Source organism: Trachurus japonicus, chromosome 13 (genome assembly GCF_045865225.1).
Source record: "Trachurus japonicus isolate A0001 chromosome 13, Traja_1.0".
NCBI classification, from domain to species: Eukaryota; Metazoa; Chordata; class Actinopteri; order Carangiformes; family Carangidae; genus Trachurus; species Trachurus japonicus.
This window is the reverse complement of record NC_140919.1, coordinates 4,463,328-4,535,416: the sequence shown is the minus strand read 5'-3', so window position 1 is coordinate 4,535,416 and position 72,089 is coordinate 4,463,328. Positions and strand designations below refer to the sequence as shown.

Below are 72,089 nucleotides of genomic sequence, written 5' to 3'. Positions count from 1 at the left end.
ACACACACACACACACACACACACACACACACACACACACACACACACACACACACACACACACACACACACACACACACACACACACACACACACACACACACACTCACACACACACACACACACACACACACAGGTAACCTAATGTGGTTACAGCTCCTCCATATCAGTGCTTATAGAAAGATGATCATGTGTCTGTCTGATCAGCTCTGTCTTGACCTTAAGATCGTGGGTTTGATTCCCATGTTGACAGAGATGGCACAACCGGCAGTAGCTCCCGTGGGCCTTTCAAAATTTCCCCAGAGGAAATTTTCTAGTTTGCTATTGCTATTTTGCTATTTTATTATATATAGTTTGTTCTTTATATTTTTCTATTTTATTATGTATAGTTTGTTTTTTTAATCTTATTCTTTATATTCTTATATGTTGTTATTGTCACTGTGTCTGTGTAATGCTGCTGCTGCTGCTGCACTGTCATTTCCAAACTTGGGATCAATAAGTATATTTATCTATCTACTACTGCAGTATTTCTAACAAAAAAGCACCTTGAATCAACTGGAAACTCTTGTTCTTTCACTTTCATTTTGCAACATCGACAGAGCTGGGTGTAACCTTGTATGCATCAGCATACAGCAACAGGACAGCAGAGCAGAGGGGCTCCCTAAACAGGTGGGTGTACAGACAGATCAAAGGCATCTGTAGTTTTTATTTTATTTTAATATTTTTTTATTGTGAGTATGAAGTCAGTGTAGTCTACACTAAAATTCATTATGAATGGGTGAGTTGTTTTGAGTCATTTTACAGTACATTACAGTCAACTAGCATCCATCATGTTGTTATGCAGATGTTGTTGTTGTTGTTGTTAATGGTGGCAGAGACAGACAGTGTTTATTCTTCAGCAGGTCATCTTCCAACAATGTGACAGTAAGTCAAGCTGTCTTCTCTATAAGATGATCAAAATATTTGTTTTCATTTAGCAGAGATCAAGTATCCAGCTGTAACTTTGAGGTAGTCATGGATCGTGTTGTTTGTTATGGGTACGTATTTACTGACTTTACTGTACTGAAATTTCACACTGTCTGCTACTAAATTAAACCATTTCTGCAGTGCATCATAGAGGGTTTGGCTCCACACTTGCATTTTATCATGATTATTTCTCATTTTTATTAATTAGAACTATTGAATTGAACTGGAATTTTAAGTACATCTGGCTAACAAACAACTTAACAATTTTGCATCAGATTATAATTTAGCTAATGGGTATGCGTTAGAAATTACTGTACTGGAATTTCACACCGTCTGGTGCTAAATTAAAGGGATAGTTCACCCAAAATTCAAATTACACTCATTATCTCCTCCCCCTCATGTGGACTAAGGGCTGGGAGAAGATTCAGAGTCCTCCGTGGCTTCTCTGAGTTACAGGGGGTCTCCGTGCAGCACTGCATGTCCATATGACGGTGGCGAACGGGGCTCACTTTTCTTTGTCCAAAAAGACAAACAAAAAACATCCAAATACCTCCACACAGCTCGTTTGTAATGTCCCTCTTGTATTGTATTGTATGTACTGGTATCTTGCGGGATTGGGGTCATCCCTATGTTCCCACAGCCCTATGTTCCCTCAGCCCTATGTTCCCTCAGCCCTATGTTCCCTCATTTCTAACTTTTGTTGTCACTGAAAATTAGGCCCTATGTTCCCACAGCCCTTTGGTCCCACCATTGGTTGGGTTTAGGCAATGAAGAAAGGAGTTGGTTAAGTTTAGTAAAAAGACCAGGTAGAGGCTAGACAGGCCAGATAGACAGAGTCCAGATAGGTAGAGCAGTGATTTTCAACCCGTGGGAGGTCGTCAAGTGTGCCGTGGAAAATTATCTAATTTCACTTAATTGTTCTAAAAAAAATGTTGCGTTGGTTGCTGCAAGTAGTTGTGTGCCAGTTCAGTGCCAGTGTTGAGTGTCGGCGCTCTTCAATGCAGTGGCCGGCAGAGTAGTTAAATTATTTTTCTTGCCAGTAGGGGGCAGCAGGTAGCGCTATGATCTTGGCACCTTGTTTATTTAGGACAATAAAATAAGACAGTGATGCACGGAGTAAGTGGCGGCAAAATAAGTCGCGGCAATGAATAGATCCACGGTGGCGACACAGTAAACAGCTATGGATAAATATCTGAAAAGGAAAAGAACAGACTCCGAGCTCGGCCTCGGACAAAATCCTAACCCAGACGATGAACTGCCCAGTACAAGTGGTGACCACAACAAGACAGTAAAAACGGTGAGCTCGAGGCAATACAGTGACAGTTATCTTTCGTTTGGATTTACTTTCACCGGGGATCCTACTGCACCTATCCCGTTATGCTTGGTGTGTGGGGAAAAGCTATCGAACAGTGCTATGGTCCCAAGCAAGCTTAAACGCCATCTCCAAACGAAACACCCGTCCCTTCAAAATAAGAGCATGGACTATTTTGTTCGCATGCGTCAAAGCATGGAGAAACAGGCAACTTTAATGAGAAAAAACGTGAAGGTGTCTGAGAGAGCTCTCAAAGCTAGCTACTTAGTGGCTGAACTCGTAGCCAAATCAAAAAAGGCACACACTGTGGCAGAGACATTAATATTACCTGCCTGCAAAGCAATTGTGAATGAGATGCTCGGCCCTGACGCTGTTAAAGAAGTAGCCAAAGTTCCGCTCTCAGATAACACCATTGCCAGACGTATTGAGGACATGTCTGAAGATATCGAAAATATTGTTTTGGAAAAGTTACGCATCAGTGGGAAATTTGCGTTGCAGCTTGATGAATCCACTGACATAAGTGGACATGCTCAACTTTTGGCCAATGTGCGTTTTGTGGATGGAGACTCCATCAGAGAAAATTTTTTATTTTGCAAGACACTACCAGAAAGAACAACAGGAGAGGAAATATTTCGGGTCACATCAGAATATCTCGAACGAGGAGGGCTTCAGTGGGAAAACTGCACGAGCGTTTGCACTGACGGAGCAGCAGCCATGGTCGGGCGCACCAAAGGCTTCGTGAGCAGAGTGAGAGAGAAAAATCCAGATGTTCTTGTTACGCACTGTTTTTTGCACCGCGAGGCGCTCGTTGCCAAGACTTTACCAGCAGACCTTGCTCCTGTGTTGGATGATGTTGTGCGCATGGTGAACTTTGTCAAGACAAGACCTCTGAAAAGCCGCATATTTGCGTCTTTATGTGAAGAAATGGGAGCAGAGCACACAGCTCTGTTGCTCCATACGGAGGTCCGATGGCTCTCGCGCGGGAAGGTGCTGGCCCGTGTGTATGAGCTGCGGGAGGAACTAAAAGTGTTTTTGACCGATGAGAGGTGTGATGAGGCAAAGCTGCTTTCAAGTGATGTGTGGTGTTCAAAACTGGCATACATGGCAGATATATTTCAGCATCTGAATGAACTGAACACACGAATGCAAGGTCGAAATGAAACCTGCTCACAAGCACAGATAAAATAAATAGATTCCGTTCAAAGGTGCACCTCTGGAGACAGCATCTGGAAAGGGCCAACCTTGACATGTTCCCCCCACCAAGAAATGGGAAGGAGATGTCAACACTGCTGCACTGTGTGAGACAATTGGCAAACATCTGAAAAACCTGGAGGAGAAGCTGTCATTTTATTTCCCCTCGACCTCCAGTGAATGCCTTGACTGGGTCAGGGACCCATACAGCTCAGCAACAGTTTTTGGAAAGGACATGACTTTGCAGGAGCAGGAGGAACTAACTGAACTAAGACAAGATCGTGGGTTAAAGCTAAGCTTTGCTGATCTACCTTTGGACAGATTTTGGTTGAATGCTGCCAAGGAGTTCCCCATTCTGGCAAACAGAGCCATTTCAACATTGCTCCCATTTTCCACAACATATCTATGTGAGTTGAGCTTCTCAAGCATGACAGCTATAAAAACTAAAAAGAGAGAGAGACTAAGAGCTGTTGAGGAGGAGCTTCGTGTGTGCCTTTCTTCAGTACCTGCCAGGATAACAGCTTTGTGCTCATCTAAACAGGCCCAGATTTCACACTAAGTGAGTAAAAAACCATTTGAGGGAATAAATGTGTATTTTATATACTGTATTTGGCTCCATGTGATATTCTGTAACAATTTTGGTTGGTGGTGTGCCTTGGGATTTTTTCAATGTAAAAAGTGTGCCGTAGCCCAAAAAAGGTTGAAAAACACTGAGGTAGAGAGAGTCCAGAGGGAACATAGGGCTGTGGGAACATAGGCACGCTCCCGTGGGATTTGCACTGACACCCGGACACTGGGAGCTTCCGCTACAAACAAGCTTAAAATATAGACTTTTTTTCAGAACAATTTCTCATGTTGGAGCTTCAATCCAAGAAAATTTGAATTTTGGGTGAACTATCCCTTTAAACCTGCTATGCCTGCTGTACGTCAGAGAGAGTTTGGTTTTACACTTTCATTTTATCATGGTCATTTCTCATTTCTTTTAATGAGACATATTGAATTAAACTGGAGTTTTAAGTACATCTTTGGTGAATGAAGCATCACTCTGCTCAGCTCCTTCTGTTGAGAAACTAAGCTTGAACCTTTATCAACATCACAGGTCTACAGGGCAGCATGTGGCGGTGAGGCGTCTGGCCCAGGCGCTGGTTGTACCACTGAAGCATGGACTCTCCTCCTTCATCACTGTCTCAGAGCTCCTCCTCAGTGTTAAAGCAGACATAGTCATTCCTGGCTGCCAGACCTTTGATGATATCAGACGACAGATTGAGAACATGAAGCGGACGATGGAAGAGTCAGAGAGCTCGGCCCAAACAGAGCTTCAGCAGGTGGATAGGGAAACCGAGACCCTCACTGTAGAGCAGGGTCGGTTAGCACAGCAGAAAAAACAGAAAACTGATGAGTTGAAATGTTTGAATATAAAGCTGTCGTCACTCCAGTCCACTCTGAACCGGTACAAAGAAGATCTAGAGACAGAGAAGAGAAACCTGCGCTCAGCAGAAAGCACCCTGAGGGACATGAGAGCAAAGAGGGACAGTGCACAGACAGTGCGAGACGTCGGGATTGGTCTCTCCTTTATCCCATTTGCGGGGTGGATTGCAGGTAAGTAAATACAGCAGGTTATTAGTATACTGCTTATTTTAAACATAATAGGCCTATTTCACGAGATTCGGAAGTGACGTCACACAGGGTAAATCTACATCCGGTCCGGTCAGCTGCGGCTAGAGCGATTGACAGAGTGGCGACACTTTTCATTCAAACAAACTAATACGACCGCCACAGAAGATTTCATCATTTCATTCGTCATGCTACTTAGGAAATTCAGCGCTACTCAAGCTAGCCGTTGTGACCAACGCACTTCCGGTTACTTTCACAAAATAAAAGATGCGTTGCCCTTTACACACAGAGGTGCTTTTACTTTGAAACAGGAAGCTAACCTACCCTCAATGTAGCTAGCTTGAACCAAAATAAAGCGTCTTTGCTTGAACCCTCCGTTTTGACCGATCTGGTCCCGTTAGCGGCATTTGACCGCTCAAGATGCCTTACCTGAGAGTTTTGTCAGCTCTGAGACGTAGATCGGTCCGTTTAAGGGGCGTTCATACCGGACGCGATGAGCGGCAACTCTACATTGAAAATCAATGTAAATGGCGCGATGACGATTTAGGCGAGGCGGCGCGAATGGAGCGTCTGGCGCGATGAGACGCGGCGCGAATGGAGCGTCTGGGGCGACGGAGCGTCTGAAGCGGCGCGTCTGGAGCGACGCAAATAAAGTAGAAAATATTGAACTTTTCAGGCGGCATCGCGCCGCGACATCCAATCAGCGACGAGTTCAAGCCGACGTCACGACGTCACTTCCCTCACGTACGATTGTACACTAGCCATCAACATGGAGGAAAAGCTAATCGTAGCTGTGTGTGGGCACCCGGTGCTGTACGACACCGCTGCCGTATTTTACCGGGACAGATATAAAAAAGAGGAGGCCTGGGTGAAGGTCAGTGAGGAGGTGGGACTTCCCGGTAAGTTTTGAAGCTATCTGTGGCTTGTTTTACTACGTTACTGACCGTGTTTCTCTATGTTAGCATCAGTTAGCACTTGCATAGCATTATCCCCTTTTGCAGGATACCACTTCCAGTTTGTGTGAATGTTTATTGTCTTAATATTTAATTTGGTTAGAAGCTAATTATGCAATGTGCATGTCTTTCTGTGTGCGTGTGTGTGTTTGCAGTTGAGGTGTGTCAAAAAAAGTGGAAGGGGCTGGGGAGCATACATCAGTCCGACTGCCCAAAAGTCCGACGGCTCATTTCTCCGACTACCCATTCTACAGTGTTAAGGTTAGGTTTAGGGTAAGGTTAAAGGTTAGGGCTACTTAAGTCGGAGAAGTGGGAGGTCGGACTGATGACGCAAAAATAAAGAAATGTATGGTCGGAGAAATGGGTAGTCGGACAGACGTCATGCGCCCGAAGGGGCTGAGGGACACCTACCTCAAAAAGAAGAGGGAAGGAGAGAAAAGGAGCGGGTCAGCGGGGGGGACATTAAAGAAGTGGCGGTTCTCTGCGGTCCTGTCCTTCCTCGACCCCTTCACCACGCCCAGGGAAACCAGTGGCAACATGGGTCAGGGGGTCAAGGAAGACTGGACCGCTGAAGAGAGCTTTGGTGATGAGGCAGCAGCAGCAGCAACATTATTTTTTGATGGTTGGTTAAGTGACGACACAGACATAGTAAAGTAGGTAAAAACACTTTCAAATTCAGTAGGCGAAAGAGCAGTTTATATGTATTGTTTCTCTCACTTTTGTTTCCATTAAATCTCAAACTATGTGTTCCCCTGTTGTAGAATAAGTTTGGATCATATAATAATAATAATTTCTCTATAGATCAATCCTCAAGTGACAGCGAGGGTACAGCTGCTGCTGCTGCTGCTGCTGCTGCTGCTGCTCCTGCTGCTGCTGCTGCTGCTGCTCCTGCTCCTCCTGCTCCTGCTGCTGCTGGTACTGCTGCTGCTGCCTCAACCAATGGTATGTACTGTACAGAAGCAGGATTGTGATTTATTTGTAGGGCTCCAGTCTAAATTGAAAATGAATGTTTACAGACTATGCCACCAACAGATGTTGTGATTTTGATTTCATACAGGTGCACGGACAGGGAAGAGGAAGAGAGTGGGGGGGATCGATGCAGCCAAGGATGAAAGGGACCAGAGGATTGAGGATCTCCTCATCCTAAACCTGCAGAGGCAACCTCCACCACCTCCACCACCTGCATGGATCGAGGAGGAGAGATTTTTGTCCAGTCTGGCTCCTTCCCTCCATAGGCTGCCACCCCAGCAAAAGGAGTACGTGAAATTCCAAATTCACAAACTGATATATGAGAACACGGTATAGTGACACTGAACATGGATGTACTGGAGTAGCTGGGGTGGCAGCCTCTGCTGGGAACGAGCCAGGATGGTATTTTTAGTTTTTGTTCTTTAAGCCTGGTTTTTGTTGTTCTGTTCTGTTTCTTTTAACCACTTCGTTTTTTTGTTATTTTATTTTTGTATTCATTTTTATGTATATAGATATATATTTTCTTGTGTATATTTATATACAACTACTATATTTTTTTGAGAGAGAGAGATTTATTATATTATAAAGATATATCTTAATGACTACTATTTCTCATGTCATTCTTTCACACATTCTTTCAAGTACAATGATATTGTAGACTGGCCAGTTTCAAAAAGATAATTTAAGTAAAGAAAAAGTTTTATGGTGTAATTGGTGACGGTGATGTAATGGTGTAAAAAAAAAAAAAAAAAAAAAAGGATTATTGCTCAATACTTTTATTTGGGTGGCTCTTAAAAGAGCCGTTTTTGGGGTGCTTGTGCACTACACATTATGCTGCCTTCTTGGGTGGAAATTACAAAGGTCTGGTGGAAATTACATTTATGCTTACAGGTGCAATTCATAGATTGTAAGGCTACATATATGCAATTTATTTATTAGAATATACAATGTTGATGTATTTATTACATACCGTATTAAATATTAAATGTGTATGAATTAAAATGCATTTTCATCTGTTTTTAAGATGCCACATCATCCCTGAGCCCATACCAGTGACAAAACGCCACAAGGAGATTAAGACAGCAGTATGGAAGGAAATCTGCAAAATTAGGACTTGGATTACATTTGCACTGTTTCTCTCCCTCTCACTCACACTCACACTCACAGACACAAATTATCCCACACACACACATAGTGTCTGGTCACTCTAAATGATCTCTGGACAACCCCCTCCCCCTGTGTTCAGAATACTTTTACAGTTCATGTTGATAACTGATATGATATAGTTTAAGGTATTTAAAAAATAGAAAAAACTTAAGAATAGTGTTCATATAAGAGACTGATTGACATTTCAGGTTGTGGTTTTTGAATTTATTTGCGGTGCAAAATAATACACAATAACTCAGGCAGTGTCTACGAGTGTCTAGAGCCGGCCGGCGGCGACTAAGAGAGCGTCAGAGCCATGGGGGAAGACAAATATGACTGACTGTGAAATACCTAATATTTTTAAATGTACGGACAACAATCGACCCAGATCGTGATGAGTTTCTAAAAATATAGCTCTCTGTCAGCATATACATGTGATTAAAACTAAGACAGGACGGCGAAAAAGCCTTTGACAAAGGTTTAAAATGCCGCGTTTTTGCATGAGTGTGTATGGGGTACACGGTTTGTTTTCCCCCACAGCCCTAACCGGAAGTGACGTTTCCTTGCTTGCCGTCTGTGTCTATATCTTACTATTTTTAAATAAATATCAAATATGTACATGTGATGGAAATGACATTTGTTCAAGTCGGGTCGGGAAATCTGTACAAAACAAAACAAAACAAAATACACCATCATCAAACTAGACTAGTTATACTAACCTATTAGACTTTAAAAAAATTTATTTGAACACTTTTTTCCCCTCAAGTTCACAATGCCAAAAGTGCCCGTAGTTGAAGAATCGCCCTGCAGGGATGTAATGAATGTGTAAATCAGTAGTTGATTAGTTCAGAGTACCAAGAAACTGCAGACAGCCTCCAAACCCAAGAAAAACTGGCAACATGGCTGCCAATGTACACAACCAAGTTTATTGGATTGTGGCTTCATCCTGTCATGGTCTGTGTCCCTGTGTCTGTTTCTTTATGTTGAGTTGTTTCCTGTTTGATTTTAGTTATTTTAGTTTTATTTTGTGTAATAAATAGTTTTCATTGCTTCGGGTCCTGTTTCCCCACATCCTGACACATCCACCACCAGTGGTCAAGTTAAATTCCATGCTGACCCACTTACAGGACAAGCACACACATGATCCCCTCCCAGGAAGCCCGCAGAAGATAGAGGACCCGAAGAAGGACAAATGGCTCCAACCAGGTGTATATACTCTTTATATACTTGTGCCGCCCCTTTAAGAGAACAGGGGCATTGTGGACTATAGTGTGCTGTGTGTCTCTTTAGACTTGCCATAGTTCTTCTCCACAGACAGGGGGCTTTGAGTGAAGCTGTTGTTGTCAATTTTTACTCATTCATTTTTTTCTCAGCTGTACCCTGGAAGGCATATGTCTGTGAGTATTGGTTGTTCTTGTGTGGAACTGACCTGTTTAAGTATTAGAAACAGTTAAGAATTTATGTGGGAAAACTTTCAAAACGGAGCGATGCTAATGCGCTAGCTTGTCAATGGCGTTTTCAATGTAACGTTAACATTAAGCTAATCGCTAATTATTCTTTGTGGTTAGTTAATTAATCATTTAACTTGTTTATGAGTATTTGTGTCATGTATGATAATTGTTTTGATTCTGAAAGGGACAAAAGTGTCCATTTTCAGTTTTCAACTGTTGATTGTCTTGCAATGGTTAGAGTTATTGCCATCAAATTAGGTAAAAAGCCATAATTTTTCACAAATTTTGGAATAAAAAAAAAAAAAAATTTGGAACGCTACACTAACTACCCTAACTAAAAAAAATCACATTCCCCATATTGTGGACAAAAGTGTCCACGGAGAAAACGCCATAAAAATAGTATACCTTCATATTTTTTTCAAATTTTTTTTGCATAGATCTTCTAGTCTACTTCTCCTCTGTTGATCCATACCAAATATTCAATTAATTTCAGACTTTTAACCCCTTAAAATCCAGTATATAGGGTCCTATGAAAAAAAAAGGCTAAAAACGCACACAAAAAGGGGGGTATTTTCAAAATACTGAATGCAAACTGGATATGTTGGGTGGGGATTTTACCAGGCTTGGACATGTCATTGATTAGTAACACACTTGATTTGAATGGATTTTTATTTTTTTTGCAATCCCACTTCCTAGTTTTTTGTTACATTCCCCATATTGTGGACAAAAGTGTCCACGGAGAAAACGCCATAAAAATAGTATACCTTCATATTTTTTTCAATTTTTTTTTGCATAGATCTTCTAGTCTACTTCTCCTCTGTTGATCCATACCAAATATTCAATTAATTTCAGACTTTTAACCCCTTAAATGCCAGTATATAGGGTCCTATGAAAAAAAAAGGCTAAAAACGCACACAAAAAGGGGGGTATTTTCAAAATACTGAATGCAAACTGGATATGTTGGGTGGGGATTTTACCAGGCTTGGACATGTCATTGATTAGTAACACACTTGATTTGAATGGATTTTTATTTTTTTTGCAATCCCACTTCCTAGTTTTTTGTTACATTCCCCATATTGTGGACAAAAGTGTCCACGGAGAAAACGCCATAAAAATACCTATACCTTCATATTTTTTTCAAATTTTTTTTGCATAGATCTTCTAGTCTACTTCTCCTCTGTTGATCCATACCAAATATTCAATTAATTTCAGACTTTTAACCCCTTAAATTCCAGTGTATAGGGTGCTAGGAAAAGAAATCGCAAAAAACACACACAAAAAGGGGGGTATTTTCAAAATACTGAATGCAAACTGGATTTGTTGGGTGGGGATTTTACCAGGCTTGGACATGTCATTGATTAGCAACAATATTGATTTGGGGGAATTTTTAGTTTTTTGGTAATGTCAGATTAAAAGAAAAGCTCCCATAGACTCCCATTATAATTTATTATAATGGAAGTCTATGGGAGCTTGACGACTATTTCCCCATTATCCTTTTAATGAGGAAATAGTGACATAAAAATACTATGAATCTCATATATATAGATAAGGTGGCCTCAGACACACAGTCACGCACGCACGCACGCACGCACGCATGCACACACACACACACACACACACACACACACACACCCCTCAACAAGGCTGCTCCCGTGAGCGACTATACGTATTTCTAATTCACTCTGATCCAGGTGTCTGTTTGAAGTAAGGACCAAAGTAATAGTTTAAATGTCCTTGTTTCCATAGAGACCAGTGCAGATACCAACATGACCCCCCCTCCCCCACTCCCAAACCCACCCCCCCACCCCCTCTGCTCCAATGACCTAACAACAACAAATCACAAAATGTAAACACACCACCACTGGGTTCATTCAGCTGTGTGTTCAATTGTCATCATTTAGTCGTGGCACACACACACACACACACACACACACACACACACACACACATACTTGTTTTTATGACATCATGGGGACAGACACACACGCACACACACACACACACACACACACACACACACATACACTAGTCCAACCAGTTTGAGGCGTTGCAACTGTCCTCTTTTTACTCCACCTCCCATGAAGAGAGCTCCAATTATGGTGTCTGTGTGTGTGTGTCCATGATGTAAGAAAAACAAGTATTTGTGTGTGTGTGTGTGTGTGTGCCACGACTGAATGATGACAATTGAACACACAGCTGAATGAACCCAGTGGTGTGTTTACATTTTGTGGTTTTTCATAGGACCCTATATACTGGCATTTAAGGGGTTAAAAGTCTGAAATTAATTGAATAATTGGTATGGATCATTAGAGGAGAAGTAGACTAGAAGATCTATGCAAAAAAACCTGGAAAAAAATATTAAGGTATACTATTTTTATAGCGTTTTCTCCGAGGACATTTTTGTCCTCAAGTGGTAAGAGTGTAACTTTTTTTAGTTGGGGTAGTTGGGGAACGTCCCAATTTTTGGGAGGGAATTCCAAATTTTGTGAAAAATTATGAACTTTTACCAAATTTGATGGCAATAACTCTAGCCACAAGTATGTGTGTGTGTGTGTGTGTGCCACGACTGAATGATGACAATTGAACACACAGCTGAATGAACCCAGTGGTGTGTTTACATTTTGTGGTTTTTCATAGGACCCTATATACTGGCATTTAAGGGGTTAAAAGTCTGAAATTAATTGAATAATTGGTATGGATCATTAGAGGAGAAGTAGACTAGAAGATCTATGCAAAAAAACCTGGAAAAAAATATTAAGGTATACTATTTTTATAGCGTTTTCTCCGAGGACATTTTTGTCCTCAAGTGGTAAGAGTGTAACTTTTTTTAGTTGGGGTAGTTGGGGAACGTCCCAATTTTTGGGAGGGAATTCCAAATTTTGTGAAAAATTATGAACTTTTACCAAATTTGATGGCAATAACTCTAGCCACAAGTATGTGTGTGTGTGTGTGTGTGCCACGACTGAATGATGACAATTGAACACACAGCTGAATGAACCCAGTGGTGGTGTGTTTACATTTTGTGATTTGTTGTTGTTAGATGGGAGCATAGGGGGTGGGAGTGGGGGAGGGGGGGTCATGTTGGTATCTGTACTGGTCTCTGTGTAAACAAGGACATTTAAACTATTACTTTGATCCTTACTTCAAACAGACACCTGGATCAGAGTGAATTAGAAATAACGTACAGTCGCTCACGGGAGCAGTCTTGTTGAGGGGTGTGTGTGTGTGTGTGTGTGTGTGTGTGTGTGTGTGTGCGCGTGTGTGCATGCGTGTGTGCATGCGTGACTGTGTGTCTGAGGCCACCTTATCTATATATAAGAGATTCATAGTATTTTTATGTCACTATTTCCTCATTAAAAGGATAATGGGGAAATAGTCGTCAAGCTCCCATAGACTCCCATTATAATAAATTATAATGGGAGTCTATGGGAGCTTTTCTTTTAATCTGACATTACCAAAAAACTAAAAATTCCACCAAATCAATATTGTTGCTAATCAATGACATGTCCAAGCCTGGTAAAATCCCCACCCAACAAATCCAGTTTGCATTCAGTATTTTGAAAATAGCCCCCTTTTTGTGCGTGTTTTTTGCGATTTCTTTTCCTAGCACCCTATACACTGGAATTTAAGGGGTTAAAAGTCTGAAATTAATTGAATATTTGGTATGGATCAACAGAGGAGAAGTAGACTAGAAGATCTATGCAAAAAAAATTTGAAAAAAATATGAAGGTATAGGTATTTTTATGGTGTTTTCTCCGTGGACACTTTTGTCCACAATATGGGGAATGTAACAAAAAACTAGGAAGTGGGATTGCAAAAAAAATAAAAATCCATTCAAATCAAGCGTGTTACTAATCAATGACATGTCCAAGCCTGGTAAAATCCCCACCCAACATATCCAGTTTGCATTCAGTATTTTGAAAATAACCCCCTTTTTGTGTGCGTTTTTAGCCTTTTTTTTTCATAGGACCCTATATACTGGCATTTAAGGGGTTAAAAGTCTGAAATTAATTGAATATTTGGTATGGATCAACAGAGGAGAAGTAGACTAGAAGATCTATGCAAAAAAAATTTGAAAAAAATATGAAGGTATACTATTTTTATGGCGTTTTCTCCGTGGACACTTTTGTCCACAATATGGGGAATGTAACAAAAAACTAGGAAGTGGGATTGCAAAAAAAATAAAAATCCATTCAAATCAAGCGTGTTACTAATCAATGACATGTCCAAGCCTGGTAAAATCCCCACCCAACATATCCAGTTTGCATTCAGTATTTTGAAAATAACCCCCTTTTTGTGTGCGTTTTTAGCCTTTTTTTTTCATAGGACCCTATATACTGGCATTTAAGGGGTTAAAAGTCTGAAATTAATTGAATATTTGGTATGGATCAACAGAGGAGAAGTAGACTAGAAGATCTATGCAAAAAAAATTTGAAAAAAATATGAAGGTATACTATTTTTATGGCGTTTTCTCCGTGGACACTTTTGTCCACAATATGGGGAATGTAACAAAAAACTAGGAAGTGGGATTGCAAAAAAAATAAAAATCCATTCAAATCAAGTGTGTTACTAATCAATGACATGTCCAAGCCTGGTAAAATCCCCACCCAACATATCCAGTTTGCATTCAGTATTTTGAAAATACCCCCCTTTTTGTGTGCGTTTTTAGCCTTTTTTTTTCATAGGACCCTATATACTGGCATTTAAGGGGTTAAACGTCTGAAATTAATTGAATATTTGGTATGGATCAATAGAGGAGAAGTAGACTAGAAGATCTATGCAAAAAAAATTGGAAAAAAATATGAAGGTATACTATTTTTATGGCGTTTTCTCCGTGGACACTTTTGTCCACAATATGGGGAATGTAACAATTTCTCTCCAAGAAACAAGGGTTAAAGGACAAAGCCAAACAACATGTAACATTTTATTTTTTATCTTTGTATTGCAGTTTCACAAGTTAACAACAGCAGCAAACAAGGGCAGAATAATACTTGTACTTTTATCTTCTAAATATGCCTTGATTGAGGACGTAATTGTTGAATGTGTGGTATAGTACAGCAGATGTATTTACACGCTCATTCTCTTTCAGGAACCCCGGCCTTCTACCAGCTAGAGAAGCAGATCAGCAGCAAGAGAGCACAGAGAGACGTGGAAAAGCTCAGCCTCCATCACCAGACATCAGCACTGGAAGCTTTCCACAGCCTGGTGATCCGCTTTGCACCAAAACGTGTGGCATTTTCATACATTGGAATGCTCTGCAGGTAAATAAGAGCATGGTTCACACTTCTTTGTATAACCACTGAAAGCAGTATTTAAAGGCTGGATATAACCACTGAAAGCAGTATTTAAGGGCTGGATATAAACAGCTAGCACTGCTAGACACTCTACATCGAGTAGACAGACAGGTAAGTCTTCATTTCCTACCTTACTTGTATTTTTTAGTTGTACTTTGATAACTATGAAAATGAAAATGTTGAGTAAGTACAGTGACGGCCCCCTGCTGTCCCAGGGCTTTGTCTGTCTCTCCTGCAGGTGGCTCAGTGGGCGGGGCCTGCAACTAGGAGCAGCTGGCCGGTCTCCTGCCGTCTCAGTCCTCACTCCCTCTCTCACCAGAGAGACCTGTTTCCCTCCGGCTCCAGTATTGTTTTGTTGGCTTCGGCCGGGTTTTCTCACCCACATGCATCCAACGGCAGACACACTTATGCTTACACGTTCACACCTCATTGCATTATTCTGATTCTGATCACTTTAATTTAATACCCATGGAAGTGTTGTAAAAATGTCAATGTTTTATTTCGTTATAGTTGTTTTGTTATGTCCTTGTTGTCTGAATTACTATGTCATTTATAATACTACGTTTTTCTGTCACTGTACTGTTTTTATGTTTTGGGACTCCGGATGGAAATGAGCAGCTGCTGCTATAATCTGGCACATTTACATGTTTTTATATGTTCATTGATGTGCACTGTCCCACCCAAATAAACACATAAAGTAAATAAATATTGTTATTCCTTAAAGGACAATTCCGGGTAAATTCAACTCGGGGCTGTATTTTCCTAACATTTTAGGTCTAAAAGAATGAATCTGAAGATTTTCAGTTTAATTGCTCCTGTTTTGCGGTAGTTGTGTCTGTCCCCGCGTCGCCACGGCAGCAATGAATGGGAGCGGATGTAAGTTCCGCTGTTTAGGCTGTTTACATCCCTCAAAGCCGCAATTTTTTTCCACAGACAGCATCAGATGGAGACTCAAACATGCACTCAGAAGTTTATTTACTTAAAGCAAGCCGACATGTTTGTAAAACTAGATCTAATTCAAAGTCTCGCGGGAGACCCAGTTGACGCTCGGTGTGTTCAGGTGCAGTGGGAAAGCTACCGTTTGTGTCATAAACACAGGAATATCAACTCTTGACTTGCTTCAAGTAAATATTTGAGGGCTGTAAACAGCCTAAACAGCGGAACTTGCATCCACTCCCATTCATTGCTGCCGTGGCGATGCGGGGACAGACACAACTACCGCAAAACATTAGCAACTAAACTGAAAATCTTCAGATTCCTTCTTTTAGACCTAAAATGATAGGAAAATACATCCCTGAGTTGAATTTGCCCAGAATTGTCCTTTAAGTTGAGCCGCGTCTCACCATCTTTTGTCATGGTTTCTTGAGCCAGTCATGACAAAGTGGGGGCTCATCGGTTTTATTGTGTCAACCCTGAAAAGCATTAAGTACCTTGAAACTGAAATACAGTACATGTTGGATAATGATATCGCTGAACCTTCGTCGTCAAGTTGGGCCTCGCCTTGTATCCTGGTGCCCAAGCCCCATCACACCTTCAGGTTCTGCACCGACTTTCGAAAAGTTAATGCTGTCACCCGGCCCGATTCCACTTCCATGTATGGAAGACTGCATCGACCTGGTAGGACAGGCAACCTTCATCAGTAAATTTGATTTATTAATCCAGTGCGCACGTGACATCTCAGCGTTCATAACACCAAACGGTCTGTTTTCTTACAAAGTCATGCCTTTTGGGCTGCGGAACGCTCCTGCAACCTTCCAGCGGTTAATGACTAAAGTCTTGGGTAAAGGTTGTGCTGTATATTTAGATGATGTGGTCGTGTTTTCTGACACCTGGTCTCAACATCTGGAGCGCATCCGGGCCCTGTTCAGCTGCTTGGCTGAGACACGGCTCACCGTCAACCTTGCCAAGTGTGAGTTTGCAAGGGCGACGGTGACGTATCTAGGTCGGGTGGTTGGGCAGGGTACCGTCCGTCCTGTGAAGGAAACAGTCCAGCCAGTCGCATGTTATCCTGTCCCGGTAACAAAGAAAGAGTTAATGCGTTTTCTCGGTTTAGTGGGCTGCTATAGGAGCTTTTGCAGGAATTTCTCCTAAGTAGTTGCACCCCTTACTGATTTATTGAAAGCAGAAGTAACCTTTGTCTGGTTGTGTGTCAGCAGGCTTTATGCCCCGGTTCTTGCTGCCCCACGGTTCGAGCGTTCGTTCTCCCTGCAGGTGGACGCCAGCCATGTGGGGGCGGGAGCTGTCCTCCTGCAGGACGACGACTTTGGTGTGGGAAATCCTGTGAGCTTCTTCTCTAAAAAGTTAAATTCCTACCAGCTCAATGACTCAACAATCGAGAAAGAAGCCCTGTACTGGCGGCTGTGGCTCAGGCGGTAGAGCGGGTCGTTCACTAACCGGAAGGTCAGCGGTTCGATTCCCGGCCCCTCCTGTCTGCATGTCGAAGTGTGCTTGGGCAAGACACTGAACCCACATTTCCAGTGTTTACCTTAAGCTGACGTGCACCATTCACGACAAAACCCTGCACGGTGCAGCCGCTCAAAGAAGAACCATCCTTCAGTAAGTGTACTTAAAAAAATCTTTATTACAAACCAAGAACTTACTAAACCCTGTAATCACACTCTTTTGTGGAAGGAAAATAAATACTAACTTAGGTGGGGGTTGTGCGGGGTTGTGCCTCAGGAGAGAGGAAAGAGAGAGAGAGAAAAAAAGGTTTTCTCTTGTGTCATATGCATCCCTGCATCCTCTTTTGCCACCCGTGTTCCTGGCATCCTGGAGGTGTTCCCCTCGCTCTTCTGCCTCCTCCAACCAATAGCTCTGAATGAACAACAGCTGAGCAGAAGCGCTTGTCGACCGTCGCCGAGAAATGCGCGCCTCCGGTCTGAACCCGACGTGACAGTAACGGGAAGCTCATCGAGGAGAAGCTTCATCCAAAATACCATCAATAAAATGTTGTCTGTTGTCCATAACATACGCCTGCCCATACCATAACCCCACCGCCACCACAGGCCACTCGATCCCCAACACTGACATCAGCAAACCGCTCACCCACATGACACCATTCACGCTGTCTGTCATCTGCCCTGAACAGTGAAAAGAACCTCTCCAAAGTGACAGACGCCATTGAATGTGAGAATTTGCCCATTCAAGTTGGTTACGATTACGAACTGCAGTCAGGTGGAGACCCCGATGAGGAGGATGAGCATGCAGATGAGCTTCACCGAGACAGTTTCTGACAGTTTGTGCAGAAACTTTTGGGTTATTCAAAGTGATTGTTGCAACAGCTGTCTGGGTGGCTGGTCTCAGACCATCTTGGAGGTGAACATGCTGGATGTGGAGGTCCCAGGCTGACGTGGTTACACGTGGTCTGCTGTTGTGAGGCCGGTTGGCTGTACTGCCAAATTCTCTGAAAGGCCTTTGGAGACGGCTAAGGCAACAGGTCTGGTGAACATTCCTGCAGTCAGCATGCCAGCTGCACACTCCTTCAACACCAGTGACATCTGTGGCATTATGCTGTGTGATAAACTGCACATTTTAGAGTGGCCTTTCATTGTGACCAGCCTAATGCACACCTGTGCAATAATCGTGCTGTCTACTCAGCATCTTGATGTGCCACACCTGTGAGGTGGATGGATTATCTCAGCTCACTAACTAACTATTTAGATAGATTTGTGAACAATATTTGAGAGAAATAGGCCTTTTGTGTACATAGAAAACGTTTTAGCTCATGAAAAATGAGAGCAAATATTTGGAGCCGTGTCTCGTCAAAATTAATGTGATGTGACTGGCGGCTGGCCTGTGTATGAAAGGCTGGATGGCTTTTAAATTGAAGAGCCAGATACAGGAAGTCGTGACACTCACTGTTAGTTTTATTTATTTTTTAACACGGAGTGTCCCTTTGACATCGCGGTGAGACAGTTGAGTTAACATTTAATAGCCATCCATATAATATGGGATCATTTTTGAAAAGAAGAAGGACGACCACAAGAGGGTCACATGCAAACTCACATATCGCTCCTCCACGACGAACATGATGTACCACCTTAAACATTTAAGTAGCCTAGCTACGTTTGAAAGCAGAGCTAAATAATACATTTGAATATGTTTATATGCACTAGTATTAGACTATCCCTGTGTACTGGGGAAGCTAAATGATCCAGCTCACTGTGTTTTACTTAGGCCCCGTTTATACGTACCCGGTTATTTTTAAAAACGGAGACATTAACCATCGTTTGCACCCTCCGTTTACACGCAAACGGAGAATTTGCCCCTGAAAACGATGCTTTTTAAAAACTCCGGCCAGAGTGGAGATTTTGGAAAACTCTGTTTTCACGTTTGCATGTCAACAGAGAAAAACAGAGATTTGGGTAACCGACGTCAGACTCTGACGTCTACCCGTAACCATATTACATAAATAAATAATAATAATGATAAAATGTAATGCAGACTGATGTGTTCATTGTAAAACATGTATTTATTGATGTAACATTAAATGGGGTGATTTCTGTACAGAGTCCCGAGGCAGCGCTGCTCTTCTGTCCAGTAACAGTTAACACACATGAAGCCTCACTTTTCATTCAAATAAACTGCTACTGCCACAATTGTTAGATTTCATTAATGAGACCAACATTTATCTCCTAAAAATTATTTAACCAGCCGGTGGTAAACCTCTAAAAACCTGCGTAAGTTAATCAGCGATCGTTTTGTCCCCCGGGAGGATGACAGAGGCTGGCCGACCGAGCAGCACTGCAGACCGGCTGCTGTCTCTGTGATGTCACGGTCGTCGCTCCACAGGTGGAGCTTCACTTATCCGAAAAAAAAAAAAAAAAGCTTCACCTCTCCAAGAAACATCGGAGCAAACTTCTAACCAGCCTCATCTGGATAAACTGGCCGTAGATTTGGCATCTAAACAGTTACTTTCTCGCATGAAGAAATATTAAAACTTTACACACAAGGAGGGCAAGTGACGTTGTTGTTGTTGTTGCTGTTGCTATCAGGTTGCTAGCATAGACTGTAAAAAGAATGGACGTAGCGTCCGTGACGTCACCCATTGGTTTGGGGGAGTCTGTTTTGTGCCGCTACTACGGGGGTTTGAACCGCGCCATGTTGGATTCTACGTTTCCGCACCCTAATTGGCCAGAATTTTAACCTAATAACAGTAAAACGGTAGAGTTTTAAAAAAATTCACCCCCCGGGGGTAGAAACTATAGATTGAGACCAAAAAAATAAAATGTACCAGGCTGTAAATATGTTTTTTTAAGCTGTAAAGTCGGCTATTTTAACATAGGGGTCTATGGAGAGTTGCTCCCTTCCGGTACCAGCCCCCAGAGGAAGCCGAGGGGATTGCAGTTTTTTGAACGCGTAAGTGAGCTTCACTTCTCAGACCGACAATTGCCCCCTTGGTTGCTATGCGGGATCATGTGCGGGATTCTGATTGGCTAACGTGGGCTTGAGCTCTTCACTACACTGCCACCTACAGGTTTGGCATGCTCTTGACAGCATATATACACGGGTTAGTGTAAACTAAACGTTTTCTGAAAACAGACTGGTGTGCACGCAGTTTTTTTTGTAAACGGAGCGGGTGAAATGTCCGTTTATGAAAATAGCCGGGCACGTGCAAATGAGTCTTAATGTGTGAATCTCTCTACAGGCACATCCACTTTACTGCGGAGAAGACACAGCTCCCTCCACCTCCACCCATAGACTGTAAAAAGAACGGCCGTAGCACCGTGACGTCACCCATTGGTTTGGGTGAGTCTGTTTTGTGCCGCTACTACGGGGGTTTGAACCGCGCCATGTTGGATTCTACTTGCCATATTTGGAGAGGTGTGGCCGTTAGCCGGCCGAGAACCCGCCCACTGGCCTTGAAGCAGTGGTTTCCGGACCTGTCACTCAACGTTTCCACGCCCTAACTGGCCAGAATTTTAAACCTAATAATAGTAAAACGGTAGAGTTTTTTAAAAAATCACCCCCCTCAGAGTGTGTGCGGGGGTAGAAACTATCGGTTGAGACCAAAAAAATAAAATGTACCAGGCTGTAAATATGTTTTTTTAAGGTGTAAAGTCGGCTATTTTAACATGGGGCTCAATTGGAGTTGCTCCCTTCTGGAGCCAGCCCCCAGCGACAGCCGAGGGGATTGCAGTTTTTTGAACGCGGAAGTGAGTTTAACATAACACAGAAGCTCGTTATGAAAACCCCTCTTTCTGATAAAAAGAAAAGAGGCATCACGGACAAAATAGCAATTTCATTGCACTCGACGTGAGACCAGTGAACATGGTCAGCGGTGAAGGTTTTAAACAACTGGTTAAGCATATAAAGGCATTCATATGTGATGCACCTGCAAGAGCATTTTTGAAGTGCATAAAAAACTGCAACAGTTACCATTCGTGTGAGCAATGCACAATAAAAGGCACCTAAGGAAGGAATTGTTGTACTTGGTGCCAAAGAACCAGGTGTCATTGAAAGGACTGAACAGGAATTCCGTGGAAGGATCATCAAGTTCAGAAATCAGAGACACAACTGACTCCTCAGAGACACAACTCCAAGAGAAGAAAGAAAAATCAACAGGAAAAAAAAAAATGAAATGAAACAACACAAAAGACACAAATTACAAAAGAATGGCAAGCGACCAGCCGAATGAAATATATTTCCATCATTTCTCAGACATCACTACAAGTGCTGGTGGGACCAAGTACTTCACAGGCAGCTTTCAACAACAGACAAAGATGATTTGATTTGTCTGTTTTAAACCAGCAGTATACAACCAACTCAAAGAATGTGAAAGTAAAAAGATTGCTGTGACACTACAGAAAATCAAACTCCAAAACAACAAGTTTCACAGCAACATACAGGAAATTATTTACAGTGACAAATCTGAGTATGTCATCAACCCAGCTGTTGGCTTTGAATACGACACTGAATACAACAACTGCAACAAAATGATAAAAGATGTGCCCAAAGTAAAGGATCTTGAGCAAATAAACGCCATTGCAGGACACAAGTGATGATGAACATTTGACTCGTGCGGTTTGGCCTGTGGCTTTCTCCTCATTGGTTGGTGTGATTGTGTTTCTTTGTCCTGGGGGTGAAGATGTAATTTTAGTTTGAAGTGGTGCTGAGGACTTTACAGTTATTGAAAGTATTGACAATTACCATTACAACTGAAAAAGGTCAAGTCACGAAAGTTGTTCCTGCAGAAGTGCCTGCTGCCAGCACTCGTGCTACACTCCCTGACTTCGACGACCACCTGTGTCTATCTCCTCCCAAAATCTCAAATGTAACTGTGGGGTGTTTTTGTTTGTTTTTGTGTCTGAATTGCTTCTGTGTGTTTTGAGAGCGCTGTGAGCGCTTTGTGTTGGTTACTTTCTTGTTTGAATAAATACCCCTTTGTTATATCCAAAAAACAACAACAAAAAAAAAGTTCAGAAATCCCCACTGACTATGGCAGGAATCTCACGCATCCGTCAGTTTGCATTGGACTATGTGCACCTAGTGTGTCTGGGTGTGGTTAGGAGAATGCTTATTTCATGAGGCAAGGACCTACAACATGCAGATTGTCACTTCAACAAAGGAACAGGATTTCAAATCATCAAACTCTTTGAATGGAGAACTGCCAAGTGTTTGCTGGACAGATGGAAGGCAACAGAATTTAGACAGTTCTTACTTTACACAGGACCACTTGTGTGAAAAGTTGTTTCCCCTGCTGTCTACATGATGTTGAGCATTTCCAGTGTTCCCTGAATGATGTTTCAAGCTTGCCTTTTGAAAATTACCTCCAAACATGTTAGAAAAGTAGAAAAAGCATCCCAAACACCAAAACAAATTGCCTGAGAGTTCTGAAATGTCACGGATAACAGGATACGCATTGCATCTTTCAGCATTCAGAGATTCCTTTAAGACTTTACTATAGATGAACTCATCAGGTCTGTTACACAAATCTGTCTAAGACCTGAAATGATAAACAATGTTTGTCTTTCCTCTGTAGCAGCAAGCACAACTGACCTCCCCAAAAAATAGAAAACAAAGAAGCTCCAGGGGACTTAACTGGACTAACATAGTTTCAAAGGAATTAAGGACCATTCACCCGTATTGCTCTTTTGCTTTTAAAAGGCATACAATTAAGGTTTTTGGCTCAAGTACATCCAGCCCCCACTTCTGGTGTCTTGGTTATTGCACATTTGAGAACTGTCCAGTCACAGACCCTACATCACCACATGGACATTAAAGTTTACTTCAAGGATACAGATACACATGCACTGTTACATAAGAGCAGTTTTCACCCAAAACACACCTTTGCAGATCTGATTAAATCTCAGCTACTTAGATTTCACAGGATCTGCACACGACAGGAGGCAACAGGCTAGGATGGACATCCAAAACTATCACAGAAGGCTTAAACTCTGGGCATTTTAGGGATTTCTCAGACAAAATTACCATTTATTTCTCCTTCCACATGGACACAGTATCCCACTGTACATTAGAGACCTGGTCAAATGTGATTTAGACCACTTTCACAACCACTTTCGGGTTCTCAGGACACAGTCCAGTCCATGGATAATAGGGAAATTGTGATTAAACCAGCCGATAAAGGCAGTATGGTTGTGGTTCTGGATAGGAATACCTGTGGGAGGGAAATAGGCAATTAGAAGATAAAAAAAATATCAAAAATTAAGGAGGCCCATTTACCAGGAGACCAGCAGGTCAAGGAGGTGTTCCAAAAATTTATGAAAAGAAATTAATTAATGCTAAGCAGAAAAACTATTTGATGGGAAACTCAGAGCCCCGGCCCAGATGCTTTTACCTGTTACCTAAGATCCATAAAGACCCCAGTAAATGGAGCAGACCCTTCCCATCGTGTCAGATTGCAGCAGCGAAACTTACAGGTCAGCAGAATTCATTGATTACTTTTTAAATCCACTGGCAAAAAGTCACAAAAGTTTCATCAAGGACGCGTATGATTTTATTGAAAAAATTAAAAATCTGGTCATTCCCCCTCACTCAACTCTTTTCACCATTGATGTGGACAGTCTGTATGCAAATATTGACATTAAGGAGGGCATTCAGGCTGTGAAAGAGGTCTTTCAGAAAAATTACAACAAACACAGGCCAGACAAGGAACTTATGCAGCTGTCTGAAATTAATTTAACAAAAATGATTTTGAGTTATCTGCAAATTAAAGGCACAGCAATGGGAAAGAAGTTCGCTCCGGCCTATGCCGACATTTTCATGGCCTCCTGGGAAACAACAGCTCTGGATAAGTGCAAACCTTTGCATTACTACAGGTATTTAGATGACATACCGGGCGTTTGGACACACTCCCTAGCCGAATTTGAACAGTTCCTGAACACTCTCAACAACTCACCTCACCTCTGCAGATTTGTCTAGGGCATTTACGGTTGTAATGAAATTAGGAGAAGACCAGTTGGGGACAAAGGAAGTGTTAAAATCGGCCAGGAATTACAGAGGCAGTTGCCCAGGGAAATGTATTTGGACAAAATTCAGGAAATTGATGAGGATGTTCTGGAGCCAGGCTGTCGAGATCAAGTGCCAAATCCACAGGTTCTCAAAAACATCTTGAAGGAGTTCAAGCAAAGAAGTCGGCTCCACAACAATAATATTTAGAGTTTGCAATTGATACTTGAGAGAAGAGGAAAATCTGCACATCAGGTTTAGCAGAAGGTTTTCATAGAGCCCAAAGGGTGGTGATGCTGGGGTCATCAAAGGGCATTGCCATTTACCAGGAGACCACACCACAGCCTCGGTGACATACTTCCTAGAGGCATTCTTGACTGATGTCTCAAAGTTGTATGGACGGCAGGGAAGGATGTCACCAATCATGATCATACGGTGCTCATGCAGGCCATCTTACTGTCATTTGGAAGATAAAGTTTGAATGATGCCATCAACCACTATTACAACATAGCAAGTGGCCAAGGAACGGCCACGGTCGTGACTTCAAGATGCCATTACTTCATCGCTGACTGAGCCATATCATGAAAAATGCTAAGGACATGTGCAGAAAGTAGTAAGTAATGCTGTATGTGTGATCTTGATGTGACTGAAAGTGAATTTCATTTCTTACTCTATTGTCCATTGTATCACGACTACAGGCAAAGGCTTTTTTGTAGGATTTCTGTTGAAGATAGCCCAGAGTTGTTTTCGATGTCTGATGAATGTATACTTAAGTATTTATTTGTAGAAAAGGTGCGAAATTTATTTTGGAGGCATTTAAGCAGCAAAAAGATGTGTTGTACGTAAGTTTTTCAGTCCCGGCAATTGTTTTTGCTCTGTGTGTATGTATGTGTGGATGTGGGCATGCATGCATGCATGCGTGTGTGCGCATGTGTGGACATGTATTGTATAAAAATATGTAGATGCGTGAGCATGCATGCATGCGTGTGTGTATGTGTGCGCATGTGTGGATATGTACTGTAGAAAAATATGTACACAAGCATGTATTCCTTATCCTCTTGTGTGTGCCGGTGTTTTGTGTTTTGTTTTGTTTTTAGTGTGTCTTGTAAGCCCATGAGGGCTGGGCACCTGGTGCAAGACACCACATTTAAATAAAAAAATCTACTACTACTACTAGTAAGTATAACCTTCTGTTTTCTTTCACACATCAAGTAAAGATACAATACAATGTAGTGACAGTTGGATACAGTTCTTGATGACTGCTTCAATTTAAATGTGTTCTTTCTTTCTTTCTAAAGCGAGGTGGAAGGAGCAAAAGAAGAGGGGGAGATATGCAGAGATGTGAATAGGCTTTATGCACAGCTCCACTACTTCCTGAAATAAGCCAGCTCCTTTATTTCCTGTCTTACACTATTGGACCAACTGATTAATCCAGGTGTGTCTGACCATTGTTGTGAGGTCAGACACACCTGGATTAATCAGTTGGTCCAATTAATTTGTTCTGCTGAGTCACTGAACCAGGTGCATTCACTAATTAGCTCACCTTCCTGGCTGAAGAGCTGTGCTGATTGGACCTGTTTATACGAATGCGGTTATTTCTAATTAACCAGACATCATGGATTAAAAAAAAAAAAAAAAAATCTTTTGACTGAAATTTCTTTTCCGTTCATCTATACACTATGCCGCCCTTTGAGAGCAGTTCCTTTTTTTTTGCCTCACAGTTTCTTCCCAAATATTTTCATATAAAAAGGAGTATGCCTTAGCCCAGGAGTTCTCAACCTTTTGCAAGCTGCACCCCCCACCCCCACTTTCGCCAGGTGTGCATAAAGTGTCGTCATTTCTTACCTTGTATTTTAAACCTGCTGAAGGAACCTTGTTCTAAAAATGTTCTTTTTTTGATATTCAATAAATATTTCTGTTTAGGCTACCATTGAGGTAAATGAAAAAAAATTGCAGTTTTAATTGCTGAAATGAGTACCAGAAGGCTGACCAAGGGTGACCAAACCCCTGTAGGGATGTATATACCTGAAAATGGATACTGCCTGCAAACTAGAGTTGTCACGATACCAAAATGAGTAACCACGGTACTATACCAGACAAAGTATCACGGTTCCGGGTAATATCACGATACTGCAACCTTTTTTTATTATTATTATTTTTATGAACTGCAATGTATTTGTACAAGTTATAAATACTTATTAATTACTTATAATGTTGTTTGATGCATGATAAACATAATACTGGTGAAGTAGGAATTAGATTGAAACAAATATTTTTAAATAAGCAATAAAAAACAAATAAATGAAGTTAGAATTTATATGGTTGAAAATAAATAACCATTCAGTCTCTTGCACATTAATTTATGTTTAACAAATATAAATAATCAACTTAGGATAAAAACAAATCCACTGTCTTTTAAAAAAATATATATTTGACAATAATGCTTCTTCTCCAACATAATAAACTATAGAGGACAAAATACAATGAACAGGAACTGATTCCCTGTGAAAACTATATTTTTATTACGTATGCTCCCCGTTCCGAAAAGTCAAGTCAAGTCAAGGAAACTTTATTAATCCCCGAAGGACAATTCTGTTTCTACAGTCCACCATAGAAATACAGGCCGCCCCATGTAGAGGCTGCAGTCCTCAACACAGGTGTCCCCGGTTCGAGTCCCGTGTCGGGCAGACCTTTCCTGCATGTCCTTCCCCCTCTCTCTGCCTCCCCCGTTCCTGTCTATCTCACTATGTGCTATCTAATAAAAAAAAGCCAAAAAATATACTTAAAAAAAAAAGACAACACACATATCAGAGGTAACATGATCGAACATGGGATGTACAAATGTATGTATGTTGAAGCCCGAAACGTTGTCAGTAAAATATTCTGGAGCAAAACGAGGTTGTGCGGGCTATTTCTTCTCTTTTCTATGTACAAATGTATCACATATCTGAATGCATAAATAAATAAAACTCTTAACTCGCGAGGCAATTGACAATATAGCGCCATCCAAGGAGAATAAATAGTACTAGTGTTAAGAATACAAGATAAAAAAAAAAATACATATATGTATTTCTATGAAAGATAAAAACAAATAAGAATAAATAAGGATTTACATGGTCAGCTCAGCATTTAACAGCTTGACTGCTGAGGGGACAAATGACCTGGCATATCTGCTGGTCTTTATAAGCTTTATATAAGGAAATTCATACTCAGGTGACTCTCTCCTACATATCTGGACTCTCTCTTATGCTTCTGGCCTGTCTAGCCTCTACCTGGTCTTTTTTACTAAACTTAACCATCTCCTTTCTTCATTGCCTAAACCCAACCAGCGCAAAATCTTTTTGGGGACAAAGTATGCTATTGAAGGAATAGTTGGAAAGGCTAGGGTGTAAAAAAAAAAGAAACCAAATGCGCGCCGCCATGTCCGTTCGGACTGTGGTCACACAGAACAACAAGTCCGCTCGTGCCGACGTCAACAACGGCAGGACACCCAACGCTACCTGGCGTATCACTGCCTCCAGAAAGTGACTGAATCACGTCACCGGGCTGAAGAGTCTGGTGACGCGAAGCTGCATACGCGCAGGCAGGCCAGGGTTGCCAGATAGCGCGAAAAAAAATATCCTCCACAATGGTCCTGACTAGTTTTATTGGTTGAAAGGGGAGTGTGCCTATGTTCCCTCAGCCCTATGTTCCCTCAGCCCTATGTTCCCTCAGCCCTATGTTCCCTCTGGACTCTCTCTACCTATCTGGACTCTGTCTATCTGGCCTGTCTAGCCTCTACCTGGTCTTTTTACTAAACTTAACCAACTCCTTTCTTCATTGCCTAAACCCAACCAATGGTGGGACCAAAGGGCTGTGGGAATAGGGCCTAATTTTCAGTGACGACAAAAGTTAGAAATGAGGGAACATAGGGCTGAGGGAACATAGGGCTGTGGGAACATAGGGATGACCCCGTTGAGAGCACCATCAGTAAACCACAACAAAAACACATGCAGCCTTTTTTTTCCTCCCCTCATTTTTCCCTTTGACGGAAATCCATCGTGGCGATGGAGAACTTTAATCCATGAGACATTAACCATCATTTGCACCCTCCGTTTAGACACAAATGGAGAATTCGCCCCTAAAAACGATTATTTCTAAAAAAAAACTCCAGCCAGAGTGGAGATTTTTTTTTTTAAAGGTTTAAAGGTACTTTATTTGTACTATTATTAAGGTACTTAATTCTTTCTCTGCATTTAACCCATCCCTGAGGAGCAGTGGGCAGCCACGGTGCAGCGCCCGGGGACCAACTCCAGATTATGAGCCAGTGCCTTTGGTCAGGGGCGCTGACTGGAGGATCAGGCTAGCTGGCATGTTTTTAGTGGTGGGAGAAACCGGAGCACCCGGAGGAAACCCACACAGACACGGGGAGAACATGCAAACTCCACACAGAAAGGACCTGGGCGGCCGGGGATTCAAACCCAGGACCTTCTTGCCGTGCAAAACTCCCGTTTGTAGGTTTGCATGTAAGAACAGATTTGGGTAGCTGATATAACCAAAGACGGTTTAGAGTAGTCAAGTATCTTTGCTGTGTACCGTAACCATATTATATATAACTTAAAGCAGAAGTAAGCGATCCGGTGGTTTCGGCTAATGCTGCGTTCCAGGCAGGCTTTTGAAACCGTAAATTACAGCTTCAAGTCACAGCTTACGACTTCAGGCAACCCACTCGTGTTTCTCCGACCTGTTTTACCTGTGAAAGTCACTATAACGGCCACTCGTAACGTCTGACCCGTGAACTCGTACCAGATCCAACTGGTACGACTTCACAGGTCGGAAAAACACCAGTTACGAGTTTCCTTGAACGCATCATAACAGTCCTCGTCCCTACGTCGCCACATTCAGGCGCATCCCTTGGCTGTACACACAGAGAGGACTGCCCCTTTATGCCGTTCTCTCTCCTCATTGGATAAAGGTTGTAGGATACAAGGAAAGTTTTCTCCTGGGCTCAGAGCAGAGCAGAGTGACTGACAGACCCGTGTTTCAGACCAAACACTCTATAGAAGTGATTGCTGTCGGAAGATACAACTATTTAAGACTTAGATTAACACAAATATATCGCTTAAGTAAGTGATATATTTGTGTTAATCTAAGTCTTAAATAGTTGTATCTTCCAACAGCAATCACTTCTATATCTCATGTGGCTGAAAAGAGTAGTAAAGAACCATAAAGGCTCTGCCACCTGCCAAATATGCCCGGGGTTGGAGATCTCAGGGTCAGAATGAGTCGGGAGTAGGAGTTGGTCTATCATGCACCCAGCCCCCAGCGGTGGCCTTACTGCAGCAGATCGTAATATATATTTATAAACAAACACACACACGTATCAGCGGCAAACAGCTGCGAAAATGTATGCATATGCTCAAAACCTGCTCAAAACACAACATTTACAAGGGGGAAACAAGTTTTTTTTTTTTTCTTGGCTATAAGTCAATGCACTGGGCTTTTATTTTGAAGTCCAGACACTTCCGGTCTGTCATCAGCGATAATATTATTATCAAAAACGAAAAGAGAGATTTTGTAACAATCAAAATTAAAAATTGGCCGTTATTTGTTTTGGTCTCCTCGTTTTTTGGTTTTAAAAGCAAAAAACGAAAAACGAAAAAACCAGCCTGAATTTTTGTTTTTTTGTTTTTTGTTTGAAACGGAAAACCAAATTACCAGCTTACTTTCGTTTTTTGACAGTTCTGTTTAAAGGAAAAATCGAATGGCCGCGAAGTACACGGACCAAAAACAGACCTTTATTCATAATGCACTTTTCATATAAAAGGAAGCAGCTCAAAGTGCTTTATGCAATAAAATAAACAGCCCCTCTCATTCAACATTCACACACACAAATGTACTCATGTAGGTACTCATACTTCTGTAAAGTTTAACTAAGATGTTTCAGTAATTCATTTGGAGTTTGAGACAATACTCACCTGAAAAACACAGGACAGAAATAGTGACACAGAGAGACGAGGCTGCTTGAACTGAGTCTTCCATGGCGATTAGGAAAACCCATCCAGACATGCCCCACCCCAATCCCTGGTCTAATACTGCCCCCTAGTGTCCAAACAAGACAACTCCATCACCTCTAGGTCAATAAACCAAATATTCTTTCTTCCAAAAACATATGATGAAATGCTGTTATATTAATAGGCTACATTATGAGTTAAATGTAAATCATTTATCTCCACAAATGTCCCACTCTGTGTGAACCAGTTGTAGAGCTGCTTTGCCTCTAACATTCTACTCCCAGTTATGCATTCACTTCCCAGCTGGCATTTCAACGTTGAATCACCGTTGAAACCACGTCAGGTGCCAACGTTGGATCAACATTGGATTTTGATTTGATTTTGCAAACTTAATCAACGTTGAAATAGCAACGTCATTTCAACGTCACATTTCTCAACATAGGTGAATCTGCCAACGTTGGATCAACGTTGGATTTTGATTTGATTTTGCAAACTTAATCAACGATGAAATAGCAACGTCATTTCAACGTCACATTTCTCAACATAGGTGAATTTGCCAAGGTTGAAATTTCAACATCACTGTAAAATCCTGCTTTTACACATATGTGACAAATAGAATAATAAATAATTTTTGTTGTGATGTGATGTGTGATGTGTTCAATGCAGAAATCAAATCTCACAATGAGTGAATAGCTCTCTAGAGATCTTCTGTGTGATTATTAAAATCTTAATCTCTAAATGGAAAGCATTCACAAAATGGACAGTCAGCGAAGGCAACTGTAGGATATTTTTTTCTACTTTTAACATAAGACAGATTATTTTTACCAAAGCCTCCCCTCAAACAAAGGAGGACATCATGGACCCTAAAGTGGGCAATAAGAACCACACAGTGATAAAAAAAAAAGCATACAATACAATAATGCAATACAATAAAACTTAATGGTCAAGGGCTCCAAGGCCACTGCGAGGTCTACAACATATAAATTAGACACCGATCCTCTCAGGCGCATACTTCAGGTACTTCGCCATGTACTCGTCCACTTTTGATGTGGTTGTGTTGAACGAACTGAGGACAGCGTCTGAAGAGGGGAAAAGACAAACAGCATAAAGTATTACAATATACATATACAGTGATCAACCGCTTATATGAATCAAAAAGGATTGGGACAGAATCACCCCCCCCCCCATTTCAATCGCTGGTGCAAGGAAAAAGACAACTTGTGCGCAACAACATATCCGGCTGCTTTTAAGCCTCTTGACATGAACACAGACAGGGCCAGAAACAGCACCAAAGCAACTGGCATCTTGTCTAAATTTACTATGTAAACCAACATTGATTTCTTGTTGTTGTTTTTTTTATATCCATGAGTTTCAAATGTAGTCCTACAACCTGCCATGTTGAGGACCCACAGGTGTTTCAAACTAATTAATTGGTCCTACTCCAATCAGAAACACAACTCAAATTGAAACACCTGTGTTGGTCCTCAACATGGCAGGTCTAGGGCTGTATTCGAAACCGCATACTATACTGCTAGTACGTACTGATTTGGCCAAAATGTAGTATGTAGTATGCAGTATGCGATCAAAAGCAAAATCTGCAGTATGTGAAAAGTTCCCGGATGTCGTACTGATTCGGAAAATATCTCCAGTATGCATCTGACCAGTCTACATCGCGTACTGTATCCCACAATGCAATGCTCCCCTGACGTCCTAACGTAACCAGAGCGTAACCAAAGACGGTAGTGTAGCCGTGTACCGTAACTATAGTTTAATAAAATAAAACTTAATGCAGACTGATCGGTTCATTGTAAAATATTTATTTATTTTTTGTAAATGTGGTGATTTCTGTACGTAACGTAAGGCTCCAGAGCCCCGAGGCAGCGCTGCTTACACACAAGAAGCTTCACTTTACATTCAAACAAACTAATGCTACTGCCACAATTGAGATTTCATCAATGAGACCGACATTTATCTCCTTAAAATAATTTAACCAGCCGGTGGTAAACCTTTAAAAACCTACGGGTAAGTTAATTAGCGACCGTTTTCTCCTCCGGAATGACGTCGTAGTGCTGGCCGGCCGAGCACGTCAGGAGCCGGGCTGCTGCCTCTGTGATGTCCCGGTCGCTGCGGAGCTTCACTTCTCCGAAAAACATCGGAGCAAACTTTTAAACAGCCGTCATTTGGATAAACTGGCCGTATATTTGGGGTCTTAACAGTTACTTTCTCGCATGAAAAAATATTAAAACTTAATAAAGTTACATAATTACAGCGCTAGAGCGAGAAATAAAACAGCTTTTAGCCTGTTTACAGCTACTGCTACCGGTTGCTGTGAAATGCATTCTGGGAAACTCGTATACTGCATACTGCGATGATAACGGCGTCGGTCTGCTCAAGTAGCATACTGAATCCCACATTCAGTATGCAGTATACAGTACATATAACGCAGTATGTAGTAGGCAGTACGGTAGTATGCGGTTTCGAAAACAGCCTAGGACTACATTTGAAACTCATGAATAGTTTTTAGTTGTCAAGTGCAAGTTTTTTTCCTCCAGAATTAATAAATGGCCTGCCAACACTACTAATGCACTTGCGTTATATTCTATTTTTTTCTACTTTTATAACACAAGACAGATTTTAGTTTTACATTCAATTAGTGTCTGTTTTACAGAAGACCGTACCGTACCAAACCGTGACTTGTGCGTACCGTTACCCCTAATTATTATATAAGCGCCCCTTACCGGCCAGCCTCCCCTCTTGAGCTCCAGTGACACACAAAACACACTTTGCTGAGCACCAGCACCGGTACCAGCAACGATGATGGCATTAACTCGGGACCAACGTGATCACTATAAGCGATTTACACTGTATAGGGGAGCGCCGGGTCGATTGATACACGGGACGATTGATACACAGCGATTTCCTCGAAAACCACACAAGCTTGAGCCGTCAGATTTTGTCACTATGTTCAGCACTCAACACCGACCAATCCTGGGAAAGCTTGTGAAATGACGTCACGCCATTCAAAAGTTATTAGCGCGAACCTGTTTTTTACTACGGAAAGTAAAATGTTACGTGCGGTAGTTTTTTTGTGATCAAAAGTTGTATTGTGTGTTTCATGCAATAATAATATGACCTAACAACAGATGAAGTCGTACATAAACAGGTCCTAAACTATGAAATGTCATAGTTTTGAAGTTTAGAGGCAAAACAGGTTGAAGTGTCAGTAGTCGCTGCAGGGACGATTGATACAGCTGTTTCAAATGTCCCTCACGCCTCCGTGCGTAGTGATTGTGGTCACACTGCGCGATCAATATCTGTATATAAATCACCGTATTAATACTCTATTGTTCTACAATGAACAACAACTGATTTGAATGAACAACATATTTTTAATAAACACCACATATTTTTAATGAACAAAACGTGTTTATGACATGAATCAACAGATATTCAGCAAAGTGAGGGGAAAATGCCGAGGGTAAAATGACAATATGTTCAACTGTGTATCCATAAACATGACTTAGGACAGGGAAATAAGTAAATGAAATGAAAATGCAGTCATCCAACAAGTCGTACAAAAGAAGAAAGGCGAGTTTAATCGAAATGCGGATCCTGACAATTACGCACGGGACAAAAATATTTATTTGACCTATTTATATTGTGAGAAATGATGTGACATTTTGGCAATAACGAGTACACTAGTATGTTGTCCGATATGCTGCATAAAAACTAGAGTAATGTCAGTAGTTTCTGTTTAAAACATGCTGTTTCAACCGTCCCTCCTCTGTGTCTCAAACGACCCGCATAGGTGGGGCGTTTGAGACAAATGTCAACTTACGTTCAAAGTTATAAAACAGCGCGATCATCCAACATATGTGTTAAATTACACTTGTAACTAAGAGAATACACATGTGAGTTGTTGATCACATGATAAAAATGTTTGTGTACATAACGTCATCTTTGAAAAAGACGTTTAAATGAAAAGTGTATCAATCGACCCGGCTCTCCCCTACAGTATTTATATATTCAGTTACACATGGTCACAACTACTATGTTTAAGCAAACTCACCACAGATTGTGTTGTAGAGTTTGGTCCCCCCGAATGACGTCTTCCCATTCCTTCCTCTCAGGCTGATCTTTGCCATTCTTTTATTTGTCATTGTCCTGCCATGGTAAAACAGATTTATATAAGAGTATTATATAGTGTAATCAAGTTGCAATTCCCCAAAACTGATTAAATGCCACACAAAACTGCCTTGCTCATGCACACAGAAATACTTATTCAGTCATTTCAGATTTGTCTAAACATTTGTCTAAAAAACATGATATACTGTATATAGCTAAATTACATGTTGCTTTTCTACCTGGAAATAGTTGTAAACAACAAGGTGATTTGTTCCATTTCCATGACTTTTCTCCAACTTATCCAAACTACTGGATTGTGTAGTTTGTGTTGTTCAGATTACCTGGACCACTATAATTCAATGCAAAAAACAAACTTACGCAGCCATTGACCTCTTCACAAAGTCAGCAGCGTCAACGCCCCCCAACCTCCTCAGATGTTTACTCTGAAAAGGAGCAACAAGAAACAGAAAAACTTAAGAGTCCAGACCTCCACAAAGCTGAGATATGACATTTGTCTTTTGTAGCACTTGCACTTTATAGCACTGTCCTCCAGAGTACATTAGCAGCTACATTAGACGCTCACCTGGAGGAGTGACGTTTGAAGCAGGAGCTGATTGAGGCTGTCGAAGGAGGTAATGAGGCGCAGCAGGAGGAAGGAGGAGGCTGAGGGGGAGACAGAATCTCGGTCAATAAATCAAACAATTAATCAATCAATCAATCAATCAATCAATCAATAGGACTGTGGTTGACAGGAAGTACCTGGATGGTCAAAGAGATGGTCAAAGAGATGGTCTGCGCTGCAAGAGGGCAGGGGGGACCTGCCAAGGCCCCGGGAACGAGGAAGGAGAGGCCAGATGCTCCACAGACAGGACGGTGGTGATCTCTGGTCGCACAGTCAGCCTGGTTTAAAAGTTCCTTCAAAATAAAGGTGGATGTGGATGTTTAGAAATCAAGCCAATACAGTATGTACATGGAATAACTGTACACAGGGATTTCTGACTGAACAGAATTAACTAAGCCTGGCTGTTAGCCTGGTCTGGAACAGGCTAGCTTCAGAGAATAAATCAAACATTATAGTAACTTGACCAGGATATATTTAGCCTGCTTTTTAACAACCAACTTGAGGCTAAATTCAGCCAGGATAACCAATATCCCGGATTAATCCCTTATCTAGATTTTGTGAGAGCGAGGCTTGAATTTACACCTCTGACATAATCAGAATTGTGTAGTTGTTTTGATCACGTGACACAAGTCATGCAGGCAGCTCGCAGCCTCGCATTGGACGGAGGAGGAGGACGGGGGTGATTGACAACTCGGACCGCCAATCGCCGGTCATAGACAAGACATTACTTTACGACCACCGGCCTTTCACAATAATGATAACCAGCTTCGTAGTACCGTGTTAACCCGGGCCGGGACTTGAGGTTTTGTTGAGCCGGAAGGTGAACACAAAGCCTGGCCGTCTCGGTGAAAATAAAAGTTCGAGCGTTAGCACCGCAAGTCCGCGACAAAAACGCACTAATCTCTTGTTTATGACAAATAAAACAACACAAATACAGTTACAAATAATAAAAACGTTGGGCTAACGTTAGTTAGCACTGCTAGGAAGCGTAGTTAAGAAAAAAAGTAAGACTGTTGGCGAATGCTGCTGTTGGCCCAATAGTAACGGTTAACGTTAGCTTAAACAAACCTTACACAACCGTTAAGCATACTTTAACGTTAAACAGCAAACTGTACACAACCGTTAACCAAACTATACCCGGCTGGCATTCGACCGACATTAAACGTTGAAATTTGGTTGAAATAACGTCAGTTGATGAAAAAACGTTGATTCAACATCAAACCAACGTTGAACACCAAACTGTTGAAATGGTGTTGTCAATTCACTATGGATTCAACACTTGAAATTATATCAGTTGAAAAACGACGTTGTTTCAACTTCCAAACAACGTTGATCAATCAACTGTTGTTGGGGCGTAGGGCGCTCGTGAATGTTAGCTTGACGTTGCCTAGGAGATCTGTGCCAAATCTCGAGCTGGTACCGATCTTAACAAAATTTTCTCTTTATGTGTCCGTCTTATTGCAATTGTAGTGTAAAAATGTTCAAGAGGAACTAAACCCCTAAACCACTTTTTTCTGCTGAAAACAAATGCATTTGGGTATAAGGTAGTGTTGTCAGTTGATTCTGGTCCAACTTTTGACATTTTAGTCAAAATATTTCAATTTGGTGTATTTTGTAGTAAAAATGTAGAGTGACTGCCCTCTATGGGTTGAAACACGGCTATTACAATCGAATTTTTCTATTGGCTGAGATGGAGGCAGATGACGTTTTGGAGGCAGCTTTCGTCACCGGCCCACCAGCTCCCCGACCAATCAGCACCGGCTGCTGCCTGCCGCTAACGGTTGCTAGGCACTCTAGCTGCTCTGCTGCGGCTAACGGCTGCTAACAGCTGCCTGAATGGGAATCGTTAATGCGGCCGGCGCTAACGAGCCGTAAACGAGTTAACGAGCCGGCGGATCAGCTGTAGATGCTGTGTCACGGCTCTGGCGTCCTCTCCTAGTAGTGTCCACGCTACTAGTGCTGTTAGAGTAGCTTGTTATATATCTATGGTTTAGTTCCCCTTTCAGGATCGACTGATGCATTCGCTCGAGAGCTAAAGCCCATACTCATGCTTGTGCATGCGCAAAGTGGGTCTGTGACGTCGTCATCATCAGTTTGCCAGCAGCCGGTTCTGACCGGAGCGGAGGTCACTTTAACGGCCGCAGGAACTGACGGCAGGCTGCCACGAACAAGTCCAAAGCGGTAAGCAAAGTTGTAAAGTCATATTTTATTATAAACCTGTGATGTTTTGTGTACGGTTTGGTCAACGCTGTGTATGGTTTATGGTTGTGTACAGTTTGCTGGTTGTGTAACGTTATAGTTTGGTTAACGGTTGTGTACAGTTTGCTGTTTAACGTTAAAGTATGCTTAACGGTTGTGTAAGGTTTGTTTAAGCTAACGTTAACCGTTACTATTGGGCCAACAGCAGCATTCGCCAACAGTCTTACTTTTTTTCTTAACTACTACCCAGGGGGCAAAGCAAAAAAAACGGACACGGAGCGTTGTAAAAGGTTTGACACCAGAAATTATCTCTAGGAACTTGAAGGATTAAAACCTGGGTGGACAACCCGGTCAACTAGCTGCTGGAAAGCTACAGGGGGCTAAAACCCCTTTCTGGGGTCATTTTGCTGGTGAAATGATGTAAATGCAAATATTTAGGTACTACAATGGCATAAATAGTCATACAACTATAAAATTTGGCAGAGAGTATCTTGACACATAGGGGGAGGCATGAAAAAAAGATTCTGGGGTTTGCTGCAACTCAATTTTAAGATATCTCCCTCAACATCCCAAAAAAGACAAAAAAAAGTACTGTTCGTCTGACAAATTCTCATGAAAATTATTATTTTTCAACACCTTATGGAGAATATCTATGCTTAACATGTATATAGAAAATTTCCTTAATTCATAAGCTTCCATTTGAGTCCCAGATAGCCTTTCTATCTCAAAAGCTCCACTTGCTGTGGACAACGGTCTTCTCTATCTATCTGTTCACTTTGGGGAGACCAGAAATAGAATGGTTTCTGATCATGCCAGTTAACATGGAGTTTTTCACAATAGGTGTTGCATTGTTTGGAGACAGCCTGTAGCTTTCCAGTAGCTAGTAGAAAGGCTATCTTGGACTCAAATGGAAGCTCATGAATTAAGGAAATTTTCTATATACATGTTAAGCATAGATATTCTCCATAAAGTGCTGAAAAATAATAATTTTCATGAGAATTTGTCAGGCGAACAGTACTTTTTTTGGTCTTTTTTGAGATGTTGAGGGAGATATCTTAAAATTGAGTTGCAGCAAACCCCAGAATCTTTTTTTCCTGCCTCCCCCTATGTGTCAAGATACTCTCTGCCAAATTTTATAGTTGTATGACTATTTATGCCATTGTAGTACCTAAATATTTGCATTTACATCATTTCACCAGCAAAATGACCCCAGAAAGGGGTTTTAGCCCCCTGTAGCTTTCCAGCAGCTAGTTGACCGGGTTGTCCACCCAGGTTTTAATCCTTCAAGTTCGTAGATATCATTTCTGGTGTCAAACCTTTTACAACGCTCCGTGTCCGTTTTTCAAAAAACTGGGATTTTGCCCCCTGGGTATACGCTTCCTAGCAGTGCTAACTAACGTTAGCCCAACGTTTTTATTATTTGTAACTGTATTTGTGTTGTTTTATTTGTCATAAACAAGAGATTAGTGCGTTTTTGTCGCGGACTTGCGGTGCTAACGCTCGAACTTTTATTTTCACAGAGACGGCCAGGCTTTGTGTTCACCTTCCGGCTCAACAAAACCTCAAGTCCCGGCCCGGGTTAACACGGTACTACGAAGCTGGTTATCATTATTGTGAAAGGCCGGTGGTCGTAAAGTAATGTCTTGTCTATGACCGGCGATTGGCGGTCCGAGTTGTCAATCACCCCCGTCCTCCTCCTCCGTCCAATGCGAGGCTGCGAGCTGCCTGCATGACTTGTGTCACGTGATCAAAACAACTACACAATTCTGATTATGTCAGAGGTGTAAATTCAAGCCTCGCTCTCACAAAATCTAGATAAGGGATTAATCCGGGATATTGGTTATCCTGGCTGAATTTAGCCTCAAGTTGGTTGTTAAAAAGCAGGCTAAATATATCCTGGTCAAGTTACTATAATGTTTGATTTATTCTCTGAAGCTAGCCTGTTCCAGACCAGGCTAACAGCCAGGCTTAGTTAATTCTGTTCAGTCAGAAATCCCTGTGTACAGTTATTCCATGTACATACTGTATTGGCTTGATTTCTAAACATCCACATCCACCTTTATTTTGAAGGAACTTTTAAACCAGGCTGACTGTGCGACCAGAGATCACCACCGTCCTGTCTGTGGAGCATCTGGCCTCTCCTTCCTCGTTCCCGGGGCCTTGGCAGGTCCCCCCTGCCCTCTTGCAGCGCAGACCATCTCTTTGACCATCTCTTTGACCATCCAGGTACTTCCCATCAACCACAGTCCTATTGATTGATTGATTGATTGATTAATTGTTTGATTTATTGACCGAGATTCTGTCTCCCCCTCAGCCTCCTCCTTCCTCCTGCTGCGCCTCATTACCTCCTTTGACAGCCTCAATCAGCTCCTGCTTCAAACGTCACTCCTCCAGGTGAGCGTCGCTCCTTCATCAGAGTCTTTAGATCAATGGTTCTCAAAGTGGGGTCCTTGAGAGGGTTCAAGGGAGTCCCCAACTTTTTTTTTTCAAGAATTTCTAGAATCCCCCCCCCCCTACAAAAGACAAATGTCATATCTCAGCTTTGTGGAAGTCTGGACTCTTAAGTTTTTCTGTTTCTTGTTGCTCCTTTTCAGAGTAAACATCTGAGGAGGTTGGGGGGCGTTGACGCTGCTGACTTTGTGAAGAGGTCAATGGCTGCGTAAGTTTGTTTTTTGCATTGAATTATAGTGGTCCAGGTAATCTGAACAGCACAAACTACACAATCCAGTAGTTTGGATAAGTTGGAGAAAAGTCATGGAAATGGAACAAATCACCTTGTTGTTTACAACTATTTCCAGGTAGAAAAGCAACATGTAATTTAGCTATATACAGTATATCATGTTTTTTAGACAAATGTTTAGACACATCTGAAATGACTGAAGAAGTATTTCTGTGTGCATGAGCAAGGCAGTTTTGTGTGGCATTTAATCAGTTTTGGGGAATTGCAACTTGATTACACTATATAATACTCTTATATAAATCTGTTTTACCATGGCAGGACAATGACAAATAAAAGAATGGCAAAGATCAGCCTGAGAGGAAGGAATGGGAAGACGTCATTCGGGGGGACCAAACTCTACAACACAATCTGTGGTGAGTTTGCTTAAACATAGTAGTTGTGACCATGTGTAACTGAATATATAAATACTGTATACAGTGTAAATCGCTTATAGTGATCACGTTGGTCCCGAGTTAATGCCATCATCGTTGCTGGTACCGGTGCTGGTGCTCAGCAAAGTGTGTTTTGTGTGTCACTGGAGCTCAAGAGAGGAGGCTGGCCGGTAAGGGGCGCTTATATAATAATTAGGGGTTACGGTACGCACAAGTCACGGTTTGGTACGGTACGGTTTTCTGTAAAACAGACACTAATTGAATGTAAAACTAAAATCTGTCTTGTGTTATAAAAGTAGAAAAAAATAGAATATAAAGCAAGTGCATTAGTAGTGTTGGCAGGCCATTTATTAATTCTGGAGGAAAAAAACTTGCACTTGACAACTAAAAACTATTCATGAGTTTCAAATGTAGTCCTAGACCTGCCATGTTGAGGACCAACACAGGTGTTTCAATTTGAGTTGTGTTTCTGATTGGAGTAGGACCAATTAATTAGTTTGAAACACCTGTGGGTCCTCAACATGGCAGGTTGTAGGACTACATTTGAAACTCATGGATATAAAAAAAACAACAACAAGAAATCAATGTTGGTTTACATAGTAAATTTAGACAAGATGCCAGTTGCTGTTTCTGGCCCTGTCTGTGTTCATGTCAAGAGGCTTAAAAGCAGCCGGATATGTTGTTGCGCACAAGTTGTCTTTTTCCTTGCACCAGCGATTGAAATGGGGGGGGGGGGGTGATTCTGTCCCAATCCTTTTTGATTCATATAAGCGGTTGATCACTGTATATGTATATTGTAATACTTTATGCTGTTTGTCTTTTCCCCTCTTCAGACGCTGTCCTCAGTTCGTTCAACACAACCACATCAAAAGTGGACGAGTACATGGCGAAGTACCTGAAGTATGCGCCTGAGAGGATCGGTGTCTAATTTATATGTTGTAGACCTCGCAGTGGCCTTGGAGCCCTTGACAATAAAGTTTTATTGTATTGTATTATTGTATTGTATGCTTTTTTATCACTGTGTGGTTCTTATTGCCCACTTTATGGTCCATGATGTCCTCCTTTGTTTGAGGGGAGGCTTTGGTAAAAATAATCTGTCTTATGTTAAAAGTAGAAAAAAATATCCTACAGTTGCCTTCGCTGACTGTCCATTTTGTGAATGCTTTCCATTTAGAGATTAAGATTTTAATAATCACACAGAAGATCTCTAGAGAGCTATTCACTCATTGTGAGATTTGATTTCTGCATTGAACACATCACACATCACAACAAAAATTATTTATTATTCTATTTGTCACATATGTGTAAAAGCAGGATTTTACAGTGATGTTGAAATTTCAACCTTGGCAAATTCACCTATGTTGAGAAATGTGACGTTGAAATGACGTTGCTATTTCAACGTTGATTAAGTTTGCAAAATCAAATCAAAATCCAACGTTGATCCAACGTTGGCAGATTCACCTATGTTGAGAAATGTGACGTTGAAATGACGTTGCTATTTAAACGTTGATTAAGTTTGCAAAATCAAATCAAAATCCAACGTTGATCCAACGTTGGCAGATTCACCTATGTTGAGAAATGTGACGTTGAAATGACGTTGCTATTTCAACGTTGATTAAGTTTGCAAAATCAAATCAAAATCCAATGTTGATCCAACGTTGGCACCTGACGTGGTTTCAACGGTGATTCAACGTTGAAATGCCAGCTGGGTAACGTTACACAACCAGCAAACTGTACACAACCATAAACCATACACAGCGTTGACCAAACCGTACACAAAACATCACAGGTTTATAATAAAATATGACTTTACAACTTTGCTTACCGCTTTGGACTTGTTCGTGGCAGCCTGCCGTCAGTTCCTGCGGCCGTTAAAGTGACCTCCGCACCGGTCAGAACCGGCTGCTGGCAAACTGATGATGACGACGTCACAGACCCACTTTGCGCATGCGCAAGTACGAGTATGGGCTTTAGCTCTCGAGCGAATGCATCAGTCGATCCTGAAAGGGGAACTAAACCATAGATATATAACAAGCTACTCTAACAGCACTAGTAGCATGGACACTACTAGGAGAGGACGCCAGAGCCGTGACACAGCATCTACAGCTGATCCGCCGGCTCGTTAACTCGTTAACGGCTCGTTAGCGCCGGCCGCATTAACGATTCCCATTCAGGCAGCTGTTAGCAGCCGTTAGCCGCAGCAGAGCAGCTAGAGTGCCTAGCAACCGTTAGCGGCAGGCAGCAGCCGGTGCTGATTGGTCGGGGAGCTGGTGGGCCGGTGACGAAAGCTGCCTCCAAAACGTCATCTGCCTCCATCTCAGCCAATAGAAAAATTCGATTGTAATAGCCGTGTTTCAACCCATAGAGGGCAGTCACTCTACATTTTTACTACAAAATACACCAAATTGAAATATTTTGACTAAAATGTCAAAAGTTGGACCAGAATCAACTGACAACACTACCTTATACCCAAATGCATTTGTTTTCAGCAGAAAAAAGTGGTTTAGGGGTTTAGTTCCTCTTGAACATTTTTACACTACAATTGCAATAAGACGGACACATAAAGAGAAAATTTTGTTAAGATCGGTACCAGCTCGAGATTTGGCACAGATCTCCTAGGCAACGTCAAGCTAACATTCACGAGCGCCCTACGCCACAACAACAGTTGATTGATCAACGTTGTTTGGAAGTTGAAACAACGTCGTTTTTCAACTGATATAATTTCAAGTGTTGAATCCATAGTGAATTGACAACACCATTTCAACAGTTTGGTGTTCAACGTTGGTTTGATGTTGAATCAACGTTTTTTCATCAACTGACGATATTTCAACCAAATTTCAACGTTTAATGTCGGTCGAATGCCAGCTGGGTTCAGTAGAGATCATAATTTAAATGAATGTTTAAAAATGCACTTGAAATAATATCGGTCAAATAGCAGAGTCAAGTGGAGGTGCACGGGAGCCAGTGAAATGCTTCATCCACCTCCTGAGTGAAGACTGGCTGGTCAGGTGAGGTCAGGTGAGCAGACGTGTCTGTGGCTACAGTGAGTTTTAATATGTAGTCAGCTGACTGATGTTTACGTTAACCATGATGCTAATTTTTGCCGTTGTAAACTGCGTCGGTCCATGCTAATGCTAATACAATCCACTAGCTGCGATGCTAATTACTTCAAGGTAAAATCCTATTGGGTTAGGTTAACAGTGTTAATGGCTTTGAAGTTGTGAGTGAGAATATCTTAGTAAATTACGGAGCCCGTGATATATCATGGAATAAAAAAAATTGCCGGTGCCGTGTGTTTTGGGTGGCAGCCGTGGGCGGGGGCCCCGGCGACCCAATCCCCGGACAACGACTCTGGCTTTAGGGACATGGAATGTCACCTCGCTGGGGGGGAAAGAGCCTGAGCTCGTGCGGGAGGCTGAGAGGTATCGACTAGAGATAGTCGGGCTCACCTCCACGCACAGCCTGGGCTCTGGAACCCAACTCCTTGAGAGAGGCTGGACTCTCTTCCACTCTGGAGTTGCCCATGGTGAGAGGCGGCGAGCTGGTGTGGGCTTGCTCATAGGCCCCCAGCTCAGCCGCCATGTGTTGGAGTTCTCCCCACTGAACGAGAGGGTCGTTTCCCTGCGCCTTCGGGTCGGGGATAGGTCTCTCACTGTTGTCTCGGCCTACGGGCCGAACGGCAGTGCAGAGTACCCGGCCTTCCTGGAGGCCCTGGGAGGGGTGCTGGAAAGTGCTCCAACCGGGGACTCCATCGTTCTGTTGGGGGACTTCAACGCTCACGTGGGCAGCGACAGTGTTACCTGGAGAGGTGTGATTGGGAGGAACGGCCTCCCCGATCTGAACCCGAGCGGTGTTTTGTTATTGGACTTCTGTGCTAGCCACGGTTTGTCCATAACGAACACCATGTTCAGGCATAAGGGTGTCCATCAGTGCACGTGGCACAAGGACACCCTAGGCCGGAGGTCAATGATCGACTTTGTAGTCGTGTCATCTGATCTCCGGCCGTATGTCTTGGACACTCGGGTGAAGAGAGGGGCTTAGCTGTCAACTGATCACCACCTGGTGGTGAGTTGGATCCGCTGGCAGGGGAGGAAGCTGGTCAGACCTGGAAGACCCAAGCGTATCGTTGCTGGGAACGTCTGGCAGAATCCCCTGTCAGGGAGGTCTTCAACTCCCACCTCCGGGAGAGCTTTGACCGGATTCCGAGGGAGGCCGGAGACATTGAGTCTGAATGGACCATGTTCTCCACTTTCATTGTTGACGCGGCCGTCCGGAGCTGTGGCCGTAAGGTCTCCGGTGCTTGTCGTGGCGGTAATCCCCGAACCCGGTGGTGGACACCGGAAGTAAGGGATGCCGTCAAGCTGAAGAAGGAGTCCTACCGAGCCTGGCTAGCTCGGGGGACTCCTGAGGCAGCTGACGGGTACCGGCAGGCCAAGCGGACGGCAGCCCGGGCGGTCGCGGAAGCAAAAACTCGGGTCTGGGAAAAGTTCGGGGAGGCCATGGAGGAGGACTACCGGTCGACCTCGAGGAAATTCTGGCAAACCATCCGACGCCTCAGGAGGGGGAAGCAGTGCTCCGCCAACACTGTTTACAGTGGAGGAGGGGAGCTGTTGACCTCGACTGGGGATATCGTCGGACGGTGGAAGGAATACTTCGAGGATCTCCTCAATCCCACTGACACGCCTTCCGTCGAGGAAGCAGAGGCTGAGGATTCAGAGGTCGATTCATTCATCACCCAAGCTGAAGTCACTGAGGTAGTCCGGAAGCTCCTCAGTGGCAAGGCACCGGGGGTGGATGAGATCCGCCCTGAGTACCTCAAGTCTCTGGATGTTGCGGGGCTGTCGTGGCTGACACGCCTCTGCAGCATCGCGTGGCAGTCGGGGACAGTGCCTCTGGACTGGCAGACCGGGGTGGTGGTCCCTCTCTTCAAAAAGGGGGACCGAAGGGTGTGTTCCAACTACCGGGGGATCACACTCCTCAGCCTCCCGGGGAAAGTCTATTCCAGGGTGCTGGAGAGGAGAATTCGGCCGATAGTCGAACCTCGGATTCAGGAGGAACAATGCGGTTTTCGCCCTGGCCGTGGAACGCTGGACCAGCTCTACACCCTCCGCAGGGTGCATGGGAGTTTGCCCAACCAGTCCACATGTGTTTTGTGGACTTGGAGAAGGCTTTCGACCGTGTCCCACGTGGCATCCTGTGGGAGGTGCTCCGAGAGTATGGGGTCGGAGGCCCTCTGCTGAGGGCTGTACGGTCCCTGTATGACCGGAGCAGGAGCTTGGTTCGCATTGCCGGCAGTAAGTCAGACCTGTTCCCGGTGCGTGTTGGACTCCGGCAGGGCTGCCCTTTGTCACCGGTTCTGTTCATTATTTATATGGACAGAATTTCTAGGCGCAGCCAAGGGCCGGAGGGGGTACGGTTCGGGAGCCACTTGATTTCATCTCTGCTTTTTGCAGATGATGTGGTCTTGTTGGCTCCCTCGAGCCAGGACCTTCAGCATGCACTGGGGCGGTTTGCAGCCGAGTGTGAAGCAGCTGGGATGAGAATCAGCACCTCTAAGTCCGAGGCCATGGTTCTCGACCGGAAAAAGGTGGCTTGCACCCTCCAGGTTGGGGGAGAGTTCCTGCCTCAGGTGGAGGAGTTTAAGTATCTTGGGGTCTTGTTCACGAGTGAGGGGAGAACGGAGCGCGAGATCGACAGGCGGATCGGTGCGGCGGCCGCAGTAATGCGGTCATTGTATCGGTCCGTCGTGGTGAAGAAGGAGCTGAGCCGAAAGGCAAAGCTCTCGATTTACCGGTCGATCTACGTTCCCACCCTCACCTATGGTCATGAACTCTGGGTCATGACCGAAAGAACGGAATCCCGGATACAAGCGGCCGAAATGAGTTTCCTCCGCAGGGTGGCGGGGCGCTCCCTTAGAGATAGGGTGAGGAGCTCTGTCACCCGGGAGGAGCTCGGAGTAGAGCCGCTGCTCCTCCACATCGAGAGGAGCCAGCTGAGGTGGCTCGGGCACCTGTATAGGATGACCCCTGGACGCCTCCCTCGTGAGGTGTTCCGGGCATGCCCCACCGGGAGGAGGCCCCGAGGAAGACCCAGGACACGCTGGAGTGACTACGTCACTCGGCTGGCCTGGGAACGCCTTGGGGTCCCCCCGGAAGAGCTGGAGGAAGTGTCCGGGGAGAGGGAAGTCTGGGGATCCCTGCTCCGACTGCTGCCCCCGCGACCCGACTCCGGACCAAGCGGATGAAAATGGATGGATGGATGGATGGATAAAAAAAATTTAATTTGTGGCCACGAAATAGCAAGTCGTTCCCACGAAATAGTAAGTCGTTCCCACGAAATAGCAAGTCGTTCCCACGAAATAGTAAGTCGTTCCCACGAAATAGCAAGTCGTTCCCACGAAATAGTAATTCGTTCCCACGAAATAGTAATTTGTGGCCACGAAATATTAAGTCGTTCCCACAAAATACCTAATTCGTGGGAACGAATTACTATTTCGTTCCCACGAAATAGATATAACGTGAGCACGGTATACTAATGTACTCCTGGACACATATGCGCCTGGTCCCGACCAGGTTATGTTCAGAGTTTAATCATAAAATATATATAAGCGCCGCTGTTTCATTATTTTAACCTATTTACAGCTGCGTCACCTTTACTTTGAAAGTCCAGTGGAGCTGAGCGTCAGGAGCTTATTATATATTAGGCTATAGCCTATATATTTCATTTTATATACAGTCAGTCACCGCTGAAAGAAGTTGTGCGCTCGCAGCAGGACAGACAATCAGATGGATAATTGGTAAAGTTAATAGTTTCACTTAATGTGGCCATTAATAAATTAATTCTAATGTTTCGCCTTATACCCAAACGCAAATCTTGAATAGGTCTCCGCTGTTTTCACATTTAAAAAGGTCTTTGTTATCTTTGTACAGAGACAATATGAGATTTGCTTGTAGTGCAGCACCTAAAAAAACCCACTGTAGACTATTCAGCCTCGCTTCCAATAAAACACACACTCGCGTTATTGCGATCAGTGAACAATAGGGGTGTCACGATTTCGATTTTTTATCGAAATCGATCGAAATTACGTCACGATCTCGAGTATCAAAGTCAAAGAGAGGATCGACGATCCCCCCCCCGCGCCCGCCCGCAAAGCTACAACTGCCCGTTGTCACCATTGTGCACCAAGCGTCTTGTCAGTCACTGGTCCGAGTTCTCCTTTACTTTTTATTTCGAGACAACACTCACTCATTCTCTCTCTCTCTCTCTCTCCCTTTTTTTTTTTTTTTTTTTTTTTACCGGCGGTGTCAGCTGCTGTGCACGTCTGCAGCAACCCAAACAAATGCACATGTTGCCTGGCTCTATTCCAGCCACATGATTGGTTCGGCACGGCGCAACTCTCAATATCGTTGGCTATTTGCCAAAACATGGATGAATGAAACCTATCGACCACGTCTCATATTTCTATCGAAGAAAAGTTATTTCACAATAGCGTTTTATCACCCGGACCTGGTGGGTTATTGTCCCCCTCCTACCTGGGGAACAGGAGGGAGACACAGCTCTAACTACACAACACCGACAAGCACTGAGAGCCGCATGTTGCAGAGACGCTATAAGATTTAAAAAAATAAAAAAAAGAACCCGCAAATAATAAGCCGACGAAAAGGTGCAACTTGCCACTTTTTGTCGATGTATTATTTGCGGGGGCTTTCGGGGGATCTGGTGACGGTGGAGGATCCAGGACTGATTCATTGTGGGCCACCGCCAATCTGATCAGGACCTGATCATCAGGTCCATGGCATCACAGCAGCTGCAGCTCTGCCCCGCTGTCTGTCACATGACTCTCCGTATCAGCGCAATCTCGTTTACATTACATTAAGCCGACATCAGGAGAATAATGAGATACGACGGAAAATTAATGAAAATAAAATTATGATAATGTACAGATATAAATATATTTGTTTCAAAACCTTGGGGGCAATTTTGGCCCCTGGATCATGATTTTTGGGGGCATGTTACCTTTATATTGTAAAGAACTTATTTAAATGTGACCATTAGTGCCTTAATGTGATACATTATGGAAATTGCATCACTTATATGTAGCCCATCTTTTGAAATAAGATTTACTGTACAAAATTTGATGAATAAAACCAATGATCGTAGACCAGACTAGTCTGAAAATAGCATAGGCGTCTGTGCTGTAAGAAAAAGAAAAAAAATCGAGAATCGAATCGAATCGTGACCCTAAAATCGAAAATCAAATCAAATCGAGGATTTGGAGAATCGTGACACCCCTAGTGAACAATATAAAACACGATTTAAAATGACAGAAAGGTACAATTGGGTCACTTCACAGAGGACTAAACTCAAAAGAAACCACTGGAGCACTCCATATAGCTAATGCAGAGGTTTAATAAAGGTGCACAACACCTAAAGTTTCGATGCGGTGTGCGTCTTCATCAGAGGTAAGCCGAACATAGGGTGACACAGCTGGTTATATAGTCACTACCTGGTGTTCATTCATTACATTGGCAATGATGTTCTTACACTCACCAAATGGGCAATACTTGATCAAAGGGCAACTTAGGTCCGCCCACCAAGAATAGGCTTCCTTCGCATTACAGGCCACGGTGATCCCCTTATTGCAGCGATAGTCTATAGTCTACAGGACCCCCCTGTGTGTCTGTGTGTGTGTAGGTGAGTGAGGAGGAGCAGAGGAAGAAGTGAGAGCTGTCAGATAAGTTTGTGTTATGTTGTAGTCACGTCGGGTCTGACGCTACAATATCAATAACAACATGTGCTTAGACGTTGGACAGGAAATAGCCGTGGAGCGGAGCCAGTTTCCTTTCGGTCCCGTTAACAGACTGTGCCAGATGCGCCAGAGCGCGCACCTCTGTGCCAGGCTCGCGCTCTGCGGCGATTTGTGTTTATTCGTCTTAACAGAGATGCTGAACAGAGGGATTAACACTAGAACCGCCAAGACGGTCTCACAGACCGTTTGTGTTTTTCTTATGTAAATTACTCTGTTTACATTAAACCTACAGGCCTTCCAGTCCGTGACTTTTCCTAAATATATGTGTTTAATGGTTTCTGAAGCTTACAACTTATTAAAATGAAACACACTCGATTTCTGAGCAGTTATACCTCGCACCGGCTGTTATAGATCGCTGTGTCCAGCTGTGATCACACAGCAATTATTACAATGTTTCCATTTTGCAGTTAGAGAGAGAGAGAGAGAGAGAGAGAGAGAGAGAGCGCACAAACGACACCGGGTGTATACGGGCAATAACTGAAACAGGCCGGTTAGAAAAGAAAAAGGAAAATCAGAGAATACAGGAGACTCATCGGGACGTGAGGGAGGGGGGATCGGTTGGTGCCTCAGAAAATTGCTGCATCTGTCAGCTGTCAGCTGACGTGTGCTCCGTGCAGATGTAACGGAGGTGCGCGGACTGTCTGTGTAACGGAGGTGCGCGGAGCTCCGTTACACAGACACTTCACAAACTTTATTTTGTGGGCTCAGGACAGACTAGATCATGATTAGTCTGTGTTAGATATAAAGCGCCATATGTATATCCTACTCACTCTCGTGATTATTGAATTAGGCTATAACGTAATAATAGCCTAATTCTCTCGGCTGCTGTCCAGTCCGGTAATAACAGGTTTCTGTGGGCGTGGAGCCTAAACTACGTAATATCCAGGTAGAACAACTGTAAAACACTGGAGTTGATAACAAACTGACCTAGAAAAAATAAAAATCCAGTGAACAGCGACATCGACTCTTGACATGAGAGCAGCACACGTGTCCAGATGCGTCACTTTCAGCTGTAGGCAGAAGTGTGTGCTGTAGGTGCAACATCGGTGCTGTAACATCACTCAGTCTAACCCCCCAACCACATCCAATCAAGACCCCAACCCACATAATATGAAGAAGGACTAACACTACTAAAAATTAAATATTATTTTTTCCACTTACAGAACTGTTTGCGACTGGAAACAATGTAATTACACATGACGAGACCGCTGTGGCGTTTTAAGGGGGATTAGAATGTTGGCGGTTCTAGTGTTAATACACACATTGACACAGGCTACGCACACACGAGCTACCCACAGACACACAGCTGAGGGGCCGAGGCGGCACAGAGAAATGCACATCTGGTGGCGTGCCCCCTCAGTGGGTGCTCAACCTGGTCAGTGGGTGGCTGCTCGTGCACCGGAGCGCCCACGGAATCGGCGCATATGTGTCCAGGAGTACATTAACGACTTGCTATTTCGTGGGAACGACTTGCTATTTCGTGGGAACGACTTACTATTTCGTGGGAACGACTTGCTATTTCGTGGGAACGACTTACTATTTCGTGGGAATGACTTGCTATTTCGTGGCCACAAATTATATTTTTTTTATTCCATGATATATCACAGGCTCCGTAGTAAATACTGCTGAGCAGCAGACATTTTCTGACTACATGCTGTGTAAGAGAAACTGTTATTCAATGTGTTCTGAAATACTCACAAGTACTGCAGCTGGCTGTGGGTTAACACGTGTTCATATCAAATATTTACTGTTAATGTTGGTATTTCTGTAGCTAATAAAAGTTAAATGATGTTCTGAAGATTCACAGTTTAACTGTATTAAGGTGCACCGGTGAGTTAATTTTTGAGCTCTCCCTTATGTATTTGACCTGCAATTTGAAATAGTAAAAAAAAGTCGAATTGCTCACAACTTAGCATCAAGTAATTGTATCTTGACCTTGTCTCAGGTCCCAGAGTGAATACTTTTCAAAATGCCACCCTGCTGAGATCGTGGAGCCGACCTAGAGTGATCCAGAGATTTGTGAAGATTTCAACAGTTTCCAGAGAGAAGATGTTCCAGTACTGGATGACGAGCCAAGCCCAGAGAGATACTGAACCACTGGCTTTCAGCAAGGAGACAGGAAACTAGGTAACACTTATGTATTCCTCCTCTTTGTCAAGAATGGTTACACTTTACATCCATCATTTACTGTTTGTTGATAATGTAATGTTGTTTTAGGATTTTAAAGGTAATGGAAAGTTCCCACCACCTTTGTTAGCCTGGTCTGGTCCTGTGAAAGAGTATCCACCACAGACACAGGTAGGTGTACAATTATTTGTAAATAGTGTATTTGTAAATATAAAATTTCCATTGTAGAAACAAAAGAGGCATTTGTAAAACTGAAAATTCTGTTTGTGAAGTGTGATTCAGCATTTGGGGATCACCAATCACACACATGCATCACTTTCCTCAATGATGTAATTAGGGCCACGGGCAATCGCACCGGGCACTGGTCCCTACTACTACCCCTACTACTGTTATTGTGTGGATTTTTTCTTCCATAATTGTTCTTCTGTTCGGCCATTTTCTTCCGCCTTTTTACGGTCTTCTTCTAGTCCTTCATACTTTGTGCTATTTCAACAATTCATATATCAAAACGTGCAGCTTTTTTTGAACTTTATCGGCATTACTTTTCTCTTTTTAACTATTTATACTTTTTAAAATATTTAACTTTTTCTGCAAATTAAACTCTAGACAAATAATTTTCTCCAGTTTTGTAGCCACACTTGTCTTCTGGCCAAAATTCTGGTCAAAAATGCAAAGAGACTTAGATAATAATTTAAAATATTTTTTAAATGCAGCCAGGGAGCTCTCTGCTCTCATTCAGCCCAATGCATTTTTTTTCACAGCAGCAGGAGAAGGAGCTCAACTTTGTAACTTCTCCCCAACTCTGTCTGTAGTCCAGTTGGTAAGGTGGCCGCTTGCCAACCCCAAGGTCACTAGTTCGAATCCAGGCTGAGCAATCTTGTTATGTGATGTTGAATTCTGCTCCCCTCCCCCACCCTCAATTGGTAACAGGTGTTCGTTAAGAGACGCATTAATTGCATCTGCCACCGTTTGCAGCACATCATCACATTACAATGGCAACACGCTTATGTCTGTGCTCTCTGTGGCGAGGACTGCGAGCAAGGACTATGCTCCAGTCTGGGATCGAATCCCAGTGTGTCTCAACCTCTACGTCATCGGAAGTGTTGGAATGGCCTAGTGGATAAGGTTCCTGCCATCCAACCACAAGGTCAAATCCCACCTGAGCAGTCTTGTTAGTGTGTCGGCCACTTTGAACTTTAACCAATACCACTTGGTCTGGTCACATGATCAAACTTGATAATGCATATGCGCCCCCACCTATTCTCTTTACCTCTTTCAATCTTGGTTTGTGTTAACATGTTTCTTGTTTATACCACTGCACTAAGATTGATTTGCACTGGAACTACAGCTTTGGGCTCGTTAACTTCAGAGTGAGACAGAGTGCAGTTCATCAACAGACAACAGTCTCTGCAACTGTGTGTACACTGTGGCCTAGAGGCAGAGTGAAAGTCTGCTGACCATGAGGTTGTGGGTTCGATACCTACCTTGGTCAACCATTTGAATGGTGATCACTGCTTGCACTATTTGCTAATTCTGCAACAGCGTTCAGCTGCTTTCAGCATTCACACGCATTTCCATCAGGAAATGCTACAGCATTCACACTATTGTTATTCGGTTCGGCCATTTTCTGCCTTTCTTCGTCATGTAACTAGTCCTTCATACTTTGTGCTATTTCAACAATTCAAATATCAAAATGTTCAGCCTTTTCGGGACAGGTGTGCTATGTCTTTTCTCTTTTCAACTATTCATACTTTTTGCAATATTCAACTATTTCTGATTTTTTTCCCCCCATAGAAAATGCATTGGAACAGTCTTGAAACTCTTCAAATCTTCTTACTTCTTTCAGCCTTTAAAGTGTCCACATACTTTCAGCTAGAGACTTCATTCAAATTCTGAGCTGTAGACAAACTTTTTAAGTATTCCTCTATGACTCAGCTTATTGATATCTGCAACAGTTTCTGATATTTGGCCGCTTTAAAATCATTAAGTTTTTTGACAAAATCCAGCTTTATAATGGGTGTGTGTTGCGTCTAACGAGCAGGGCTTAGAGTGAGTGACATCATCGCTAGAGTGAGAGGGATCGAAAAAACATTCAGGATTTTTTCTGGATGAATTGCCAGCACGGCCACAAATTAAACTCTAGACACATGATTTCCTCACTGGTTTGTAGCCACACTTGTCGTGTCTCATTTGATGTGTTCAAAACAGCAGACAGACTTAATTGTCTCTATGAGCCTAATTGGGCAGCTAGACCCACTCCAGTGGCTCATCCACTTCAATATAAAAGTAGGAGCTGATTTTTTTAGAAAAACAGAAATGCCCCCCTTTTCTACCTTGCGACCCTGAGAAAAGTTTTTGCCCTACAAACATTTAATGCACATCAATGTGCTCAGGAAGGTCTCCTTGCCCCAGTAGTCATGGCCACATTCTGATAAGAGGTACGGTTCTCTTTTTCTGGGCTGTTTTCGGAAGCTGCTCAGAGCACAAATCTCTCTGCTCTGCTCTGCTCTGCTCTGTGTGCAGTGGCCAGCTGTTGGGGCCAGCTCGTTATCAAAGTCTATAAATAGAACAGTGCAGGTGCAGCCTGGCCGCTCGTTAAGATGTTTTTAAACACAGCCCCACACAGACACATGATAAACCAGACTGACAGAGGATGTCCACGCACAAACACAGGCATCACACTCACACAGACAGACACACACAGACACTCACACACAGTCACACATGCACACATACACAAACACAACACTGTTCCACACAGTAAAATGTAAGCAGTTAGTTGAGTCGCCATGGTAACTTCTGAGGGCAGGCTGCCAATCAATCAGATCATTAGGGAGAGAGGACTTCTGTGGCTTTCTGCAGATGTACACGCAGACAGAGAGACCGTCAGACACACACACACACACACACACACACACACACACACACACACACACACACACACACACACACACACACACACAGGTTTTCAGCTCACATTCATCAACCTCTCAATGATTTTATACTTTTGATGTAAACATCTCCAACAATTTATATTTTTCTCATGAATTTAAGTTCAGACGTTTAGTCTTTCCAACTCTATTAATAGTAGTACAATTACAGGTGGAGCCTGGGACATAGGACGCAGCTTTTAACATCTATCTATCTATCTATCTATCTATCTATCTATCTATCTATCTATCTATCTATCTATCTATCTATCTATCTATCTATCTATCTATCTATCTATCTAGCTATCTATCTATCTATAAACCCTTTGTCTCTTTTTTCTCTCTTTTTCTTTCTTTTACTCCTTCATTTGTATTTTACATAACTTCTTTCTATCTTTCCCTCCCTATCCATCCATCCATCTACCTCTTTCTATCTATCATCCCCCTCTCTTTTTCTTCTGTCTTTCTTTCTTTCTTTCTTTCTTTCACCCCATTTCTTTTTACTTCTTTGTTTCTTTCTGTTTTTCTTTCTACTCCTTTTCTCTTTCTATGTTTCTACCCCATTTCTTTCTTTCTTTCTTTCTTTCTTTCTTTCTTTCTTTCTTTCTTTCTACTGCTCTCTGTATATATCTCTCTTTCATTTATCCACCCCAATTTCTTTCCTTCTTTCTTACTACCCCTCTGTCTCTTTCATTCATTCTCTATTCTCTTTATGTTCTATTATTCTGTTTTTCTTACCTTTTTCTTTCTCTATCTACCCTTCTCTCTGTGTCTTCTTTCTTTCTGTCCTTTTGTTCTTTCTTTCTTTCTCCATCTACCCTTCCCATTTTCTTTCTTTCCTTCTGTCCTTTTCTTCTTTCTTTCTTTCTTTCTTTCTTCAGCTCATTCAGCATTGTTTCAACAATTTCTTCAGCTCATTCAGCATTGCTTTCAGCATTCACACCATTTCCATTCTTGGAAATGTTTTTTCTAGTTGTTCTTCTGTTCGGCCATTTTCTTCCGCCTTTTTACGGTCTTCTTCTAGTCCTTCATACTTTGTGCTATTTCAACAATTCATATATCAAAACGTGCAGCTTTTTTTGAACTTTATCGGCATTACTTTTCTCTTTTTAACTATTTATACTTTTTAAAATATTTAACTTTTTCTGATTTTTTTCAGCTTTATAATGGGTGTGTGTTGCATCTAACGAGCAGAGCTAGAGTGGTGCCAGAGTGGATAGAGGCAAAAAAAACTTTCTAGAGTTTTTCTGGCTAAACTGTCAGCACAGCCACAAATTAAACTCTAGATAAATTATTTTCTCCAGTTTTGTAGCCACACTTGTCTTCTGGCTAAAATTCTGGTCAAAAATGCAAAGAGACTGGGGCGGTGCGTGGTGCAGTGGTTAAGGCGGCCGCCCCATGTAGAGGCTACAGTCCTCACTGCAGGCGTCCCCGGTTCGGGTCCCGCGTCGGGCGGGCCTTTCCTGCATGTCGTTCCCCCTCTCTGCCTCCCCTTTCCTGTCTATCTCGCTGTGCTGTCGAGTAAAGGCAAAAAAGCCCCAAAAATATACTTTAAAAAAAAAAAAAAAAAAATGCAAAGAGACTTAGATAATAATTTAAAATATTTTTTAAATGCAGCCAGGGAGCTCTCTGCTCTCATTCAGCCCAATGCATTTTTTTCCACAGCAGCAGGAGAAGGAGCTCAACTTTGTAACTTGCTGTTAAGTGCTTTTTAATTCATTTTAATTCACCGAAAAATAGTCACAGGTCACAAAAAAGTCCTCTACTTACTTGTTGTGGCTAATTTATACTCATTTCTTTTTATTTTAAGCATCATTGAAAAATCTCACATTCATCAAAGTCTCAACCTCTCTTCTCCACAACTCTGTCTGTAGTCCAGTTGGTAAGGTGGCCGCTTGCCAACCCCAAGGTCACTAGTTCGAATCCAGGCTGAGCAATCTTGTTATGTGATGTTGAATTCTGCTCCCCTCCCCCACCCTCAATTGGTTACAGGTGTTCGTTAAGAGACGCATTAATTGCTTCTGCCACCGTTTGCAGCACATCATCACATTACAGTGGCAACACACTTATGTCTGTGCTCTCTGTGGCGAAGTGGCAGAGTGAAGGTTTATTGATCATGAGGTCATGGGTTCGATTCCTGCCTCATTCATGTCGTACATTCTGCTAGAGACTTCATTCAAATTCTGATTTGTAGACAAACTTCTAATGGCTCATTTATGATGCTTTTTTAAAGTCCCACTCCCGTGAAAATCGTGTTTTTTGAGCTTTTCACATGTTCCTGTGGCATTTTTCTTGTGTTAGAGCACATATCAGCAGAAAGGGAAGTGCAAAATTGCATTTCTGAGTTTTTCTGCCTTCAAACTGCTGAACCAATGGCAGACTCAAACTGGCAGTTTCAGGGAGACTGGAGCTGACGTGTCACAGCTCCAGAGGAGGGCACTAGTGCTACAAGCTGCCGCCCCGTTCTTCATCTGGCTCAGAGGTGAAAGGCTTGGCAGCTCGGTGTAGCTGTTAAGGTATAATAGGTATAGCTCACCTGGTAGAGCGGCTTGCACTGTGAGCAAGGACTATGCTCCAGTCTGAGATCGAATCCCAATGTGGAGTTTTACACTAAATGCGCTGAATCTGTAATTGTACAATGTCCAGCTGTCAGCAACCGGGGGGTGTGGTGCGAGGAGGTGGCTGGGCGGGTGCAAAACAGCGCAGTCTCCGCCCACCCCCCAGAGGTGAATTGCTAATGTGCATGGCTAATGAGCTGGTTTTAAAATGGCCGAAAAGGGTCGCGGGAGTGGGACTTTAAGCATCATTGAAAAATCTCACATTCATCAAAGTCTCAACCTCTACTTCATCGGAAGTGTTGAGATGGCCTAGTGGATAAAGTTCCTACCATCCAACCACAAGGTCACAGGTTCAAATCCCACCTGCACAGTCTTGTTAGTGTGTCAGCCACTTTGAACTTTAAAGCAGAAGTAAGTGGTCCGGTCGTTTTCGCTAATGCTGCGTTCCAGGCAGGCTTTTGAAATCGTAAATTACAGCTTCAAGTCACAACTTACGTCTTTGTAGCATTCCAGGCAACCCTAACCCTTTCAGGAGCTCAACTTTGTAACTTGCTGTTAAGTGCTTTTTAATTCATTTTAATTCACCAAGAAATAGTCACAGGTCACAAAAAAGTCCTCTTCTTGTTTGGTGTGGCTAATTTCTGCACTTTCCTTACTCTTTTTTTTAAGCATCATTGAAAAATCTCACATTCATCAAAGTCTCAACCTCTCTTCTCCAAAACTTGATTGTAGTGTAGGGGCAGGGTGGCCGCTTGGAAACCCCAAGGTCACTGGTTCGAATCCAAGGGAAGAACTCTTGTTATGTTATGTTGAATTCTGCTCCCCTCCCCCGCCTTCAGTTGGTTACAGGTGTTTGTTATCTCCTTGATTACTCATACCAGTTTGCAGGACATCATCACATTACAATGAATGACAACAGTCTTGAAAGCACTGTGCTCTCTGTAGCAGAGTGGCAGAGTAAAGGCTTAATGATCATAAGGTCATGGGTTCGATTCCTGCCTCAGTCATTTCACATCATTGCTTGACTTTTGATTCCAATTATTCAGCTGTCATTGGACAGTCTTTGATTCCTCATAGTATAAAGCTCATTGTAACTCAGGTTCTCTGTGGCCATATGGTTAGTGTGTTAGGTTACCACTCATGAAGCACATTAAGCATCATTGAAAAATCTCACATTCATCAAAGTCTCAACCTCTCTTCTCCCCAACTCTACTCTAGTGTAGTGGTTAGGGTGGCTGCTTGCCAACCCCAAGGTCACTGGTTCAAATCCAGGTTGAGCACTCTTGTTATGAATTCTGCTCCCCTCCATCACCCTCAATTGGTTACAGGTGGTCGTTAAGAGACGCATTAATTGCTAGTGCCACAGTTTGTAACTTGCTGTTAAGTGCTTTTTAAATCATTTTAATTCACCAAAAAATAGTCACAGGTCACAAAAAAGTCCTCTTCTTTCTTGGTGTGGCTAATTTCTGCACTTTCCTTACCTTTTTTTTTAAGCAGGAGCCAGTGATCCTCTTATTAAAGGTTTTCTTTGCCCCTCACATACTGTCTCTGCCTGTAGCCTAGTGGTTAGCTTGCTGAGCTGCAGACCTGAAGGTTACTGGTTCAAATCTTGCCTCAATAACAATTATAGTGAATTATTTTCCCAGTCGTCTTCTGTTGACTTCTGATAACTTGCTTCATGTTGAAACTGCTGCTCTCAGCCTGAAATTCACAGACATTTTCATTCTAAGTCATTCAAGCTTGACTCTCAAGCTTTCTTGGTGTTGACACAGTGTGTTTCCAACAGGTGCAGCTCGTTAACTTCAGAGTGAGACAGAGTGCAGCTCATCAACAGACAACAGTCTTTGCAAAGTCAAAGTCTTCTGACCATGAGATTGTGGGTTCAATTCCTACCTTGGTCAACCATTTGTATGGTCATCACTGCTTGCACTATTTTCACAAAAGTGTCCTCTACTTACTTGTTGTGGTTAATTCCTGCACTTTCCTTACTTTTTTTTTTAAGCAGAAGCCAGTGATCCTCTTATCAAAGGTTTTCTTTGCCCCTCACATACTGTCTCTGTCTGTAGCCTAGTGGTTAGCTGGCTGGTCTGAAGACCTGAAGGTTGCTGGTTCAAATCTTGCCTCAACAACAATTATAGTGAATTATTTTCCCAGTCGTCCTCTGTTGACTTCTGATAACTTGCTTCATGTTGAAACTGCTGCTCTCAGCCTGAAATTCACAGAAATTTTCATTCTAAGTCATTCAAGCTTGACTCTCAAGCTTTCTTGATGTTGACAGTGTTTCCAACAGGTGCAGCTTTGGGCTCGTTAACTTCAGAGTGAGACAGAGTGACAGAGCACTGTGGCCTAGAGGCAGAGTGGAAGTCTACTGACCATGAGGTTGTGGGTTCGATTCTGACCTTGGTCAAACATTTGTATGGTGATCACTGCTTGCACTATTTGTTAATTCTGCAACAGCGTTCAGCTGCTTTCAGCAGTCACACCATTTCCATTCTTGGAAATGCTTTTTCTAGTTAGTAGTTAGTGTGACTGCTGAAAGCAGTCACACTATTGTTCTTCTGTTCGGCCATTTTCTTCCGCCTTTTTACGGTCTTCTTCTAGTCCTTCATACTTTGTGCTATTTCAACAATTCATATATCAAAACGTGCAGCTTTTTTTGAACTTTATCGGCATTACTTTTCTCTTTTTAACTATTTATACTTTTTAAAATATTTAACTTTTTCTGCAAATTAAACTCTAGACAAATAATTTTCTCCAGTTTTGTAGCCACACTTGTCTTCTGGCTAAAATTCTGGTCAAATATGCAAAGAGACTTAGATAATAATTTAAAATATTTTTTAAATGCAGCTAGGGAGCTCTCTGCTCTCATTCAGCCCAATGCATTTTTTTCACAGCAGCAGGAGAAGGAGCTCAACTTTGTAACTTCTTAACAACTCTGTCTGTAGTCCAGTTGGTAAGGTTGCCGCTTGCCAACCCCAAGGTCACTAGTTCGAGTCCAGGCTGAGCAATCTTGTTATGTGATGTTGAATTCTGCTCCCCTCCCCCACCCTCAATTGGTTACAGGTGTTCGTTAAGAGACGCATTAATTGCTTCTGCCACCGAAGTGGCAGAGTAAAGGTTTATTGATCATGAGGTCATGGGTTCGATTCCTGACTCATTCATGTCGTACTTTCTGCTAGAGACTTCATTCAAATTCTGATTTGTAGACAAACTTCTAATGGCTCATTTATGATGCTTTTTTAAGCATCATTGAAAAATCTCACATTCATCAACAGCGCAAACAAACAGCGCAGTCTCCGCCCACCCCCCAGAGGTGAATTGCTAATGTGCATGGCTAATGAGCTGGTTTTAAAATGGCCGAAAAGGGTCGCGGAAGCGGGACTTTAAGCATCATTGAAAAATCTCACATTCATCAAAGTCTCAACCTCTACTTCATCGTAAGTGTTGGAATGGCCTAGTGGATAAGGTTCCTGCCATCCAACCACAAGGTCACAGGTTCAAATCCTGCCTGAGCAGTCTTGTTAGTGTGTCAGCCACTTTGAACTTTAACCAATACCACTTGGTCTGGTCACATGATCAAACTTGATAATGCATATGCGCCCCCACCTATTCTCTTTACCTCTTTCAATCTTGGTTTGTGTTAACATGTTTCTTGTTTATACCACTGCACTAAGATTGATTTGCACTGGAACTACAGCTTTGGGCTCGTTAACTTCAAAGTGAGACAGAGTGCAGTTCATCAACAGACAACAGTCTCTGCAACTGTGTATACACTGTGGCCTAGAGGCAGAGTGAAAGTCTGTTGACCATGAGGTTGTGGGTTCGATACCTACCTTGGTCAACCATTTGAATGGTGATCACTACTTGCACTATTTGCTAATTCTGCAACAGCGTTCAGCTGCTTTCAGCATTCACACGCTTTTCCATCAGGAAATGCTACTTGTTCTTCTGTTTGGCCATTTTCTTCCGCCTTTTTACGGTCTTCTTCTAGTCCTTCATACTTTGTGCTATTTCAACAATTCATATATCAAAACGTGCATCTTTTTTTGAACTTTATTGGCATTAGTTTTCTCTTTTTAACTATTTATACTTTTTCAAATATTTAACTTTTTCTGATTTTTTTCAGCCCCTCCTTGAACCGCCACCTTACCGTGGTGGAGGGGTTTGAGCACCCGAATGATCCTAGGAGCTATGTTGTCCGGGGCTTAATGCCCCTGGTAGGGTCTCCCAAGGCAAACAGGTCCTAGGTGACGGGTCAGACAAAGAGCGGTTCAAAGCCCCTTATGAAGAAGAAAACAGCAAGGAAGTGTACGTCGCCCGGACTGGCGTTACCGGGGCCCCACCCTGGAGCCAGGCCTGGGGTCGGGGCTCGCAGGCGAGCGTCTGGTGGCCGGGTCTTGGCCCACGGGACCCGGCCGGGCGCAGCCCGAACGAGCGACGTGGGCCCGCCCTCCCGTAGGCCCACCACCCGCGGGAGGGTTCATAAGGGGCAGGTGCCGTGTGTTTTGGGTGGCAGCCGTGGGCGGGGGCCCCGGCGACCCAATCCCCGGACGACGACTCTGGCTTTAGGGACATGGAATGTCACCTCGCTGGGGGGGAAAGAGCCTGAGCTCGTGCGGGAGGCTGAGAGGTATCGACTAGAGATAGTCGGGCTCACCTCCACGCACAGCCTGGGCTCTGGAACCCAACTCCTTGAGAGAGGTTGGACTCTCTTCCACTCTGGAGTTGCCCACGGTGAGAGGCGGCGAGCTGGTGTGGGCTTGCTCATAGCTCCCCAGCTCAGCCGCCATGTGTTGGAGTTCTCCCCACTTAACGAGAGGGTCGCTTTCCTGCGCCTTCGGGTCGGGGATAGGTCTCTCACTGTCGTTTCGGCCTACGGGCCGAACGGCAGTGCAGAGTACCCGGCCTTCCTGGAGGCCCTGGGAGGGGTGCTGGAAAGTGCCCCAACTGGGGACTCCATCGTTCTGTTGGGGGACTTCAACGCTCACGTGGGCAGCGACAGTGTTACCTGGAGAGGTGTGATTGGGAGGAACGGCCTCCCCGATCTGAACCCGAGCGGTGTTTTGTTATTGGACTTCTGTGCTAGCCACAGTCTGTCCATAACGAACACCATGTTCGAGCATAAGGGTGTCCATCAGTGCACGTGGCACCAGGACACCCTAGGGCGGAGGTCAATGATCGACTTTGTAGTCGTGTCATCTGACCTCCGGCCGTATGTCTTGGACACTCGGGTGAAGAGAGGGGCTGAGCTGTCAACTGATCACCACCTGGTGGTGAGTTGGATCCGCTGGCAGGGGAGGAAGCTGGTCAGACCTGGAAGACCCAAGCGTATCGTGAGGGTCTGCTGGGAACGTCTGGCAGAATCCCCTGTCAGGGAGGTCTTCAACTCCCACCTCCGGGAGAGCTTTGACCGGATTCCGAGGGAGGCTGGAGACATTGAGTCCGAATTGACCATGTTCTCCACTTCCATTGTTGACGCGGCCGTCCGGAGCTGCGGCCGTAAGGTCTCTGGCGCCTGTCGCGGCGGCAATCCCCGAACCCGGTGGTGGACACTGGAAGTAAGGGATGCCGTCAAGCTGAAGAAGGAGTCCTATCGGGCCTTGCTAGCTCGGGGGACCCCCGAGGCAGCTGACGGGTACCGGCAGGCCAAGCGGACGGCAGCCCGGGCGGTCACGGAAGCAAAAACTCGGGTCTGGGAAAAGTTCGGGGAGGCCATGGAGGAGGACTACCGGTCGGCCTCGAGGAAATTCTGGCAAACCATCCAGCGCCTCAGGAGGGGGAAGCAGTGCTCCGCCAACACTGTTTACAGTGGAGGAGGGGAGCTGTTGACCTCGACTGGGGATATCGTTGGGCGGTGGAAGGAATACTTCGAGGATCTCCTCAATCCCACTGACACGCCTTCCGTCGAGGAAGCAGAGGCTGAGGATTCAGAGGTTGATTCATCCATCACCCAAGCTGAAGTCACTGAGGTAGTCCGGAAGCTCCTCAGTGGCAAGGCACCGGGGGTGGATGAGATCCGCCCTGAGTACCTCAAGTCTCTGGATGTTGCGGGGCTGTCGTGGCTGACACGCCTCTGCAGCATCGCGTGGCAGTCGGGGACAGTGCCTCTGGACTGGCAGACCGGGGTGGTGGTCCCTCTCTTCAAAAAGGGGGACCGGAGGGTGTGTTCCAACTACCGGGGGATCACACTCCTCAGCCTCCCGGGGAAAGTCTATTCCAGGGTGCTGGAGAGGAGAATTCGGCCGATAGTCGAACCTCGGATTCAGGAGGAACAATGCGGTTTTCGCCCTGGCCGTGGAACGCTGGACCAGCTCTACACCCTCCGCAGGGTGCTCGAGGGCGCATGGGAGTTTGCCCAACCAGTCCACATGTGTTTTGTGGACTTGGAGAAGGCTTTCGACCGTGTCCCACGTGGCATCCTGTGGGAGGTGCTCCGAGAGTATGGGGTCGGAGGCCCTCTGCTGAGGGCTGTACGGTCCCTGTATGACCGGAGCAGGAGCTTGGTTCGCATTGCCGGCAGTAAGTCAGACCTGTTCCCGGTGCGTGTTGGACTCCGGCAGGGCTGCCCTTTGTCACCGGTTCTGTTCATTATTTTTATGGACAGAATTTCTAGGCGCAGCCAAGTGCCGGAGGGGGTACGGTTCGGGAGCCACTTGATTTCATCTCTGCTTTTTGCAGATGATGTGGTCTTGTTGGCTCCCTCGAGCCAGGACCTTCAGCATGCACTGGGGCGGTTTGCAGCCGAGTGTGAAGCAGCTGGGATGAGAATCAGCACCTCTAAGTCCGAGGCCATGGTTCTCGACCGGAAAAAGGTGGCTTGCACCCTCCAGGTCGGGGGAGAGTTCCTGCCTCAGGTGGAAGAGTTTAAGTATCTTGGGGTCTTGTTCACGAGTGAGGGGAGAACGGAGCGCGAGATCGACAGGCGGATCGGTGCGGCGGCCGCAGTAATGCGGTCATTGTATCGGTCCGTCGTGGTGAAGAAGGAGCTGAGCCGAAAGGCAAAGCTCTCGATTTACCGGTCGATCTACGTTCCCACCCTCACCTATGGTCATGAACTCTGGGTCATGACCGAAAGAACTGGATCCCGGATACAAGCGGCCGAAATGAGTTTCCTCCGCAGGGTGGCGGGGCGCTCCCTTAGAGATAGGGTGAGGAGCTCTGTCACCCGGGAGGAGCTCGGAGTAGAGCCGCTGCTCCTCCACATCGAGAGGAGCCAGCTGAGGTGGCTCGGGCACCTGTATAGGATGCCCCCTGGACGCCTCCCTCGTGAGGTGTTCCGGGCATGTCCCACCGGGAGGAGGCCCCGAGGAAGACCCAGGACACGCTGGAGTGACTACGACACTCGGCTGGCCTGGGAACGCCTTGGGGTCCCCCCGGAAGAGCTGGAGGAAGTGTCCGGGGAGAGGGAAGTCTGGGGATCCCTGCTCCGACTGCTGCCCCCGCGACCCGGACTCGGATAAGCGGCGGACAATGGATGGATGGATGGATGGATGGATGATTTTTTTCAGCTTTATAATGTGTGTGTGTTGCGTCTAACGAGCAGAGCTAGAGTGGTGCTAGAGTGGAGAGAGGCAAAAAAAACATTCTAGAGTTTTTCTGGCTAAACTGTCAGCATGGCCACAAATTAAACTCTAGACAAATTATTTTCTCCAGTTTTGTAGCCACACTTGTCTTCTGGCTAAAATTCTGGTCAAATATGCAAAGAGACTTAGATAATAATTTAAAATATTTTTTAAATGCAGCCAGGGAGCTCTCTGCTCTCATTCAGCCCAATGCATTTTTTTCACAGCGGCAGGAGAAGGAGCTCAACTTTGTAACTTGCTGTTAAGTGCTTTTTAAATCATTTTAATTCACCAAAAAATAGTCACAGGTCACAAAAAAGTCCTCTACTTACTTGGTGTGGCTAATTTATACTCATTTCTTTTTATTTTAAGCATCATTGAAAAATCTCACATTCATCAAAGTCTCAACCTCTCCTCACAACTCTGTCTGTAGTCCAGTTGGTAAGGTGGCCGCTTGCCAACCCCAAGGTCACTAGTTCGAATCCAGGCTGAGCAATCTTGTTATGTGATGTTGAATTCTGCTCCCCTCCCCCACCCTCAATTGGTTACAGGTGTTCGTTAAGAGACGCATTAATTGCTTCTGCCACCGTTTGCAGCACATCATGACATTACAATGGCAACATGCTTATGTCTGTGCTCTCTGTGGCGAAGTGGCAGAGTAAGACAACAGTCTTTACAACTGTATGTACACTGTGGCCTAGAGGCAAAGTCAAAGTCTAGTGACCATGAGATTGTAGTTTCGATTCCTACCTTGGTCAACCATTTGTATGGTGATCACTGCTTGCACTATTTTCACAAAAAAGTCCTCTACTTACTTGTTGTGGCTCATTTCTTTTTTTTTAAAGCATCATTGAAAAATCTCATATTCATCAAACCTTTACTTCACTATTCGTGTTGGAATAGCCCAGTGGATGAGGTTCCTGCCATCCAACCACAAGGTCACTGGTTCAAATCCCACCTGAGCAGTCTTGTTAGTGTGTCAGCAACTTTGAACTTTAAAGACCCGCTCCCATGAAAATCATGTTTTTCGTGCTTTTCACAAGTTCCTGTGGCATTTTTCCTGTGTTAGAGCACATATCAGCAGAAAAGGAAGTGCAAAATTGCATTTCTGAGTTTTTCTGCCTTCAAATTGCTGTGAACCAATGGCAGACGCAAACTGGCAGTTTCAGGGAGACTGGAGCTGACGTGTCACAGCTCCAGGGGAGGGCACTAATGCTACAAGCTCCCACCCCGTTCTTCATCTGGCTCAGAGGTGAAAGCCTTGGCAGCTCGGTGTAGCTGTCAAGGTATAACAGGTATAGCTCACCTGGTAGAGCAGCTTGCACTGTAACCAAGGCCTATTTTCCGGTCTGGGATCGAATCCCAGTGTGGAGTTTTACACTAAATGCGCTGAATCTGTAATTGTACAATGTCCAGCTGTCAGCAAGCGGGGTGTGAGTTGTTCGTTAAGAGACTCATTCATTCCTAGTGTTTGCAGCACATCATCACATTACAATCAATGACAACATGCTTATGGGTGTGCTCTCTGTGGCGAAGTGGCAGAGTACAGGTTTATTGATCATGAGGTCATGGGTTCGATTCCTGCCTCCAGTCCAGCTCCAGTCTCCCTGAAACTGCCAGTTTGCGCCTGCCATTGGTTCACAGCAATTTGAAGGCAGAAAAACTCAGCGTGTCATACTTTCTGCTAGAGACTTCATTCAAATTCTGATCTGTAGACAAACTTCTAATGGCTCATTTATACTCTTTTCTTTCTTTTTTTTAAGCATCATTGAAAAATCTCACATTCATCAAAGTCTCAACCTCTCTTCAGAAGTCAGTGAGCCTCTTATACAGGGATTTCTTTTACTCTTCTCTCATTGAATGTAACTATGGTGAAGTGGTTAGATCAGTGGGCTGATGTACTGAAGGTTGTGGGTTCATTTCCTTCCTTGGACATGTTTCTTGTATGCCATTCCGCATGTCTTTGTCAATTTATTCTGCTAATTCAGCATGGTTCAGCAATGGCTTTCAGCATTCACACCATTTCCATTTTTGGAAATGCTTTTTCTAGTTATTTTTCATCTTCCGGACGATTTTCGATTCGCTACAAATTATATATCAAAACGTGCGGTTCGATCGGGATCGGGGTGCTATTACTTTTCTCAACAGTTTATTGTACAGTTTAATTTTTGCATGTAAGTCAATGGGACGGGCGGGAAAAAAAGAGCGAAAAAGACCAATCATTGGAGTTTAACAAACGTCTACTGCTCAGGCATACTTTCACCTAGAGACTCCATTTAAACTTTAAACAGTAGACACAAGTCTTGTGTATTGTCGTATTACTCCACGTTTTGATAGGTCATATAGTTTTTGATCAATCCATGATCAATGACCATGATCATTTTTGGAGAAATTATTAGATTATAATGGGTGTGTATTGCACGGAATGTTCGTGTCAGAGTGGGTGACATCATCGGTTAGAGTGGGAGAGATGCCAGAAAAACTCCAGATTTTTTCTCTATCCAAACTCCAAACGGCCACAATTTTCACTCTACACACATAATTTCCGCGACGTTTGTAGACGAGCTCATCCTCGATCTCTTAATCTGCTCAAAATATCAGAGAGACTTACAGAATTTAAACTCTGAGCCTCTAAGTGCGGCCACGTCTGTCTCTGCTCCTCATAGAGTCCAATACAAATATTTTCTGAGAGAAGCAGAACGGCCTGATGTTTTAAAACTGCCAGCGTCGCCAAAATATTTACTGTAGAAACACCAAATCGTACCGAAATTTTCAGTAAGTCCTTAGAGCAACGTTGATCTGTGTTTTGTTCTGATAGGAGTTACCGTTTTGTCATGCTAAGCCTAAATGTGAGGCCGGTGCAGAGGCAGAAAATGGCTCTTTTTCTCCACGTTTCTGTCTGTCTCAGCCTGCGGGGGGCCCTATCGCCGTGGTAACCTCTTTGATCCTCAGGCCAGAGCTCGTTAACTTCATAAACAATCCACCTGGCGCTCGTTTAAATGTTTATAAACAGAGACACAGCTAAATCAGACTGACACAGGATGCAGCTACTAACTAACTATGTGTCAAGTCAGTCACACACACACTCTAGAGCCAGCTTCATGTGATTACAGTCACACACACACACACACACACACACACACACACACACACACACACACACACACACACACACACACACACCTTCATGTGATTAAAACACAGTTAACGTGCAACAGAATTTAAACTTAAACCATGATTTAATCTGGTTTTAAAGTTAAACCTTGTTGGTGTCAAATGCGTCAAATGCCTCTTGTGGGAGCAGCTGATAGAGTCCCCCCCAGCTGAAAGCAGCCCACCCCACCAGCCAGAGGGTCCAGGACCATAGGGACTGCAGTGGAGGAAGGCTGCCTTAACACCCTGCACAATGGCACCCAGTACACAGAAGTTAGACAGGACCAGTCAGCCCATCACCTGGTCCGTTCAACAAATCAGTTTATGCTACTGTGATTTATGTAGCCTAGTTAAATACTACAGTAATCATCATAGTGTATTGGCAGGAAAGACCATTTAAATCTGTATCAAATATCGATTAATGAATTAATCGATAATTTGCATGTTGGTCTTGGTTAAGTACCACCTTGAAAAAAAAAACAATGTTTTGTTGCTTAAGCTATTCAGTCATTCAATGGTATACTAAAATCCATGTGAAAAAAATGCTTCTCACTGTTCTCAGGTCAAATATTTATATGCGATTAAAATGCAATTAATTGCGATTAATTAATTACAAAGCCTCTAATTAATTAGATTAATTGTTTTAATTGAGTCCTGGCCCTATTACACAAGATAAACACACACACACACACAGACACACACACACACACACACACACACACACACACACACACACACACACACACACACACACACACACACACACACACACACACACACACACACAGTTAACCTAATGTGATTACAGCTCCTCCATATCAGTGCTTATAGAAAGATGATCATGTGTCTGTCTGATCAGCTCTGTCTTGACCTTAAGATCGTGGGTTTGATTCCCATGTTGACAGAGATGGCACAACCGGCAGTAGCCCCCTGGCCCATTCAAAATTTCCCGAGAGGAAATTTTCTAGTTTTGAAACATATTGTTGTCGAAATCCACACAGATCCACAAGCTCGTGATTCCTCAGTCCTCATCCTGGGGGAGAAAACGATCCGATTAATTTACCCTCAGGTTTGTAGAGGTTTACCACCGGCTGGTTAAATTCTTTTTAGGAGATAAATGTTGGTCTCATTCAGTGGTGTGTTGTGATACTAAGTATACCAACTGAAAATGCATGAATATTTCAGTATAGCCACTTCAACAAAACTATTTAACTGTCTAGGGCTGTAACCTCCATGTCGACTGGTCGATTTATTGGTCGATACGTTCTGGCTCGACCAAAATTCTGATTGGTCAATTTGTTGCCGTGTTAATTTTATCAGGAGGACCGAGGCCTTTATTTACAAAATTGCCCAGGAGACCCGGCCTTTATTGGGGGCAGGCTGTTATCTGGGGGAGGCTCGTATTTCTAAATCCCTCCTCATCGTTCAGTACTTCATCTTCATCTTCCTCAGGTGCTGTTCTTCTCGCTGCGCTGTTGGACCTGTGTCTCTGTCTCCGTTGTGGCGTAGTGCTTCACTCACATTAATTAGGGCCACGGGCAATCGCACCGGGCACTGATCCCTACAGCTATGAAATAGCTGCAGGGACCAGTGCCCGGGCAAACACTGCCCGGGCAAACACTACTGCTGAAAGCAGTCACACTATTGTTCTTCTGTTCGGCCATTTTCTTCCGCCTTTTTACGGTCTTCTTCTAGTCCTTCATACTTTGTGCTATTTCAACAATTCATATATCAAAACGTGCAGCTTTTTTTTAAACTTTATCGGCATTACTTTTATCTTTTTAACTATTTATACTTTTTAAAATATTTAACTTTTTCTGCAAATTAAACTCTAGACAAATTATTTTCTCCAGTTTTGTAGCCACACTTGTCTTCTGGCTAAAATTCTGGTCAAAAATGCAAAGAGACTTAGATAATAATTGAAAATATTTTTTAAATGCAGCCAGGGAGCTCTCTGCTCTCATTCAGCCCAATGCATTTTTTTCACAGCAGCAGGAGAAGGAGCTCAACTTTGTAACTTCTCCCCAACTCTGTCTGTAGTCCAGTTGGTAAGGTGGCCGCTTGCCAACCCCAAGGTCACTAGTTCGAATCCAGGCTGAGCAATCTTGTAATGTGATGTTGAATTCTGCTCCCCTCCCCCACCCTCAATTGGTTACAGGTGTTCGTTAAGAGACGCATTAATTGCTTCTGCCACCGTTTGCAGCACATCATCAAATTACAATGGCAACACACTTATGTCTGTGCTCTCTGTGGCGAAGTGGCAGAGTAAAGGTTTATTGATCATGAGGTCATGGGTTCGATTCCTGCCTCATTCATGTCTTACTTTCTGCTAGAGACTTCATTCAAATTCTGATTTGTAGACAAACTTCTAATGGCTCATTTATGATGCTTCTTTAAAGACCCACTCCCGTGAAAATCGTGTTTTTTGAGCTTTTCACATGTTCCTGTGGCATTTTTCTTGTGTTAGAGCACATATCAGCAGAAAAGGAAGTGCAAAATTGCATTTCTGAGTTTTTCTGCCTTCAAACTGCTGTGAACCAATGGCAGACTCAAACTGGCAGTTTCAGGGAGACTGGAGCTGACGTGTCACAGCTCCAGGGGAGGGCACTAGTGCGACAAGCTGCCGCCCCGTTCTTCATCTGGCTCAGAGGTGAAAGGCTTGGCAGCTCGGTGTAGCTGTCAAGGTATAATAGGTATAGCTCACCTGGTAGAGCAGCTTGCACTGTGAGCAAGGACTATGCTCCAGTCTGGGATTGAATCCCAGTGTGGAGTTTTACACTAAATGCGCTGAATCTGTAATTGTACAATGTCCAGCTGTCAGCAACCGGGGGGTGGGGTGTGAGGAGGTGGCTGGGCGGGTGCAAAACAGCGCAGTCTCCGCCCACCCCCCAGAGGTGAATTGCTAATGAGCTGGTTTTAAAATGGCCGAAAAGGGTCGCGGGAGTGGGACTTTAAGCATCATTGAAAAATCTCACATTCATCAAAGTGTCAACCTCTACTTCATCGGAAGTGTTGGAATGGCTTAGTGGATAAGGTTCCTGCCATCCAATCCCAAGGTCACAGGTTCAAATCCCACCTGAGCAGTCTTGTTAGTGTGTCAGCCACTTTGACCTTTAACCAATACCACTTGGTCTGGTCACATGATCAAACTTGATAATGCATATGCGCCCCCACCTATTCTCTTTACCTCTTTCAATCTTGGTTTGTGTTAACATGTTTCTTGTTTATACCACTGCACTAAGATTGATTTGCACTGGAACTACAGCTTTGGGCTCGTTAACTTCAGAGTGAGACAGAGTGCAGTTCATCAACAGACAACAGTCTCTGCAACTGTGTGTACACTGTGGCCTAGAGGCAGAGTGAAAGTCTGCTGACCATGAGGTTGTGGGTTCGATACCTACCTTGGTCAACCATTTGTATGGTGATCACTGCTTGCACTATTTGCTAATTCTGCAACAGCGTTCAGCTGCTTTCAGCAGTCACACGCATTTCCATCAGGAAATGCTACTTTATCTAGTTAGTGTGACTGCTTTCAGCATTGTTCTTCTGTTCGGCCATTTTCTTCCGCCTTTTTACGGTCTTCTTCTAGTCCTTCATACTTTGTGCTATTTCAACAACTCATATATCAAAACGTGCAGCTTTTTTTGAACTTTATCGGCATTACTTTTCTCTTTTTAACTATTTATACTTTTTAAAATATTTAACTTTTTCTGATTTTTTTCAGCTTTATAATGTGTGTGTGTTGCGTCTAACGAGCAGAGCTAGAGTGGTGCTAGAGTGGAGAGAGGCAAAAAAACATTCTAGAGTTTTTCTGGCTAAACTGTCAGCATGGCCACAAATTAAACTCTAGACAAATTATTTTCTCCAGTTTTGTAGCCACACTTGTCTTCTGGCTAAAATTCTGGTCAAAAATGCAAAGAGACTTAGATAATAATTTAAAATATTTTTTAAATGCAGCCAGGGAGCTCTCTGCTCTCATTCAGCCCAATGCATTTTTTTCACATCAGAAGAAGAAGGAGCTCAACTTTGTAACTTGCTGTTAAGTGCTTTTTAATTCATTTTAATTCACCAAAAAATAGTCACAGGTCACAAAAAAGTCCTCTTCTTACTTGGTGTGGCTAATTTATACTAATTTCTTTTTATTTTAAGCATCATTGAAAAATCTCACATTCATCAAAGTCTCAACCTCTCTTCTCCCCAACTCTAGTCTAGTGTAGTGGTTAGGGTGGCTGCTTGCCAACCCCAAGGTCACTGGTTCAAATCCAGGTTGAGCACTCTTGTTATGAATTCTGCTCCCCTCCATCACCCTCAATTGGTTACAGGTGGTCGTTAAGAGACGCATTAATTGCTAGTGCCACAGTTTGTAACTTGCTGTTAAGTGCTTTTTAAATAATTTTAATTCACCAAAAAATAGTCACAGGTCACAAAAAAGTCCTCTTCTTTCTTGGTGTGGCTAATTTCTGCACTTTCCTTACCTTTTTTTTTAAGCAGGAGCCAGTGATCCTCTTATTAAAGGTTTTCTTTGCCCCTCACATACTGTCTCTGCCTGTAGCCTAGTGGTTAGCTTGCTGAGCTGGAGACCTGAAGGTTACTGGT

The 72,089-nt window shown here is 43.4% G+C and overlaps 2 long non-coding RNA genes across 3 annotated transcripts; one reads left to right on the top strand and one right to left on the bottom strand.

Moving 5' to 3' along the window:
• Positions 1–31,291: 31,291 nt before the first annotated feature.
• Positions 31,292–36,165, bottom strand: LOC146975299 (uncharacterized). 2 transcript variants are annotated; one of them, XR_015037429.1, is made up of 6 exons: positions 35,821–36,165; positions 35,182–35,337; positions 35,006–35,085; positions 34,801–34,865; positions 34,367–34,461; positions 31,292–31,376 (listed from the first exon to the last, which is right to left on the bottom strand). It is a non-coding gene; the product is annotated as an uncharacterized LOC146975299 (long non-coding RNA). The 2 variants fall into 2 exon arrangements; XR_015037428.1 differs by having other exon boundaries at positions 35,182–36,165.
• Positions 36,166–37,134: 969 nt separating this feature from the next.
• LOC146975298 (uncharacterized) lies at positions 37,135–41,301 on the top strand. The gene is made up of 7 exons (XR_015037425.1): positions 37,135–37,225; positions 38,764–38,830; positions 39,314–39,469; positions 39,558–39,637; positions 39,838–39,902; positions 40,242–40,336; positions 41,188–41,301. It is a non-coding gene; the product is annotated as an uncharacterized LOC146975298 (long non-coding RNA).
• The last annotated feature ends 30,788 nt before the right edge of the window (positions 41,302–72,089 follow it).